Below are 72,089 nucleotides of genomic sequence, written 5' to 3' on the forward strand. Positions count from 1 at the left end.
TCTTCTGACTTTGTTGCTTTTGAGAAGTCTGCTCTCAATTGCCTTTGGGGATATCCAGAAATGCATAGATTTTTTCATACTTTCATGTCTTCTAATTTCTCATGTATAATTTCTCTCTCCTCCCTGCATTCTAAGTGATTTCTTTAGATCTATCATCCTGATCAATAACTCTCTATTTTTGTCTAAGTTGCTATTTAACCTCTCTACTGAAATTTTAAAATCAACAGTTATATTTTCATTTCTGGAAAACCTACCTGATTCTTTTAAAACTATATATAGAGAGACACTTCCAGTAAAGACCTTATTTTATGGACTCATTTATCTCTGCCCTTCTTGTTGGCTGCAACTATATAATCCTAGATAAAGGAAGAGGCAACCAAAAGAGAACTTAGAAAGATGGAAAGAGGATGGTGAACTGGTGAGGGACTCAGGGACTTGAAGAAAGACACATCATCAAAATATCTAACAATTCTCCACTCATCAGAAGAAGTTGACTTGGGCCTGTCAGTAATTGACTTCAAAAAGTAACAGAAGGTGGCCCAGGCAGATTCATTTTTTTCTCCTAGATGGACCAGGAGCCCCAACAACAACCCCAAGTGAAATGGACAGCATTGGCAAGAGGGATCGATAGGGATCTCCTTTGACAAAAGTAGCCACAGGAAACTCTCCTTCTACATCAAACTCAAAACTCTCCTCCCACAGGAAGTGATAATGGGTGACTGACTATGCAGTACCAGCAAGGCAGGGAATGCCATGTCAAGCAACCTGAAGTTGGAAACCTCTTTGTCCTCATGGGCCTCATACTCCTCTGCTTCACTCAGAGACATTAGGCAGGGTGGCCCAAGAGTACCAGTAGATCCATTGCAATAAGCTGTCTTGGTCTGGAAGCACTCTTGTTCTCCCAAAGGCAGGGGGATCCTGCTATAAAAAGTGCTTTGAAGGAGGCACTTTTCTTCTCCACTGAGCCAGAGATTCCTTTTCATACCAAGCAGCTGGTAGCTTTGTTATCAAGGCATAGCCTTGGCCAAAGTTCCCTGTTAGGTCTTAAACATTAAATAAATAAATAAATAAATAAATAAATAAATAATAAGTCATACTTAGTCTGAATATAAAATTCCTGCTCATGAAAATACATCATTAAAAAATTTAAAAGTGAGAGTATGTGGGGAAAAAGGTACACTTGTTCATTGTTGGTGGGACTGCAAATTGGTGCAGCCAATTTGGAAAGCAGTATGGAGATTTCTTGGAAAGCTGGGAATGGAACCACCATTTGACCCAGCTATTGCCCTTCTCAGACTATAACTGAAGGCCTTAAAAGAGCATACTACAGGGACACTGCTACATCGATGTTCATAGCAGCACAATTCACGATAGCAAGATTGTGGAACCAACCTAGATGCCCTTCAATAGATGAATGGATAAAAAATGTGGCATTTATACACAATGGAGTATTACTCTGCATTAAGAAACGACAAAATCATAGAATTTGGAGGGAAATGGATGGCATTAGAGCAGATTATGCTAAGTGAAGCTAGCCAATCCTTAAAAAACAAATGCCAAATTACTTCATTGATATAAGGGAAGTAACTAAGGACAGGGTAGGGACGAAGAGCTAGAGAAGAAGATTAACATTAAACAGGGATGAGAGGTGGGAGGGAAAGGGAGAGAGAAGGGAAATTGCATGAAAATGGAAGTTGATCCTCAGGGTTATACAAAATTACATATAAGAGGAAGTGAGGGGTAAGAGAAGAATAATACAAGTGGAAGAAATGATTTACAGTAGAGGGGGTAGAGAGAGAAGAGGGGAGGGGAGGGGAGGGAGGGGAGGGGAGGGGGGAGAGTAGAGAATAGGATAGACAGCAGAATACATCAGACACTAGAATGGGAATATGTAAATCAATGGAAGTGTAACTGATGTGATACAGCAATCTGTATACGGGGTAAAAATGGGAGTTCATAACCCACTTGAATCAAACTGTGAAATATGATATATTAAGAACTGTGTAATGTTTTTAACTACCAACAATAAAAAAAATTTAAAAGTATGTCATAAACTGGGATAAAACTGTTCACAACAAACATATCTGACAGAGGATTTTTATTTCAAACATATAAAAAGGATACCTATAAATCAGTGATTTCCAACGGAAGGTGATTTTTCTTCCCTAGGGACAGTTCACAATATATACAGACATTTTTGGATGCCACAAATAGAGTAGGAATTCTAATGGCTTCTGTCCGTACAATATCTTTCAGTAATAAAAAAAGAAATAAAGTTCAAAATGACAATTAAATACCACTTCACACCCAATAGAATGACTATAATAAACAAGTCAGATAATACCAAGTGTGTTGGCAAAGATAGGGGAAAATCAAAACTTTATATACTGCTGGTGGGAATACAAAATGATGCAGCCACCTGTAAAAGGCTTTGGTGCTTCCTCAGAAAGTTAAACATAAAGCCACCATATGACTGAGCAGTTCCACTCTCAGGGGTGTGTGTTTGTGTGTATCCAAGAACAATGAAAACCTATGTCCATGCAAAGACTTATATATGAATGTTCATAGTAGTACTATTCATATTAGCAAAAGATGGAAACAACCTAATGCACATCAACTGATGAAAAGATAAATAAAATGTTGCAGAAACATACAATGGAATATTTTTCAGCCATAAAAATGAATGAAGTAATTATACATGGCATAACATGGATGAACTCTGAAAGCATTATGCTAAGTGGAAGAAATCAGTCACAATCCAGGTATGGTGGTACATGCCTGTAATCCCAGAGGCTTGGGAGTCTGAGGCAGGAGGATCATGAGTTCAAAGATAACCTTAGGTGAAGCACTAAGCAACTCAGTGAGGCCCTGTCTCTAAATAAAATACAAAATAGGCCTGGGGATGTGGCTCAGTGTTGGAGTGCCTCTGAGTTCAATCCCTGGGACCCCCAACTCCAAAAAAAAGTTAAAATTAATCACAAAAGACCACATGTTATATGATAAAATTTATTTGCAATGTCAATAATAAGCAAACATATGGAAATAGAAAGTAGATTTCTAGTTACTTAGAGGTGGAGACATGGCATAGAGAGTTGAAGTGTAATGGCTAAGGGATATGGAGTTTCTTTTTGGAATAATGAAAATGTTCTAAAATCAATTGGGTGATTGTTGTACAACTCTGTGGGAATACTAAGAAAACATTCAATCGTACATTTATATGGGTGAATCATATAGTATGTAAATCATAGCTCATTAAAGCTGTTACCAAAACAAGAGAATGAAATATCTGATACACAAACATGTAGAACACTAAAAGATAAAACATTATATGACTAAAAGAAATAGACTCCAAAGAATGTATATTGTGTTATTCCATTTACACAAGATTCTAGAATAAGAAAGTCAATCAATAGTGACAAAAAACATATCCATGTCTACCCATGAGAGTCAAGAACCAATTGAGAATGAAAATGAAAGAACTTTCAAGTGTCATTGAAACGTTTTGTGTCTTGATTTATAGTAGAAGAAATGCCTATATTCCCTGAAATTCATTGGATTGTACACTTAGGATATCTGCACTTCACTGTATGTAAATTTTATCCCAATTAAGAGAGAATATAGGAGACAGAAGAAAGGAAGAGAGGAGAAACAGAAGAGGGAAAGAGAGGAGTGGGGAGGGAGCAAATTTAGGAAATATTTATAAAGTAGAATCTGTAGATTTGGCATTTGGATGAACATAATGTCTCAAAGTGAATTATATGTAAAGTACCTATGTGTAAAGTATCTGTAGGAATGCAATTATGGCTTCTGGATTTCTAACTTGGCCCCCAAATAGGTGTTTCTCTGCCTCTGGGGTGGGATCAGTGTCTAAGATACAGAAAGGAATGGTAAAAGGGATACCCAAAGAAAGAAATGACAATGAGTACCAGTTTCCGAGCATACTAAGGGCTGAACTTGAGCCCAACTTGAAAGTTTCTAGATCTTCTCATAGGACACATCTCCACACCAGATTCTCAAACTGAGAGGGAAAATGCTAGTGGTATCCTCATGGCTAGTTCATACTCAGAGAGGCCTACATTTCCCAATCTTTCTTCTTATCCCTACCTGGGCCATCAAGTTTGGCTCAATAGAGTGGCACTCTCTCTGAGAGCAATGGGACATCTCCATGGAGTCTGTTGTGGGGGCCACATCTCTTGTATCTGAACAAGATCCTGCTTCCCCTTCCACCTATGCCCTAATGCCTAAAGTTGTGCAGGGCCCAGAAGGTGAAATGTGGGCCCCTAGGTTTTGGCCTACTGTCAGGGTCACCAGGAAAAGAGTAGTAGAACTCAAGTCACGGCTTATGGGTTAATTTGGGTGCATACTTGGGAAAGATCATGCTCCCTTTAAGATGGGAGCTTGAGGCTGAAGATTTTGAGCATGAACATGATCTAAGAGAAATCATCCTATTCCCCATGTTTCAGAAACCATCCACTTTCTCTGTTCCCTTCCCACATCCCAAGAAGAGTACCGAGATGGAAGTGTGGATGCAGGCCACAGCAGGACAGCATCTGGTCCCCAAAGACAAAGCCATGGTCCTAGAAACACTGGGGGGGGGGGCGAGTGGGACGGCGAAGGCAGTAAAGAGCTGGGATGAGGTGCCAGAAATTTGGGAGTCAGACAGTTTCTTCAGAAGTCTCCTCAGGTGAGGAAAAGTAACCTCAGTTACCATGGGGGGGCAGCAGAGGCCAATTTACAGAACCCTGAGCCTAGAAGAGGAACTCCTGGGTTAGAATGTTTGGGTCTATACACTGAGTCAAATCCAGGGTCAGCTCAAGCCCAGACCACCATCAGCTCCCTGCAGCCCAGTAGAGACCTGATGAGGTTGGAGGAGGTGTTATCCAAAGAACAGCCAGAGAAGTCCAAGAAGAGGAAAGACTCCAGGACAGTAGGGCAGCCCGGGGAACCAAAATACCCCAATAGAGAAGTTCATGGTAAGGAAGGAGGGCAATTGTTTGCATCTAATTTAGTTCAGTCCTTTCTGTATCTGTGCATGAAAATCTCTCTCTCCCTGACTCTCACATAAATATACTATCTCCCACTTTTTTATTTTTTTAATTGTTGATAGACCTTTATTTTATTCATTTATTTATATGTGGTGCTGAGAATCGAACCCAGTGCCTCACACATGTCAGGCAAGTGCTCTACCACTGAGCCCCGGCCCCAGCCCATGTAATCTCCCACTTTTGATATTCTAGGCTGAGCTCTTCCAGCCTAAAGCTCTTGCTCAGAATAACTGCCTCAATTTCTGCTGCAAATCACCTAAGTGATGTTTTTGTTGTTGTTTGTTTGTCTTTTGCTTGTTTGTTTTTTTCTAACATGTCCACCATGCTGATCTCTCTTACCTGGAAGAACCATGCTTTTTCTTTTCTTTTCTTTTCTTTTTCTTTTTAGTTATACATGATAGTAGAATGTATTTTGGCAGAATATACATACATAGAGTATAGCCTATTGTATTTAGGTTCCCACTCTTGTGATCGTACATGATGTGGAGTTACCCTGGTCATATATTTAAATACAAAGCTAGGAAAGTTATGAACAATTAATTCTACTGTCTTTCCTGTTCCCCTCCCACCTCCTTTCATTTCGTTGCCCTTTGTCTGGTCCAATCTATCTCTATTATTCCCCTCCCTAACCTCCCCTATTTTGGGTTACCATGATTTTAGGGTACCCAATATTGTAAGGATTCAATTCAGGGATTCTGGGAAGTCTCATCCACCCCCTGGGTATACCAGAAGGGTAGGACATCAGCGATTTCTTGGGGAAAAAGTATCAGACTGGTAACCAGCCCTAGCCTGATTGGCTATTAACCTCAAAAGGGTTTGGCCACACACATTCTACAAATGAAATGAAAGCCAGAACTCCTGAAATGGGGGAGTCCAAAACTGAACACAGACTTCAAAACAGAAAGAGATAACCTGCTAAGTGAATGAGCCTGAGGCACACTCCATACCAGAGAAAACACAGCTGATATAATAAACAGGCCCAGATATAAATTTAGATCAATCAGTGAAGATGCCAAGCTTCCCTGAGGAATTTCCTGGAAAGATTTCGCTTGCTTTTCCTCCTAAACTCTCAGGTCATGTGTCAGGTTCAGACCAAAGCCAAGAGACCACCCAGCTTCCTTCCTACAAGACTAGGGATTCAGCCTCCTTTCCTTTTCTCCTTAAAGCTGCCATTTGCTGCTGTGCCCTTTGGGTGGGGCTCAGTTCTCTTTTGGGCTAAAGAGAGATAAAATCTTCTCAGCATTTCCCCCAAATAAATCTACAGACAATCCTCAAGTTAAAGGCTCTACTGACAGCCACCAAGGCAAACCAAATAGAGGTTAACAAAACCGACACATTGTGCATACTACCAAAGGTGAAATGTTGCAGTGGAATAAGCATAAAATAACAAAGTCATCATTCAAAGTCCCCAGACAGCCAGACACAGTGACACACACCTGTATTTCCAGTAACTCAGGAGGCTGAGACAGGAGGTTTACAAATTTGAGGCCAGCCTCAGCAACTTAGCAAGGCCCTAGCAATTTAGTGAGACCCTGTCTCAAAATAAAAAATAAAAAAAGTCTGGGCATATGGCTCAGTGGTACAGCACCCCTGGGTTCCATCTCTAGAAATGGAAAAAAAAATCAGAATCCAAAGTCCCCAAATAGTTAGAAATTGGGCTCTGTGGAATCTCAGTTTGGCTTCTTCCCTCCACTTTCCTTATCTTGAGGGTGGGGTACACACTCCCCCAATTGCCCCCCCAACACACACACACACACACACACACACACACACACACACACACACATCCCTCCCAACCCAGACCTGAGATAAGCACCACATGCCATGCAGCCCCTCTTTCCCTGCATGGGTAATCTGTATCTCTGAGGATGTTCATCCTGGGTGATGAAGAGAAGCACCCAACCCACAAGCCTCTGCTATACATAGAAATTTTCCCCTCTGGGAGTTTCTTCCCAGTAGAGAACCAGACTTAATAACCTGCCTATGAATGTGTCTCAGCAACAGAACAGAATAGAAAGATACCAGGAGGGAAGAAAAATGGAGTGCTTACCCTGTCCTACAAAAAACAGTTCACAGTGGACTAATATGTACTGAGGGCCATGTATAAGACACTTTAGCGCCATCATAACATTTTATCTACACAACAGCCTTATGAAGTGGCTATTTTCCCCATTTTCGTGGAAGGAAAACAGGCACTGATTGCTTGTGCTTAGAAGTATTAGGCTGGGATGTAAACCCAGGCCTGCAGGACTCCAAGAACGAGTCTGCTACCAAAGTGCTGTTTTCTGGAGAGAGTGGGAGATCTAGGACCCCCCTGGGACATAACTAGTCCCCACAAGACCATCTGAAAAAGGTAAATGCCAGATTAAAGGGCTATGGCCCAAGCTACAGGAAGAGAACCACAACTTTCTAGTGGCAGGCCAGATACAGGGCCAAAGTACAACTCATGCCAGGGTATAAAACTCCCTCGGACACCCCCCCACCCCACCCCACCCCCACCCCCCACCCCCCACCCCCGCACCCTGCAGGGAGTGGAGAAGCATGATTGTGGGAGGGGCTAATGGAGAAGCCCCAGACTCTGACAATCAAGGCCTTCTTTGGGCCCAAAATCCCAGTTCATAAATGGGTCAACGTCTAAAGTGACCCAGATTCTAGTATTCAGCCCAAGTCTGCTGCCTGAAGACCTTCAACCAGTTGCCTTCTATACCCAGCTCTGCTAGTGGCAAAAGATGAGGCAGAGGGATTTTGCATTGAGTTATGGAGGAAGGAGCTCCTGTCTTACTACCTGGGCCTATCTTTCACCACCTTCACAGGCAGCATCCCTGGGAATGAGGAGGCAGGGAGCTGACAAAAAGGGTTTTCTGGCCTTCACAAATAATCTGCATCAGATCCCAGACCAGGAATCTTTTAGTCAAGGCTTGCCTTGCCTAGGGGCTGGCTCTAGAGAGAACCCAATGAGTAGTGTTAGAGGCCCCCTACCACTGCCTACTACCAGCTGGGAAATCTACCTATATCTTGACAGGTCTTTTGCTGACCCATGATGAAGTACCCAGTGAAGAACAAAGCTGGGCTAGGGTTGTGGCTCAGTGGTAGAGTGCTTGCCTCGCATGTGTGAGGCTCTGGGTTCGATCCTCAGCACCACATAAAAATTAAATAGATAAATAAATAAATAGATAGATAAATAAAATAAACGTATTTTTTAAAAGAACAAAGCTGTTTCCCTGAGAGAATAAACCCACTGCACTGAAGAGAGACGCTCTGTGGGTGAAGGAAGAGACTGTGATCACCCTCCAACTTGGGCCTTTTGAGTCTCTCCTTTCTCCTTAGAGCCTTAGGGCTTGATCTTACCACTGTCACTCCCTTGGAAAAAAACAGAAGGTGGGAAATCCCAGATGATAGTAAAGAAGATCTTGGAGAGGAGGGCATACAGGAGGGAAGCCCTTGCTCCCAGTACCCCAATAGTGAGCCTAAAGGTACAGTCTACCTCTTTCTTATGGCTCAACTACCACATGCCCAGTCCCAAGTATATGCCACTCTCTTTTAAATACTCTGATCTAAGAGGGCCACAAAGACCATTGCTGGTTTTTCCTGGGTATAGTACAGAGAGCAGGAAGAAAGCATATAAATAACTACCTAAAACACTGAGAGAAGCAGAGGAAAATGCCAGAAGCCCCAACAGTCCAGCTTCTGTAGTACATCTCCCAGTCAACAGTCAACTTTTCTCTGGGACTCATGAGCTCTATCTTTATTAATTCCAGGCTCCAAAACAGCAGAAATCTGGCTCCTTTCTTCTCTGTCCCTGGCGTGTTTTCACAAGGTAGGCACCTCTTACCTCCAATCTCAGAGAACAAGGGTTTGAGGGCAGGGTTTTCTTCCTAGTCAGTACTACAGAAACCTCAGTCCCAAACATCCTAGAATCTTCCCACTAATACTGATTCCTTCTCCAAGGAATACATTTCATTTGCAGGTGATCCTCAGGACTCAGTTGTGATTGATACCATTTATTAGCCCATAGTTCAGGTGGGAACCAAACCCCTACACTGAAGGGTATGGCTGTAATGCTTAGGAACCCCACAGTCCGACAAGACCCTTAACATCCAAATGCCAAGAGTTTCCCATGTAAAGTATAATAGGAAACTGATTCTGTCACAGATGGCACTGTACTATAAAATATGGGGACTTGCTCTCAAACAACTATAACAAATACAAACAATAACTTACATTAAAAACTCTTTGGATACCTCTGGACTACTGTACTTCCATCCTTGCCATGAGAAGCATAAGAAAATAACATTAAATTGAGGAAAGATGAAAATTGGAAACAAGAACTTCAATGAATCTTGGAACTGAGAGAGTTTTAAAAGTTGGAGAACCTCTACCACATGGCAATCTTTGATGCAGGAAAAATTATGATCATCCAAAATATGGACTTAAAAAGAGGCTTCTGTTGGAACAGAAGGAAATGAATGAGGTGACCTTCACAGGCTAAAATCCCACAGTGGTCTCTTCCAGGGCTTTTCTTCCCCATAGAGTGTCTGAATCCTATTTGCTTAAGCTACCCTTTCTATGCACCAAAATCTAGAATCACAAAACTTTGGATGGCAAAAACTTTGGAGATTAATTCGACTTCTGGTTAGAAGCTTGCTTGATGGTATCTTCATTGAGGGAAATCAGTTTCTCTAGAGGCAGTTATAAGGTTTATTTTGTTTCTACATGTTGGGTTATTGTTTGGCATTAAAATACTGTCATACCAGCAGATATGTTAGGACAAACCTATAACTCTATTACAGAGTGGGGATGGTCTCATTTGAAATGGCTCTATTCAATCACTCCCTCCTCACTCATTCAATCACTCATCCATTCAATAAATACAGAGCATCCATGTTCCAGGCACTGGACTTGGCACTACAGAAATAAGGAGAAACAAAAATACACATGATTCCCATTCTTATGGAGTTTGGAGTATAGTGGGAAAGATAGTACTTATCTAAGGAATTACACAAAGAAGGGTGAAAATGCAAATAAGATAAGTGCTATCAAGAAAGGCAGAGAGTTCTATGAGAGATATAATGAAGGAAGCTGACCCAGTCTGGAGGAAACAATGAAACAATGCTAGAATGGAGTGCTCAGTATTAAGTAGGATTAGATAGGCAAAGTACTAGAGACAGGAAGTGGAGACAGTGTTTCAGGCAAGGGAAACACCATGTCCAAAGGCTCTTTGGTCAGTGAGGCATGACATATTTGAAACTGAAAGATGGTCAACATGGTTGAAGCATAGAACATTAGGGACAGAGTGGTATGTGCTAAGGCTGGAGAAATAAGTTTGGGCAAGACCTTATAGGACCTTGTAGCCCACATCAATAATTCTTCTTTTTAAGTGTCAAAGGAAATTATTGGAGGGTTTTTTTTTATTCAAGATGATGATATGATCAGATTTAGCCTCTGAAAATATTCTTTTTGCTTTGTAGAAAAGTGGTTGGAGGGCCTGGTGGGGTGGCACATACCTATAATCCCAGCAATTCAGGAGACTATGGCAGGAGGATTGCCAAGTTCAAGGCCAGTCTCTGCAACTTAGTGAGACACTGTTTCAAAGTAAAATAAAATATAAGGTCTGGTAGAGTACCCCTGAGTCTAATCCCTAGTACCAAGAAAGGGGAGGGGGAAGGGAGAGAGGGAGGGAGGGAGGGAGGGAGGGAGAGAGAGAGAAAGAGAGAGAGAGGAGAGAGAGAGAGAGAGAGAGAGAGAGAGAGAGAGAGAGAGAGAGAGAGAGAGAAGGAAGGAAGGAAGGAAGGAAGGAAGGAAAGAAGGAGACAATAAGGGAAGGGGAGGGGAGGGGAGGGAAGGGGAGAAAAGTGCTTGGAGGGGAATAATGTGGGTATAATAGAGAGACCAGTCTTGCAATTAATAAAATGAGAAATGGTAGTATCATGGTGGAAGGTGGCTGGAAGTATAAGTAAAGATGTGGGTGGATTAAAATGATTTTGAAAAGTAAAATAACTTAGCAACAGATTGGATATGAGGAAGGTGTGGTGGCCAAGGATGACTCCTAGGTTTCTAAATTGCACAAATGGATAGTCGGGGATGCCATTAAGTTTAAGAGGGAAACTAGGCGAGAACCAAATCTAAGGGAGAAAATCATAGGTTTGGTCTTTCTTGGATATATTGAATTTGAGTTGTATTTCAATCATAGACATAATCATAGACATAAACATAGGTAACAAAACATGGACATGATTTCCTAGGGAGAGCATACAGAATGAGAAGACAGGGCAGCCTTGAGGAACTCCAGCATGTATAAGCCAACTAGAGAAAAATGGGTCCCAAAGGAGCTCAATAAGAAGTTCTTAGAGAGGAGAAGAAACACGAGAAGGGAGGCTAATGAAGGAAACTGCTTCAATAAAGAGGCAGTGGTCAATAATGTCAAATGACACTGAGGAGTCAATTAAGACAAGGATTAGAAGTTTCCTTTGGAATTAATGACATGAAGATCGTTGGTGATTTTGGTGACAGCACTTTCAGGGTGATGATGAGATGAAAGCATAATTGAAGTAGCAGGCTTAGAAATGAAGGGAGACAACTTTTGAGAAGTTTATTTGAAAGAGGAGAAGAGAGAGGGATAACTAGTGGAGGTTTAAGACTGAGGAGGACATTATTTCAAGAGAGGAGAGACTAATTCACCTGCTACTAAGAAGCATCCAGTTGAGGGAATATTAAAGAGAAAATGGATAGCTGATGGTGTGAGAAGGGGGGAAAGGGCAGGCTGCCAAACACCAGTGAAGGTCACAGTCCCCTGAGAAGAAAGGGTACCCCCTTCAATGTTATAGAAGGGAAATCCTACAGAGGACACAGATGAACTGATACATAGATATGGTGGCAGGAAGAGGAAGCTTGATACTTGAAGTTTCTCAGTGAAACAGGTGACAACTGTTAGGTAGCTGGCACAAATATCCAGGAGAGACACATCTCTGAGTTCGAGCAAAGGTTTATTGACAGGGAATGTCTGACAGGCTGCTCTTCTGCCAGGCACAGCAGGCAGGGTGACTTGAATAGAGGTTTTATATCTTTTTTTAACAAGGAAAAAGAGCAAGCTTGCAAAGACCTTGGGTACAGGTGGTTGGGTAACAACAGATTTTTGTACATAGGGACCTTGGAAGGGGGGTGGGTATGGAAACAGTGTATCTTAAGTTTCTTTTTCTTGACAGTTTATAAGTTTCAGTTCTGAGTCCCAGAATCAAAATGGAGTTACTAATGTCTAGGGACCTAACAACAAAGTTATCTGCTAAGAGGGAAATGGTAGATACCCACGCTAGAGAGTGAGATGTACTAAAAAAATGTAGCCCCTAGTAGGGCATGTGAAGCAGTGAGGAGCATTTGATTGAAACTGGTGACTTAGGGTGGAGCAGGCCTAATTTGTGGTGATGGAGGTAGAAAGCTGAGATATAGTGGAAGAGATGACTAAGTTTAGAATTCAGGTGATGCCTAGGTAATAAAATTTATGCACTGAAATCCTCTTGGATTATGGCAGGCCTTGTGGTGGGGGCCCCTGAGTCAGAAACCAAGGCCTTCATTGAGAAAGGGGGTGTGTTAGTTTCCTAAGGATGCTCTAACAAATTACTACAAAATGAATGGCTTTTAAAACACAGAAATTTATTCTTTCATATTTCTGGAGGCCAGAAGTCCTAAATCAAGGTGTTGGCAGGATCATTTCTTTCTGGGGTTCTCAGAGAAAATCTTTTCTATGCTTTTCCCCTAGCTTCTGGTGGCTGCTAGCAAAACTTGGCTAGCAGCTGTACTAATCCAATCTCTGCCTCCGTTTTTACATGGCCAGCTTCCCTTTGTTTGTGTCTTTCTGTGTCCAAATTCCCCAGTTCTTTTTAATTTATTTTTCAGCATTGGGGATTGAACCTAGGGCTTTGCACATGTTAGGCAAGTGCTCTACCACTAACATACACTCAGCCTTTTTTGTATATATATATTTGGTACCAGGGATTGAACCCATGGGCATTTAACCACTGAACCACATCCCTAGCCCTTTTTATTTTGTTTATAAAATTTTGAGACAGGTTCTCACTTTGGGCCTCACTAAATTGTTGAGGATGACCTTGAACTTTTGATCCTCCTGCCTCAGACTTCCAGGTGGCTAGAATCAGAGGCACGTACTGCCCTGCCCAGCTCTCTCTTTTTATAAGGTTATTAGTGATGGGACTTTAACCCAGTATGACCTCAACTTAATCACATCTACAAAGACCCTATTTCCAAATAAGGCCATCCTCAATAGATACTGGGGGTCAAGATTCCATGCACCTCTTTGGAAGACAAAATTCAACCCACTATAGGGATATGACCGGGAGGTCTGTACACGACAGCATTTTGATATATCAAAATGATATGAGGCCGGGCATAGTGACCTATGCCTGTAATCTCAGCAGCTTGGGAAGCTGAGGCAGGAGGATCCTAAGTTCAAAGCCAGCCTTAGCAACTTAGGGAGGCCCTGAGAAAGTTAGCAAGACCCTGTCTCAAAATTTAAAAAAAAAATTAAAAAATGGGCTGGGCATGTGGCTCAAAAGAATTATGTGAGACTCAAAAGAACTGTAGTATTTTCAATAGGGACAAAAGCAAATGGTCTGGAAGTAGCAATGGGAAGCAAATAAGACACTTACCCAACCTGCTGAACCTAAGGTACTGGAAAAGACCACAAGCAGGTTTCAAATAAGAAGGCAGCAGGGAAACAGAGCCCTCCAGGTAGAGCTAGGCATCCATTAGGTAAAAGAGATTGAGAATGTTGATTAGGGAGCAGCTGCTCAAGAGGCCCAGTGGAGGCTTGGGAGGTAGAGAAAAACCGAAGGGCTGGGTTGTGTGAAGAAAACAGCAAAGCAGCGAGTCAATGTGAGGGCAGAGATGAGGCTTACAGTTTAGGGAGGTGACTGATGATTATGGGAGATGGGGGCAGGGTGGATTTAGTCCTAGTAACTTTGAGGAAGTTGGCTTTGGGCCTTGGGTAAACAGCCAGAAAGCTGGCTTTTTCCATTTGGGTTGGAGTGGCAGCTGAAGTAGCTATAGACTGTGTACACTATAAGCTCAGGAGTAGTGGAGACTCCAGAGGGGGCCATCTCTGTACCCTTGATCCTAGGGTTAGGCCACTCTGTCAATTACCTAGGGATGAGGCTGGCTTCCTCATATTAGAAATTGGAACTGAGAGGGAAAGCCCAAGGTGGACTAAAATGTAGACATTTACTTCTCTGGGTTTTGACTGAGAAAGTATCAAAATATCTAGGAGTAATCCCCTGGGTTGTAAGTCTTGAAATGTGGCCCGCCATCTCAACCCCAGCTATCCCAACTCACCCACAACTGCTAAATAATAAAGAAGCTGCAAGTGTTACATGGTGTGTGAATCTAGGGCATTACCCAGAACCACTAACCCTCTTCTGAGAGGAGGTAAGGTGACTTGAATCCTGGAGCCAGACTACATGTGTTCAAATTCTGCCTCAGGCACTTTCTAATCATGTGACTTTAGTCAAGTGACTTAACATATCTGTACCTCAGTTTCCTCATTTGGAAAATAAAGATAATAATAGTTCCTACCTCAATGAATTATTAGCATAGTCTTAATACATGATTAAATGGAGTGACTTAGTATGTGTAAATGCTTAGAACAATATTTGCTTCATATTGTGCACTGTATTCGTTTTTATTGGTTCTCTCTCCCATCCTTTTGCTTAATTATTACTCTCCTTGCTGTATTTTCTCTGGCTTTGAACCCTATTCTGAATAACTATTTTAGAACTTTCCCCTATGTATGTTCTTCCCTGGGTCTATTTACCTCTAGATCAAGAAGCCCAGGGCCTTCAACTGTTTCTCAGATGATATGGAGGCTGGTACATCAGCCTAGTAACTCACCTTGAACTTCATCATTGTATCCTAGTTTAAATGGGTTTTCCAGAATGGTTCACAGTGCTCCAGGTGCGATGTGACAAGTGTAGAAAAGGGCAGAACCATTGCTTCTCTTGTTCTGGTTCTATACTTCTATTAATGCAGCCTAAAATCTAATTACCTCTTTTGGCAGCATCATCACTCTGTTGGCTCACATAGACTTTACAATCAAATCAAGGTCTTTTTCAAATATGCTGTTGTTAAACCAGGCAGGTCTCTTCTATCCTTTGCTAGAGGAACAAACCCAGCTGCAGTTGCTAGGAGAAAGTCCATTCCAGCAATCCAAGCCCAGTAGTGGGGGTAGTAATAAAGGAAAGATGGTCCAGGCAAGCGATTGGTGGTTTGGGTCCATGGCAGATGCTACTAATTACCTGCCTATAATGATTTTCCCTCTTTTTCCTTACTTACAGAATCCCAACATTGTTCAGAGTGCAATGTACTCACCAAAAGTACTGGATTTACCAGCTTCCTTTGCAGCTAGGAATGTCCATATGATTCAGTCACAGAAATATAGGTGGATGTCACTGGAAAGAGTGCTCTATTGTGAATAAAAAGACAAAAACTTCTTGGAGGTCCTTTGCCCTTAGCCTTCCCACCCCCTCGCCAGTTCTGTCGTTTCCTGCTGTCTAGAATACAGATTTGAAGCCCAGAACTGCTGTGGCAACTATTTTGTAACCCTGAGGCAAAAGGCAAGTGAATGAAAGTCTACCTTAAGAGTAGTAGAGATGAAAAGTCAGGATCTTGATGGCATCGGTGAACTGCTATACCAGTCCTATTCCATCTATCAAAGAAGTTTTTGTTGAATAAGATAAATAAATCTTTGTCTATTTAAGTCACAGTTGTAGAGTTGTCTCTTATTTGTGACCAAAAGAATTCCTAATTGGCATAGGGTCATAACAGGAAAACTAGAGGCTGAACATGACTTTAGTAATCAGAAGGAGAGGGTGTTTAGAAATACAAGTAGGCAGTTGGGACTGGAGGAGTCAATCAGTGGACCACCAGGCTTCGGCCACAGTGTTGAGGTTCAAGATCAGGACTCTCTCCCTAGAAAGTAGACTAAAAGAGCATGACTGAGACTAGGCTTTGACAGGGGACTGATGGTCAGGCAGGGTCTTAAATTCTGAGACCCTGCCTAGAAGGCTAAGGATCAGCAGTGGGGAATGAGGTAGAGATTCAATAGAAACTATAGATTAGACTCCTATAAGCAGCAAAGGGATGGCTTGTTGCTGAGTTCCAGTAGGCAGGTTGGGGTTACTTCAATCCTGTCTTGTATCAATGGAGCACTCTCTTCAGTGACATCCACCTATATCTCTGTGACTGTAACTGAATCATATCTGCAGGCTACATCTTAGGACAGATGTAGCCTGCAGATATGAGAAAAATTACTCTAATTCTGGAGGGAGGAGTGGACAGAAAGTGAGACCCAGAGAGACCATGACAAGCTTCAGCTCAAGCTGTGCTTTAGCCACCTGGCACTCTCCTTCCAGATTCTCCAATTCACCCTTAATTACATTCCATTCTTCCTACCATTTGCCCATGACCTTTAAAGATCTGAGATTAACAGAAAGTTCCCTGGTATCCACATTGGCCTCTAAACAGCTTCCACTTTCTCTTCTTCCTATATTGTCAGTGTTTCACTGTGGAAAACCTTCCCCTCCTCCCTCTACTACAAGTTGTCTTCCGTACTTCCTGGTTTTGAGGGTGCCTTTCCCCGCTGTGGGAAACCTCAGCAGTGACCCACCTTGATATTTCTGCTTAGGGGGGATGGGAAGGTAGATAAGAAGGACTGAGAAGGCTAGCAGGGCCTACCAGCTCTGGGGAGCAGCAGACCACTCTAGTCCCTCTCCTCACATTGGCTATTCTGCTCTAGGGACTGATTAGATGCCTATGCTTTTTGCTGCCCAAGCCCCATTTCTTATGTCATCTAGAGTGAGAGAATGAGAGCCTCCTTGATTTCTGGTGTGCTACCACTTCTCCTTTGTGTGCAGCGGATACTGTGTGGGTAAGTTATTGTTATATTGTGCTCCTGTGATAAATGGACCTTTGTGAGACACTTTTCGCCCTGTGTGTGCTGGGGGAGAGGGAGGGGAGTCTTGCCTGAGTGACTTCTCACAGAAAGCTCCAGAGGTGCTCAGAGCTGATAGCCTACGCCTGGCAGGCTGTTCTTTCATTGGCACTCAAGGGTGTCAATCACTGTGGCCCTGCCAATCAGCTCTAAACTAGGTATCTGTAAGCCATTAGCCTTCTTTGTTAAACAGAATACTGAACCCTCCAAGGACTAAACAAAGAATGGCTCAGAAAAGGCAATTCCTAGCTGGGCAGGAGTAGTCATGCCAGTTTCACTAACTGGTACCCTTTGGTTTCACCCTCCTTTTTCAGACCTGTCTCTATTTCTTACATCTAGGCCAGTCCTAGATCCTTTCAATTATGCATCTTTCATTTCCCCCACCCATGTGCATTTCTTTTTTCCACACCCACTGCACATGTCTTTGTTCAGTGCTCAATGCCTCTCACCTGGACCACTAACTAGTCTCCTAACCAGTCTTCCTGCCTCCAGTCTCACCCCCTCCAACCCAGTCCCTCCACGCTGAAGACAAATCAATCCCCAAAACACAAGTCTGATCATGTCACCTCCTCCTGAAAACCTTTCAACCTCTTCCACAGCTCTTAGTACCCCTTAGGGACAAAGTCCAAACTACTTAGCATGGCATCCAGGCCCCTGCATGATTTGGCTCTTGCCAAATCCTCATCCTCCTTCTTGGCAGTGCTCCCACTTCACACCTAGTCACAATGAACCACTTTGCAAGTTTCTGAACATGCCTTCCCTGGCTTTGCTTCTGGGTCTTTACACATGACTTCCCTTTGCCTGAGATATCCTTCACACATCACTTTCCCTGCTTTCTGGCTATCCAGTTCCCACTGACACCTTAAGACCTCAATTCATCTCCCTCTGCCCAAAGACATATTTTATTTAAGTCTATATCTGATGTCTACTACAGCAAGTGGACTATAATAGATCTTCAATAGATGTTTGAGAAATACATGAATGTATGAATGCCCCAAGTCAAGTGGCTATGTGCAAAATCATCTCTGAAGGAAGCTGGTAGAGTTGTTTGGTCCCTCCCTCTGTGGAAGAGAGACCTCTCCTCGATATCATCTTTTTGTCCTGGTTTGCAATTCCTTCTCTAACAGGCATACCTCCTGAATTCAACTGTGAGCATCTCAAGGGCAGGGCTATGTCTGGTCCACTTCAGTACTCCTATATACCTGGCATAGTGCTTGAACAAAAATGAATTAATAGCCTTCCCAAATAAATGCCTCATACGTTTGTACCTTGTCTCATTTCCCTCTATTTCTCCACAACTCTTTACATCAAGTGCATCAAACTGTCACACTCATGGCTTCACAAACATATAAGACTGTTCCTCATCCCTGGAGTTTTTTCACCTGCTTTCCTCTTATGTGGAAGGTGTTTCCCATCCACCCATTCAAATTCTATTACTTCTTTAGGAACCAACTCCGTTTCTTTTTTCTTTCAGATACTTTTCATGCACCCAGGCCAGTCTCCCTCTGAGTAGTGCTAACAATCCCCACTCATCTCATTTAACCCTTGGCATCTCCTCATGCTATTCACGAAAAAACCAAGACTCTGAAAGGGAAAGGATTCACTCAGGGCACACAGCATGTTCAGTGGTAGAATCTGATCTGATGTCTCGGGTCCATGAATCCTCCCATTAGCCTATATATATGTTTGGGTTTTTAAAATATACATTATAGACTATAATTCCCTTTAAGATAGGACTGTGTCTTCCATTTCTTCAACTTTCTAGAGCCTTTCTGGAGTGTTAGAGAACTCTAGAACCATGCTATCTGGGCTTCTGTCTTGGCTGCACAGGTTGGTTACCTTAGGCAATTTAATCATACTAAATAAACCTCAGCTCCCTCATAAGCAAATGAAGGTAAAAGACTAATAAGATCGGTGTAGAGATCAGATGAGCAATGCATGTAAAGTCCCTAGGACAGTATCTAGCATATAGTATGCATTCAATTAAGGCTATTTTCTCTGTCGTCATTATTCATGTTAGCAAATCCTTGCTGACAATAGTTGGTTAAAAACTAGAATGTGAGAGTTACAAGGAGTAGGAGGGAGTGAAGAAAGGAAGTAGTCCACAGGAACAATCTGAGATTTTGAGGAGTCCAAACAAGGTTAGTGGCGCGGCAGGACGTTTGTACGTCCGAGTTTCTAAAGCCATGTGACTCTGTGAGGGCCCCAAGCACATGGTTCCATCCCGGCGGCACAGCTTCCCTAACTCTTGCTCAGCTATTCTCAGCAGCCTGTAGGGGGAGCCAGAAAGCTAGGACGGGGGTTGGGGGGAGGCTGCTGGAAATCTTCCTAAGGGCAAAAAAACGACACCCCACCACTACTACCCTTCTTATCCCACAGCCTTGCCCCCACCCGGACGCTCTTCAAGCTCAGTCCTCTTCTCAAGCTAAACTGGGAGCTGTCCTTCAGCACCACGGGCCGCCTTGGCCTCGGGCAGGACAGTAAGGGCGACAGCGGAGTTAGGGACACGGGACTGGTCCGATCCGGAGCCGGCTCCAGCGTCTCCTAGTCACGGGGACAGGGGAGGCGACCCAGGGAGGCAGCGAGACGTTAGGGAGATACCTCCCGCTTCCAAGAATCACCCTCAGAAGTCTCCTAGCCCTCGGGGGAGTGTGGGGCGGCCCAAGGGAGGAAGGCGGGTGCCCTAGTTGATGGGGGAGGGGGAGTGCCAGGGCCTGGGACTCAGCGTGTGGCGTGTGCACGCGGGGAGCGGGCGGATGAACGGAGGCGCTGAAGTGAATGGAGTTGGGGGGTGGACTGGAAACATCCCCAAACAGCACAGGCTGCGGCCGGCGGGGGCTGGGGTGGGGTGGGGGGGGAGTCCTGAGGCGCAGGCGCAGTCGGGGCCCCAGTCCCGCTCCCTCCTCCTCTCAGTGCCTCTTTCTCCGCCCCGCTCCCCCCCAAACACACTCGCACACGGGCTCTCAAGGTGTTCTCCGCACAGCGGAAGATGGCGACAGACTGAGGGGGCATGGCCAGCGGGAGCCACGGGGCCGTGCCGCTGGGCGGCCGCCACAGCGGTGCGAACGAGAGGCGGAAGCGAGAAGCGCACTAAGTAAAGCCCGGTGTCCGCGTCCGGCGCCTGTGGCGCTGCCAGGAGCCAGGTGGCCCGCCCGAGCCGGAACTCCGGGAGCAGCGGGTGCGGAGCCAGAGCGGAGCCGGCCCGGGACCTGCTCCGCGAACGGCAGGAGCACAAGCGAAGCCCGAAGGGCTGGGCAAAGGACCGGTCGGCCGGCCTAGGAGGGCGCGAGCGAGGCAGGGAGCGGCGCTGAGCGGGCAGCGGGCGGACGGGCGGGAGAGGAGCGGCGCGGGGCGAGGGGAGCAGAGCGGAGCGCGGCGGTGGGGCCCGCACGGCGGCGCTGAGGGGCGCAGAGCTGCGCCGAACCGAGACGGCCGGAACAGAGTGTGAGCCGGGCAGCCACCGGCGCACAGTGAAGTGGCGCGGAGCCGAGGGCAGCTGAGGGGCCCGACACTATGAGGAGTGCGGCACCGCCGCCGCAGCCGCCACCGCCCCAGTGCCCCGCACCGCCCCCCGCCGGGACGCCGGGCAGCGCCTAGCGGGCCGGGCGGCGGCGCTGAGGCTGCGAGCGAGGGAGCGCGGGAGGGGCGCTGGGACGGCACGAGAGCGCCCCGCGACTCTGGCCTGAGTGGGGCCCCGGGCCGGCCGGCCTGCCTCACCATGCAGCCCCCGAGGTAGAGCCTGGACGGCGCCGAGGAGCGCGGAGCGGAGCGCAGCCCGCCTGCCCGAGACGGCCGTCTGGCCTCGCGCCTGTCTACTCCCTCCAGCCCGGACCCCCCTGAAATATGTTCAGGGGCGCTTGGATGTGGCCCGGGAAAGACGCCGCCGCGCTGACTATCTGCTGCTGCTGCTGCTGCTGGGCTCCCAGGCCGAGCGACAAACCTTGCGCCGACTCCGAGCGGGCGCAGCGATGGCGACTGTCCCTGGCGTCCCTGCTCTTCTTCACCGTGCTGCTCGCTGACCATCTGTGGCTGTGCGCGGGGGCCCGGCCCCGGGCCAGGGAGCTGAGCAGCGCCATGCGGCCACCCTGGGGGGCTGGCCGTGAGCGGCAGCCGGTGCCTCCTCGTGCGGTGCTGCCGTTGCCGCCGCCGCCGTCGCCCGGCGAGCCCAGCGCGCCCCCGGGCACCTGCGGGCCCCGATACAGCAACCTGACCAAAGCCGCCCCCGCCGCCGCCCCCGGGCAGGTCTGCGGCGGCGTCCCAGAGCCCACGGGGCTGGATGCAGCTTGCACCAAATTGGAATCTTTGCAGAGACTTTTCGAACCGACTACCCCAGCCCCCCCTCTGCGGCCCCCTGACTCCCCTTCCCGTGCCCGGGCCGAGTTCCCCTCCGCCAAAAAAAACTTGCTCAAAGGCCACTTTCGGAACTTCACTCTCTCCTTTTGCGACACCTACACGGTCTGGGACTTGCTGCTGGGCATGGACCGCCCCGACAGCCTGGACTGCAGTCTGGACACCCTGCTGGGGGACCTGCTGGCTGTGATGGCTAGCCCGGGCTCCGGGGCCTGGGAGGCATGTAGCAACTGTATCGAGGCATACCAGCGACTGGACCGACATGCTCAGGAAAAATATGACGAGTTCGACCTCGTGCTGCATAAATACTTACAGGCAGAAGAGTACTCAATCCGGTCCTGCACGAAAGGCTGCAAGGTAGGGATTGGCGTCCGCGGCCACAACGGCTGCCTGGGTGGCGGCAGCAGCGACATTAGAACGGGGAGAAGAAAGGTCTCCCTCCACCCACCCCACCACTTCCACCCTTCCCAGTGCGGCACTGCGAGTGCCACCCTGGGCCCCTCCCTAGAGAAGGGGCTCAGGGATTCAGGCAAGGTAATCACCTGGGCAACTTCTATTAATTCCAGGTTCCAATATCTTAGGGCAGGGGCTTTCTGGCGCCCCGCCCCGGCCCAAGGAGGGAGGGGTCCTGGGGTCCTGGGCTGGCAAAGGGGTGGAAGGAGAGGTTGTGTTCCCCCAGCCCTCATCCCCAGCCAGCTGTGCCACACTCCTTGCCTGGGCTGGAATTGAAAGTCCCGGGACTGGCTGGTGCAGGGGGGAAGGCCAACAGAGGGAGGAGAATATTTGTCAACCTAATGCTTTACCCTTGGCTCTTGCCAATGGGTGAAAGGAGGTGCACTCCTGGTGGTAGGACACACCACCCTGTTGACCTTATGTGACCTGAGGTGGCTGGCCAGAGCCTAGGCAGGTGGAGCCCAGGGGTGCCTGCCTTCTTCCAAGGAGGGAATCTGCAGGGTCTTCTCCCCTGACAAAGGAATGAGCAGGGAACAGGTGATACTGGCTTGTGGAGGAAAGGGCCACTGAAGATTGCTGCATTACAGAACTCCCAGTGCCTTCCCAGCGCCCCAGGGTGGCAGTGGAGGGAACACTGGTTTTCTGGCTGCTAGGAACAGGCATCCAGAGAGGAGAGTCTCAAGAGGTACGACAGCTGCAGCACAGGCCTGTCTAGAGAGGAGCTGAGTGTTGAGAAACTTCTTGACCCTCATTAGGGGAGTTCTGGAGAGTAGGTGGGTGGGGGCTATAGATATTTGAGACCTGATGCTACTGCCCAGTTCTCCATACCTGGCCAGGTGGCTTGTCTTTTGAAGGAAAGAGAACAGCAAGGTCAAAGGGTCAAGCAACAAGGAGACTAGGTGGGGTGGTGGCCTCACACATTCTGAAGGTAGAGGCAGAGAGCTGGAGAGAAGCAGACAGTTGCCTCCTAGGTTAGCTCATCTCCCTCCAAGGCATTGGGGAGAGGCAGAAAGTGCCCCCCCTTTCCATCCAGCTTGGCTTCTGTGGACTTCTGCAAGGTTTTCCTTGCTCTTGGTGGGCTCCATAGGAACTTGGGGAAGAGGGTTGGAGAGGAAAGGGGTAGCTCCTTGTTCCTGACTTCACTTTCTCCTTCTCCCTTTTCCTGTTCTCGTAACCTAGCAGTCTCCTCCCGCCTCCCTCAGCCTCAGCTGACTCACTGCCTCACTCACACTACCAAATGAGATATTCCACTTCTTAAAGGTGTACAGACACACACACACACACACACACACACACACACGGCCACATACCACCACCAACACCACCCTGGGCAAAGACACACAGGGATATGGAGAGGTCGTCACACCCACGAGCAGTGCCATGGAAGCAGACACCATGTCACACACACGCGCATCTCCCCATGGTGTCAGAGACACGCAGGCGGAAGTACTGTCACATGAGGAAGGACACATTTTGTCATATAGAGATAAAGACACATATCCTCAATGTCTGCCACAGACACAATCAGTGGGAACAGAGGAACATGGTTCACTAGCAGACGGAATAAAGGATGTCCGTCTTTTGTGTTCCTCCCTCCAATCCCATAGCCCCACTGTTTTCTTTTCTTTTTCTTCTCTCAATCAGCAGGATGAATGAGAACCATGCCACAACTTTCCCATGAGGTTTTCTCCATCTTAGAGTTGGCTCCAAGCCCCATCTAATCCTGCATGAAATAATAATCCCCTGCATTGATTATTTCTATCAAGCAGTTTAATACAGAAGACAACTGATCTCTGATTCAGAAAGTCTTATTACCTGTACAACTTGTTAGCAGTATGACCTTGGGCAAGTCACTTCATTTCTCTAAGCTTTCATTTCCTCATTTGTGAAATAGGAATAATAATCCTTGCCCTGCCCACATTCTGGGTATTTTGTGAGATTTAAGTGGGAAGAAGTAGCTGATAGTATTTTTTAATAAGAATCTAATATCTGGCATTGATTTAATACTTAGGGTTTTCAACCTCTTTAACATATTTTATGAGATCAGAGCTGCCCAGGGAGGTTGGTAATATCACTACCCCCATTTTACAGATGAGGAAACTGAGGTGTAGCAAGATCAAGCCATTTGCCCTAAGGTCAGTCAGCCAATAAGCAGGAGTGCCAGGACTCAACCCATGTGTTCCAAGTGTAAAGCCCATGCTTTTGTCATTGCCTCCCATCAGGTTCCCCACAGCCCTCCTTCCTCTCCTTTGTCTCCTTGGTCTCCTTGTGTCTCTCTCCTGCAAGCTAAGGAACAACTCCTGCTCTCTTGCTGCCTGTTGTGCCGGCAGAAGGGCAGTGCCAGCTCCACAGCTCTCTTCCTGTCTTTTCCATCCCTCTTCCAAATCTCTTTCCCTCAACTAAGGCCTGGACTCATATGGCTCTCAAATCCAGCTGTATTGTGGGCACTAAGGGGAAAGACAGCCCTGTTCCTCTCCTTTCTACAGCCCCTTCTCTCCTCAGCCCTTCACTCCATCTCCATTGCTATCCTTCTTTGCCAATCACAAGCTTGTTCCTGGGCTCTAAGCCCTCCTGTGGGATCCCTGGAAGATGATGCCCCACCCTGGAAGCTGCTCTTGGGTGCAGAGCCTGCAGCCTGAGGCCAGAATAAGGTGGTTCTTCTACTTTTGGAAACCAAGCCTGGAGCCTTAGTTCCCAGGCCAATTGACTCCATGTCCCTGAGGCCATTGTTCTGAGCACCTTAGTAGGATCCTTTTCTGGATGGCCCCCAGTAACCCTGTTCTTTCCCTCTGCAATGTCTGCCCCTGTTTTGGGCCCCACAGAGCCCCACAAATCATACTTGTGCTCACTGGTGCCTGTGACACCTCCCAATTTAGTACTAGCTGCAACATTTCCTTAATGTGCGACTGACTTCCTCTCGCACAGCAGGGCGATGTTAACCCAGGCAGGCTGATGCCCATCCCCACCCTGGCCTCTCCCATTCTTGGGGCCAAGTCCAACTCCGCCTTATCTCCCTGTGCACCCCCCAAGCTCTGTCCTTCCCTTAACTCTGCATAAGTTTACTGGACAACCACCTCAGTCTCCACCCATCTCTCCACCTTCCTCTCTACCCTCCCAATCCTGCCAAGCCCCCACCTAGTTCTGTTTGTCTCTCCCTTCTCTTTCCTGATCTCAATTAAGAACATTAAGACTCAGGGGAGTGGTGAAGGTGGGCACAAACCCCTGGCTTCTTCTCTCATGACTCTTCATCTAAGAGGTCCACAGGCCAAAGGGAAGGATATTCTCAGTTCTCTTATTGCCCATTGGGCTGCATTGATCCAGATTATTGCCCAGAAAGGATGTGATAGTTCTGTTCTATTCTGAATTGGCCCAAATCTACCTGGTCGACTGTGTGTTTTGTGCCAGATCTCACTTTGACCAGGTTAAGAAAGGGGCTGTAACCCAAGTTCTGGAAAGAGTTGTACAAACAGTTTGACCTGGAAAAGAAGAGAATCAAGAGAAATGATCTTGGACTTCACACCTTATAAAAGTTGTCCTAGTACAAAAGAAGACCCATGTCCTGCTGGTCCCGGAGGGACTTTATAGTTAGAAAGTCCTGCTGGGTGTGGCAGTGCATGCTTTTAATCCCAGTGTCTTGGGAGACTGAGGCAGGAGGATTGCAATTTCAAAGCCAGTCTCAGCAATTTAGCAAGGCCCTAAGCCACTTAGAAAGACCCTGTCTCAAAATTTAAAAAAGGACTAGAGAGTCCCTGGTACTAAAAAAAAAAAAAAAATTAAACCCAAAACAAACAAACAAAAACCAAAGTCCTAGGTTTGAACCTAGCTTCTTTATTACCTGTGTGACCTTGAGCTAGGGACTTCAACTCTCTCAGCCTCACTTTTCTCATTTGTAAAATGGAGCTAGTTCTTCAGGAAAGCTCTGTGATGTCGTGATTAATGAGAAATATGTTCATTATCTAGCCTGGCACATCAGTCACTCATTTCACAGATTTTTTTCCTTCCAAAGAAGAAACAGACTACTCCCAGAAAGTATCTGGCCTGATATAAGTAGAACCTTGGGTCCAAGTGCTTTAGAGCTGACTCTAGCATCACATTACAAGGAGAGTTGGGCCAGATGACCTCTGAGGTCTATTTCAACCCAGTGATTAGGCCCATGAGCAGAGCCTGCTTCCTGAACAGCAGCATTGGAAGGGGAGGGCTGGGAAAGGAGGTTGGGTCTTACATCCACACATGGGGAGAGGGTGGGGGGCTGCTAGAGCCACCGCCTTGCCTTCTGTCCATACCCACTGGGGCCCTGCTCTTCCTCCACTCCGGCTGGCAGCTGTTTCTGCCTCACTGCCTTCCTTTCTCCTCCCACCTGCCACAGCTTTCCTGCCAAGCAGGACTCCTGGGCTAATGCTTAATATAAAGGGTCCTTAGAGCTGAGAGCTTAGGGTACTGGGCAGAGGGCAGGGATCCCCATTTGGCCAGTGATCCCTGTTGTCACCCAAGCTGACAGGCAGGGAGCATTGCCTCATAGACATCCTACCTGAATCAGGACATAGACCCAGAAAAGATTCCCTGGTCCCTGTTTGGGGATGGAGGAATGGGGAGGCCATCAGTAAATAGCCTCCTGCGAATAATGACCAAGCTGGCCCTGGGGGATGGGCCTCCAGATCCACAGGAGTTCATCGCATTACCAAGGAATGTGAGCATGGGGTTCTGGGAAGGGGCAAGAATTGGGAATCCTGGAACAGGGACAGAGAAGAGGCAATGCTTAAAGACTAGACAAGGACATAGTGGATTAAGACTGGGAATTGGAAAGTGGCCTCCTGTTGAAACACAGCTCTCTAGACCTCTTGCCCCCATCCTGACCCACCCCCACCCCAATGTTCCTCCTACATTTTAGCCAATACCCAACACTCTCATTCATATACCAAGGACCTACAACCTATCCAATTTTCTATTTAGTACCCTAGACCCTTCCCAAACCACACCCATACCTCATTCTCTAATCCTTATTTATATGTTTTTGTTCTTCTACTATTCAAAAAACTTACCTCTGCCCTCCCACCCTGATCCTTTACCTCTCTTCCCACCCTGTTCCCTCTAATAGTCAGCCCCTTCTATCACACTCCAACCTTTCCAAACTTTACTCTAGATCCCACACACTTTTTTGGCTTACCTAACTCACCTCCTTGGCACTTCACCTCTTGCCCTCAATACCTCCATGCACCCTTACCTTTCACATCCCTCACACTCCACTCACACTTCTCCTCCCTCATCTTCATTTCTCCTCTTGCCCCCTTTCATTTTCTGGTCCTCTCTTCTCCTGCCCTCTTGCCCTTCCCTCCTCCTCTCTCTGCTCTCTTTCTCCTCCCTCCCTTCCTTTCTCTCCTCCCCAGTCAGGGTATACATGTGCATGTGTGCATACATACACACACAGACACACTCACAAACACACATCCCCCAGTCTTCATGGTTACTTCCCATCCTTCCCGCAGGCTGGTGCCTGACTACTATAGTCACCATAGCAACGGGAACCTCCAGGAAGGATATACTGGTATCTCCTGAAGGTGCGGGTGGGGGGAGTTAAGGGAAAGAAGGGAGCCCAGCAGCCTCCCACCCAATATAATGGTCTGGCTAGAAGAGTCTTCTGAACCTAGTGGAGGTAGGGGTGAAGAAAAGAAAGACAGTGGGTGGGGCCTAGATCAAGGGAGGTTCAAGGATCTCTGAACACTTCACAAACATGAGAGGTGCTTCCAAGCCATGTGGATGTGTGCAGATCCCCTCCACAGACATCAGTAACTTAGGGAGAGGGTTCACCCACTCTTCTTTATGTGGGTGGGCATGTAGGCCAGACACCTCAGACTCGGGGATGGGAAGTTTGACCTAGAAAAACTTCTTCCTCTGAGCAGTTCTTTTGTGCTCCCCACCCTCTAAGGCTGTTTACCCGCTGTGTGCCTATGCAGACTGGACATCTCACCTGCCCTTCCCCAGTTTCTCTCTCAACCACATGCAGATTATAGCTGCAGGTATTAGTTGAAAGCCAGAGGAAGCCTCTTCTTCTGGGTGTCTGAACAAATCTGAGCCCCCAGAAGCACCATTTTCCAGTGCTGGCCTGACAAGTCTCTGGGGGTATAGGTATGTTCACATCCCTGCGGTTACAGGTGCATAGGCCCACAGCCCTGGACATGATGCAGGTTTCAGAAAATCATGAATTTCTGAGACCTTGAGCTGGGTAGGTGCTTAAAGGGGATGACAAGGGCACCAGGGGAGTTGGCTTTAGGAAGGGAAATAGTTTTTATGGAGTAACAGAGATTGCCAGGACCAAAGCTCTTGCTTGAATGGATTCTGGGGAAGGGAGCTGGAACCAGAGCCACAAGTTTCTAGGCCAGAAGATGAGGCCAACTGGCGCCAAAGAAGAAAGGGATAATAAGGGGAATGGGAAAAAGAAAACTGCAAGCTTTTGAGTACTTAAGAAATACTAGGGGCTTTACATATGCCCATTAACTCATCTATTCTTGACAATCATCCTAGCAAGCAAGTACTATTATAATTCCCTTTTTTTCAAACGAGAGAACTGAGGCTCAGCAAGGGGAAACAACCACCCCAAGCTACGTAGTTGAAAGGTAGAAGAGCTGTGATATATACCCAGGTCCGACTGTTCTTTCCCTAGAACACAGATGTATAAAGACGATGTTAATAGCTTTCTATAGCTATTAGAGGCAATGCCTCACTGCCTACAGGTAGGCTGGGATAAGAAGCTGGTTGGACTGGAGCTGAGGCTCAGCAGTCCTATGAGAAGCTTAGGGACCCTCTGGGGTGGCTCAGATCCACAGTAAGGACCCACTAATATCCTCTTTATTTAGGATTCCAGTCTTTGTCCTTGAGACCCAGTAACCATCACTGGTGTCCTCTTGGGGTAGTAAGAGGAGGATGGGTATGAAGGAAATATTTGCTCCCTCCATTTTCTGCAGGCTCTGCAAGGGAAATACTTTTTCTTGCTTGAAGAAGTATCTCTGTTATGTTCTCAGCCCCAAATTGCTATAAGGATTAGTCAGAGCAGGAAGGGAGAAGATGCCCTGAGCAAACCAAGTACAGACCTGAGCTCCACCCAGTAGGTGATGGTAAATCTGGAAGGGAAAACAATGCAGAGAAACCTCATCACCTCATAGTCTGCAGAGGCCTGGCCTGGGATTTGGATACTCAGTTCCCATGCCCACAGCCTTAGATGCCTAGGCTTCTCTTGCACCCAAGAGTTCAAAGAAGTGCCTGTCAACCCATCAAGTTCTACCTGAACAAGGATGTTTGGTGGTGTAAGGGTTACTAATATTTCCTGTCTTATTTGGCTTTATGCAGATAGTATGGCTACCTGGATGATCTGTGAAAGGTAAACATGTCTGTTTAGAGTTGGACCCAACTAAATCTTCTGACCAACTTAATCCTTCAGGATTATTATACACTAGGAATTATTTTTTAAAGTTTTTATTAGTGCTTTATAGTTATAGACTGAGAATCTTTTGAAAATAGCTTTTCCCAATTACAAAAAATGATCTTGGATAAATTTTAGAAAAGAGAATTATAATAGGAAAAAAGGCCCAGAGGCACTTAGGCTCTTTTCATTATGTTAAAATATACATAACATAGTATTTACCATTTTAACCATTTTAAATGTACAAGTAAGTGGCATTCAGTACATTAGTAATGTTGTGCAATATCACCATTAGCCACTTCTGAAACATTTTTTTCCTCCCAAACAGAAACTCTGTACCCATTAAACTTCCCATTCTTTTCTCCCTTTAGTTCCTGCTAACCATCAATCTACTTTCTATCTCTATGAATTTGACTATTTTATGAGCCACATATAAGTGGAGTCAGACATTATTTACCTTTTTTTAAAAAAAAATTTGGTCTGGCTTATTTTATTTACTATGTTTTCAAGGTTCACCAATGCCATAGCATGTATCAGTACTTCCTTCCTTTATGTGGTTGAATAATATTCCACTGTGTGCATCTGCTACATTTTGTTTATCCATTCATTTGTTGACAGACTTTTGGATTATTTCTAACACTTGGCTACTGTGAATAATATTGCCATGAACTTCAGTGTAGAAGTACCTGTATGAATCCATGCTTTCAGTTCTTTGGGGTATACTTAGGAATGGAATTTCTGGATCATATGATAATTGCATGCTTTACCTTTAAGGAACTCTCATTGTGTTTTCCATGGCAGGTGTATCATTTTAAATTACATTACATTTGCTGGGCGCAGTGGCACAGGATTGTAATGCAGCAATTCTGGAGGCTGAGGCAGGATAAGCACAAGTTCAAGGCCAGCCTAAGCAACTTAGAGAGACCCTGAGTAACTTAGCAAGACCCTGTCTCAAAAATTTAAAAAAATAAAATAAAAAGGATTGGGGTTGTGTCTCAGTGGTTGAGCAACCCTGGGTTCAATCCTTGGTATTATTAAATAAATAAATAAATAAAATTTTATGTTCTGCACCATTCTACATACAAACCAGCAATGCAGAAGTTTCCCAGTCTCTCCGCATATTTGTCAACACATATAATTTTCAGGGCTTTTAAAATAATAGCCATCCTGATGTGAGGATATATTTTTCCATGGTTCATGTATTTTTTTCACCCTGCTCATTTTAACATACTGGTACATTGAGTATCTTCCCATGTAATTATTCATAAACATCATTCATGATATATGTTCAATATTATTTTTTTAAAGAGAGAGTGAGAGAGGAGAGAGAGAGAGAGAGAATTTTTTAAATATTTATTGTTTAGTTCTCGGCATACACAACATCTTTGTTGGTATGTGGTGCTGAGGATCGAACCCAGGCCGCACGCATGCCAGGCGAGCACGCTACTGCTTGAGCCACATTCCCAGCCCATATGTTCAATATTATATCACATGAATAAATGTAATTTATTTAAGTGATCTCCTATCATTCGATTTTTACATTATTTCAACTTTTTACTATTATAAGTAAAGCTGTTCACAAATAACTTTGTTCACAAATGTGTATTAGATCTGATTTTTTTACTAATAAATGCTATCTCATTCATTTTTTTCTTATTTCTCTGCCAAGTTTTCAAATCACAAAATAATGCATGCTCATTGTATAAAATCTAACAGTACAGAGTTTTATAAAGAAAACATTAATAATCTTCCTATTCACTCCCTCTGAATCCACTGCCCTGAGGTCACAGATGTTAACAATTTTTTTCTGTATTCTTCTCCACCCCTCTCTCTAGACATACATAAACATCTCCACAGAAAATGACTTTTTCTTTTCTTTGTTTTGCATATAAATGGGAAGATAAACATTAATTCTGCAGGATGAAGTTTTGAAACTAGACTTACAGAATCAAAGAGTATTAACCTTTTTAATGCTTTTGACATACCTTCCCAATTTTTTTTTCAAATTACTAAATTATTCTAGTTTATATGCTCACCAAAAGTGTGAGATTAATTTACTTGAAAAATGGTATAGCAGTGCTAGTTTTTCATTTGCATTTCTTTGGTGAGACATTTGTTTTTCTTGATTATAGGCCATTTGTATTGCCTGTTTGTGAATTGTCAGTTTGGGTTTTGTGTTTTTTCTTATTGCCTTGTGTGCACTCTTTTATATGTATTAATGATATTAACCTTTTTCTAATCACATTTGTGTCAGATTTAAAAATTTTACTGTTTCCATCTTAAGAGCTGAAAAGATAGAATGAGAAGGAAGAGAGCTGTTCCAAGCATTCTGTATCCTTTCTCTTATTACTTCTGCTTGTGAAATGCATAATATAGTCCCCATTTTGCAGTGGAGGAGATAGACTCAGAAGTCAAATGACTAGCTCTGGGTCCTCCACCTAGTAAGAGTTTGAGCCTGGATTTGAATGCCAGCAGATAATGGTAGTACCAAATATGTGTTGGTATAATTATACTACAGGTAAAAACTTTGTGCTAGTTACTTCACATATAATTTACAAAAAGTAAGGGAAGTTTCTTTTGTTATCTCCATTTTGCAGATGAGGAAAGTGTGCATCAGGGAAGTCAAGTAAGTTGACTTAGAGGTTTTATAACCACTAAGAGCACACCTGGGATTTCTTTTTATTTCTTTCTTTTTAATTAATTAATTTATTTTTTGTGGGGGAGGGGGATTTCTTGACAGCAGTACTGTTTGAGTTTAAAGATGTTTGACCCTGCCTTCCCACCACAAATACTGCCTTCGGAGGGAACATCTTCTTAGATCCAAGTTGAGGCCCAGGGAGAGAAAGTAATTGGCACACAGTCACACAGCAAATTAGTTGCCATGTACCTGCCTCTTTACTGGTGACTTGTTCAAGTTTGCCCATCTAGTTAATGGCAGAAGCAGAATCAGAACCTGGCTCTGACTCTCTCCATCTGGTTAGAGTAAAGGCTTCTTGATAAAGAACATTCATGGGGTAAGCTGTGGAGAAGGATTATATTGTGGATGCCCTGAAACTCTCAAAAAAAATGGACCCTGCCTGGCATTGGTATCTTTTAGATCAAGGCTATTCCAGAAGCCCCCCAGATGGTAGAACTTGGGACAGAAGAACTTAGGCCCTAGAGCAAGAAAACGTTTCAGCTGGGGCAGCCTCCCCTGCACCATTGCCAAAGATTAGACCTTTGGGCTCTGGGTAGGATGCTGGTGGGTATGGAAAAAATAAAGCAGTGTGTGTGTGTGTGTGTGTGTGTGTGTGTGTGTGTGTGTGTGTGCGCGCGTGCGTGCGCGTGCATGCATGCTTATAGAAAGGGGGAAATAAATGCTTTGAGAGGAGAATGAGAGTGACTTTTTTTTAGTTCCTAGTATCAAAATGTTCTTCCCACATAAGGAAAATGGGCTGAATAGATTGATTTTGGTAGATCACCCCCTCCATCCTAGAGATCTCTCCAAAACTTGACCTGAAATTCCATCAAGAGGAATTTTTTTGAGTAATAAGATTCAACGGTTGTAGTGAGTTGGAGGGACAATCCCAAAGGTGGTATGGTATAAAGAGCTTGGGCACCAAAGGTCAGGTAGACCTGGCTTCATATTCTAGTTTGAAATCTGTCTTTTCTGTAGAGTTGTTGGTGAGCCCTTGAACGTATTCCTTAATCTCTCTTGGAACCTCACTTTCTTCACCTTCAAAACTAAGAAACAGGGTCATTATGAGGATTAAAGGATATGAATCATGATAATCTTATAAGAGAACACTGCCTCCAAGATGGAAGTGCTCAAGAAATGCTAGTCACCATTATTATATTGTTGACTGTGAGCCTTGGGCAACTTATTTAAACTCTTTGATCCTCCTCTGTAAAAATCTGTCTCTAATTCAGGAGGTTATTGTGGGGATTCAGTGAGTTAACAAGTTTCAGGGTCAGGTGCTTAAAACAGAGCCTGGCTTATAGTAGACACTTAATAAATAGTAGCTGTTGTTCTTATCTTAATTAGATGTGTTAAATCCAAATGATTGCTTAATACCCATCTGAAGTTTACAATATTGAGGTAGGCAGCTTAGGAGTAGGGAAAAGTGATTTTGGAACAGGAGATGACGTGTCAGGGTGGGGATGGGGGATCAGGAGCTAGAAGGCAACTGGAGGATTTCTAGCAAGTTGAGTGCATGAAGATATGCTTAGATGGGAGAGGGAAGAGACAGAGAGGGAGATAGACGGATCCCAAAGTCCTTGATTCATCTCACAACCAGATATCAAGTCCACCTGTAATGTCACCTTTGATCAGGTAGGTCTCTGTTCTCCCCCAGCCTCTTATCTACCTAGCAAAGCATAGCATTTGAGACACAAAGTGAGGCAAATGCAGGAAGCCAACTTCAGAGGGATCACTGCAGAAGGCTGGAGATGGCTTTCTGGGTCTGGGATTGGGAGTGTGTACAGTTCCAAAGGAAGCTATGGTTGTCACTGTCACACTAACACCATTCATATGGTGACTTGCACAACAGTTGCGTACAGAAGCCCCCAAAACTGCCCTCCTCTCAATTCCCCTTTCTGGCTGTGGAGTCCCTCACTTGCTCTGTTGGCTTATTAGGCTCACCTGGCCCAAATCCATGGGCCAAAGAGTGGTGATGGAGTAGATGGTCCAGAGCAGGGCAGAGTAGTGTGAGCTATGTTGATGAGGATGGTCAAGTCTTGGGGATTTGCTTTGTGTTTTTGAGGTTCATGGCAGCCCATCAGTTTGTTTTTATTTAATTTTCATTTTATCAAAGTAATATATGTTCATAATTTTCAAAGTCATGTAGAAGCTACATATATACATGAACATGTGCACATACACCCCTAAGCCTTACTGTTCAGTTAAACCATAGAAACTGTTGTGTTTCTTCTGATGTTTACCTCAACATTTCTAAATGTTATTAAATATTACTATTTTTTATTTTTCTGTTTAAAAAATCTCTGTGTATATATATGCATATGCACATCATATATATATCCTTATATATGTCTTTTAAATTATACGTTTCAATATATATATATATATATATATATATATATATATGCATTATCATTGAAACAGTAGTCTGTTTCACCCTGAATCTCACTCTTCAGCATTAAATACTTCCAATTCTCATAGCTGTTTTTTATTTGATATGTATCTGCACATTTCTAAATGGCATGTCAATATGCTATTTCTTACTTTTTCTGTTTTAGATGACTATTGACTGATTAGAGGAGGATTTAGCTCTCTTACTACCAGCAACACCATGCATGAACACGTGCTTCCCCTCCCATCATACACTCAATATTGGCATATCACAGCTTCTGGTTTTAACAGTATTCATCTTTATGTTATTAGGATAATATTGTTCACAGCTGAGTCGTGTAGAATATGGCAATTACATTTCCTTCCTTGGTCAACTTGTTTTCTTGGAGTTAATAAGTGCCTCTTTTTTCCTTTTGTTCCTATGGCTTTTTTGCTAACATATTCCCAGTTACTTCATCAGCTATAAAATTCCATGAAATTACATCCATAACCCATTATTTTCATTTTTTTCTCATCTCTCCACCTTCCTCCAATCTGGGATAGTTACTGGAAGCCTGGCTTTCTAGTACTTGACAAACACTTGCATGTGTATATATCCTCCACTTACTTAGATTCTCAACTCCCTGTTGAGATATTGAGAGCAGTACACTTATAAGTAAGATACAGTCCCTGTCTTGGGGGAGCCTAAAGTCTCGTGGGTGTTTAATTATGCAGACATCTCACCAGAAGGCTTGGACTCCATTCTTGGACTTTGAAGTAGGCCATTTCTTTGGTCCCACACTCCAGGAAGGCTTCCCCTTCTCCATCTCCAATAAGTTATTGGCGGAGTCCAATATATTCCCCCGAGAGTAAATGTGATTATAAGCTTGCGTTAACAGAAACTGTTTCTAGGACAGGAGGGCTGATGCTTCTACTTTGTGTTGATAAGCCCTATACAGAGATTGTGTTCATTTGCAAAGGACACAGAAAAACAGGGACTTTTCTGAAGGTGTACAATCAAATAGAAGGTAGGACTGGAAATTATATCCCTTGAAATAGTTAAAACAACAACAACAACAACCTGGGAATGTTTGCCTTCTTGGAAGAGTAATCAAGATCTCCATTTTTCTCACCTCCTGTGCCCTTTTCAATTTACTACAGTCTGTTTTCTGCCCCTAATGCTGCACTGAAATTGTTCTGACCATAATGAGACCTCTTCTTCAGAACACACTGCTTGGGGCTGGGGTTGTGGCTCAGCGGTAGCACTTGCCTATCATGTGCAAGGCCCTGGGTTCTATCCTAAGCACCACATATAAATAAGTAAAAAGTAAAAGTATTTTAAAAAAGAACACACTGCTTGGTGGAATTATATATGTAAAACCTTATCTGCTGGGTATTCCCTATTCTTTGAATTTCTCTCCTCCCTTAATTTACAGAATACCACTGTCTTCTGTTTCTTCTCCAGTCTCTTTAGGCACTCCTCCATTTTCATATGATTTCCTTCCTCCACCTGCCCTTTGAATGTTAGTGTTTTGGGCTGGGGCTGTAGCTCAATGAAGGAGCACTTGCCTAGCACATGTGAGGCACTGGGTTCGATTCTTAGTACCACATAAAAATAAACAAATAAAATAAAGGCATGCTGCCCATCTCCAACTATGAAAATGTTAGTGTTTTCCAGAAATCCACTGTTGATCCCTCTTTTTTCCCAATCTCCCTAGGCAGTAACATCCATTCCCTTGGCTTCTACTATTGCTGTGTAGATCAGTTAGGGTGAGCTGGGTTATGCTGTGGTAACAAGTAAACACCAAAGATCCGAAACTTAACACAAGTGGTTATTTCTTGCTCATGATACATGTCCAAAATAGGACAGCAGGAAGCATTTATTCGCAATAATCACCAAAATACTCAAGGTAGTAGAGGGTCCATCTCAACTTTGCTTCTATAGTAAGAAGAAGAGGGAAGAGAATGTGGCAAATCATATACCAGCTCTTACAGCTTCTCTCCACTAGTGGTCCATGTCACTTCAGTTCACATTTCATTGGCCTCTGAAAATTATATGGCCATGCCTAACTTCAAAACGTGGCAAAGTATAGTCCTACTGTGTTCCCAAGATTACCTCGTTGACCCCTGATGACTCCCAAGCCTTTATCCAGACCCTAAGTCTGTATTCAGATTATTTTTAGGTCTAAGTGCCTCCTAGACATTTATACATAGCTGACGTATGTATAAGAGTCAACATGACCAAAAACTACTTTTCTCCACTTTTAAACCTACTTTTCCTTCTATTTTTCCTTCCTCAATAAGTGAAACTACTGTTCATCCAGCCACCCAAGCTAGGAGCCTGATAGTTATTTCAGACCCTTCCTTCTCCATCATTATCCATATCTTTAAGTAATCCTGTTAATTTCACCTCTGTAATATTTTTCCCATATCCACCCCTTCCTCCCCATTTTTAAATTCTGCTGCTGACTTAGATCCTCATCATCTTCCAGATTATTGCAATAGTCTCCCTAAATGGCCTCCCTACCTCCAGCCTTGATGCCTACACTCTATCCTCCACACTTTCAGACAGAAGTTAGAAAAGTTAGTCACAGAAGTGATAAATAATCTTTATGCAATTATTTAAAGGCTCTCCATTGCCTATAGAATGGGGCCCAATTCCTCCTCAGCATCCAAAGCATATTAATATGGCCATGACTTTTCTGTGCAGCTTCATATTTCCCATTTGCACCTTTAAACTATGCTCAACTACCTATAGAGTCTGAACCCAGAACTATTTCACACCTCCCAGCCTTTACATTTGCTAATTCCTTTGCTTGAAATATACTTATCCTCTCACCTACTGAACTTTAATGCCTTTTTTCCCCCAAGTTCAAACTCAGGCTTCTCCCACACATTTCCCTGTCCTTCAGTATTCAAAACCTGGTTGATCACTTCTCAGTTTATGCTACTACTGTGCCAAGTACATACTACTGATCACAGTGGTTCATACTGATAGATTCATGTGGTTGTCTCCCCTGCCCCTTAAGGACAACATTCTTGTCTTATTACTATTATCTGTAGCTACCAGCATAGGGCCAGGCACTCAAAAGGTATTGGGAATGTGTTCATTGCATTAGCAAATGAATGAGAAGACCAGATTCAAGGTAGTCTACAAATAATTGTGAGGCTGACATGGGGGACAGAAACTGTCCAAACTGACTGTTCTGTATGGCCCTAGAAAAGCTAGTAAAAGACATGAGGGAAGCAATAGGGAGGCATTATCTCAGCTCCAAAGAAGGCCAACTTCTTTAACTGCTGGAGTTATCTAAAAATAGGGGCAAACCTAGGAAACAATGAGCTTCCTGAGACAAAGTTTACAATCAGAATTTGGCAGGGATGTCAGAGTGAAAATTCCAGCAGAAGGTAGGGCAGTGGAGCAATGACTCTCACAGTCATTTCCATTCTGGTTTCCATTCTGGTGTGGTCATGAACCTGCCTCTTCTGCTCATCTGATTGATATGAATCATCTAGGTCCCTTCAGAACTGCCTCTGTATTAGGGACACTACTTCTCTAGGCCACCCCTAACCAGCCTGGACCCACCTAGCCCCTGCCTTGGAGCAGATGGCCTAAGAGACTTGAAGGTACAAGGGTCCCCCTGAAACTGGGTTGACTTTAGGTTTTCACCCACCTCTCCAGCCATCTCCCCTACTATTCCTTTAGGCGAGGCCACTTTGATTCATGACTGCTCATTCTGAGAAGCAGGATAGCTGTTGCTTATTTTTTATAGCATTTAGGTAAAGTCCTATCATCTAACCAGATTTGCCCTATAATGCCTCTAATCTCATTCTGAATCTGCCAATCCCAATGAACTACTGCTGTCTACAGAGTTACAGCTATGATCTCTTCCTCTGGTTGGGGTGACTGACCTTGACCTCACCCTACTCTGCCCCAACTCTTTGAATGCCTAGAGTTGAGAATAGGAACACTTGGCTCTTTTTGACTTTGCCCAACTGGGTCCCTTACAGAGTTGTCGGTGTGCCAGTGGATGTAGTGCAAGGAGGCATTGGGTTAACAGTAAGAGTGCTTCCTTGGCTTGTAGTTGATTTCGTGCATGTCTCTTACTTGGTGAAGGCAATCCCCTTTTCTAGGCTTCAGTTTTCCCATGAGTAAAATCTGGGGTGGGGTGGTTACTTATATACTGCAGTGTTCGCAGGCAGTAGTTTTCATCCTAAACCCAGCCCACGTTACTGTTACTGCTTTGCTTCCACAAGTTCTGCAGCTGGAGCTCCTGGCTAAGGGTCCCAGGGGGTACATTAAGAAGATAAGCAGCCATGAAGAGAAGGTCTATAGGGAGGATTTAGATGAGGAAACATGCCCTAAGGAGGGAAGCAAGTTAGAATTCACGAAGGCAACTGCTTACTTCCTGGTTGGCAAGTACTGAGATTCTCCTCTTTGGAGGGTTTTCCAGCCCTCAACCCAAGGAGCTTAGGATGGCCTTCTCTTTCTAAGCCTTATGCCCCTAAGTCCCTGCTTTGAGGTGTGAGAGTCTGCATTCATGCAGCACTCTAGAGAAGCCAGGCATTTTTTTCCCAGAGGATTGTAGGGCTTAGAATGCTCCAGATGGGGTTGCAAACCATCCAGGTCCTCCCAGTCCTCGTAAACTGGCAACTGCAGAGCCCAGGGGGGTGGGGATCCCCTTTATCATACCCCTCCCAATTCAGGAGTGGCATCTCCACCCAGTTGGGAGGAGGGCTGGGACAGCCTTCTCAGCTTCCTTTTTGGGTTAATTGGTGTTCCCTCTAGTTACTCACTGCTTCCTTCCCCTCCCAGTTCCCATAGCAACTGGGCTGTAGCAGCCTGAACTTGATTGAGCCCAGCAGTGGCCCGACTGAGGTGGGGAAAGGAGGGCACTGCCAAGTCAAGGCTTCCTGCCCCACCCATCCCCTGCTGCTACCTCAAGGGTCTAGGATGGTTCAGCTCAGATGATGGAATGTGATGGAGAAGCCTTTTCTGCCAGGTTGGAGTTTAAAGAGTCTGAAACCCCAGGATAGACCTTGGTTCTCCTTAGCCCTCCTCCCCTACATATGTCCTGCTCCCCTTAGTTTACAATTCAGTCACTGGTAGGATTGATTGTTCAGTAGGAAGAACCCTGGAAATCAGCCTTTGAGTTCTTCCCTCTACCACTATTTGATATGGCTGAAGACAAGTCCTTACCTCGTTCTGGACCTTAGTTTTCCCATCTATGAAATGATGAAGTGAGAGTAAACTGTTAGTTCTTTTAAGCCTGCTTGCATATTAAAATTGCCTGAGATGTTTTGTAAAACTACAGATGTGTTGGCCTCACCAACAAGGATTCTTACTTATAGGTATGGGGTTTGATATGGGTCAGGTAGGAATCTTTTTAAAAAAGATCTCAAAGTGGTTTAATATGCAGGCAAAGTTGAGAAACTAGAGAGCAAAAGATCTTCACAGTTCTCCTAATTGACTTTCATCTGATTCTGAGACATTTTTTCTTTTCCCCTGCTCATCCCACCTCCAGCAAACCCCACAATTCTCCTCAGCCTGGCCCTCCTGGCCTTTCTCTATCCTCATAGATGAGTGCTCAGACCTCCTAAGACTACCCATGCAACTCAGCCCCCCTGGCTCAGGTCTCACACTGATGAGGTAGAGAAAACTACCAAGAGTTGCCTCAGGAATGAAACTGCAGAGTCTAAGCCAGGTTTGTGGCCTAGGTGGTAGCCCGAGAACCAGACTTTTCACTTGTGAAGGATCCAGGCCACCACTGAAACGTGGGCCAACAGTGGTTCAGCTGGCTGACTGTGTGGCCAAGGAATTGGATTACCCCGAGCCCTGTGTGGCTCTTCTTCCTCATTCCCCTCATTAGCTCCTTGTCTGTTCCTGCCTCACCACCCACAGGCCTGGTGTCCTCCCCAGGCAATCTGCTCACCCACTTGTTGCCATGGTGACTCTGGTTGGGGGTGTAGGGACTGAGGAGGGTCGTCTAATTAAGGAGAAAGGCCACACTCCCACTGTCAGGCCACCCCTCTCCCCTCCTCCGTTTCCCCTCCCTCATTCTCTCCCTCCTTCTAGGAGCAGACAAGGGGAGTGCCCAATTACCATCTCCTGTTACTGGGAGGAGGAGGAAAGGATCACCACTCAGGCTTCCTCACCTAGGAGCAGAAACATTGAACTGGAAGACCCCACAGAGATCTTACAGGGGCCTCTGAGCCCCAGTCCCACCAGCAGTGAAGTGGTGGTGATTCTGTATGGTTTGGGGTGAGGGTGAGGTAGACTCTAGGTCCAGATTGCAGAGATGGGACAGAGGCTATGGACAGAGACACAAATCTTGGCACTTGGGGCCAAAAATATGGAGAGGGTACTACAAGGTTCTGTTTCCCTTCCCTCTTGTGATTTCACTTTCTTTCATGTCTTACTTCTGTTTCTTTCTCCTACTTTTTTCTTCTCTCTTACTTTTTTATTTTTTTACCCCGGCTTTCTTAAAATTCCCTTCTTTTCCCCTTATTTCTTCTTGTCCACCACCTGTTCACTCCTTCCCCTTTCTTCCTCTCTCTTACTCCTCCTCTCTGTAGCCTTCTCTTACCTGCATCTTTCCACTCTTATGCTCCCCACTCACTCCATGTTAGTCAGCATTCCATCATTGTGACAAAATGCCTGAAATAATAGACTTATAAGGAAGAAATATTTATTTTAGCTTATAGTTTCAGAGGTTTTGGTTCATAGTCATGGACCAAAAGCACTCTTTCTTTAGGCCCTGTGCTTTGGGCCTGTGAGGTACAGTTCATCATGGTAGAAGTGCATGGTTCATCTCATGGTGGCATAGAAGCAGAGAGAGAGGAAAGAGTGGGCAGATTTCTAATATCCCCTTCAAGGGCACACCTCCAATGACCTAAGGTCCTCCCACCAGGCCCCACCTCCTAAAGGTTCCACTACCCAGTAGCACCACAGGCTGGTGACCAAACCTTTAACACATGAGCCCTTGTGGGACACTCTAGATCCAACTATAGCTCTTATCTCCCTACTCTTTCTTACTCTTCTCTTTTCCCACCTTCACCCGACTCCATTCTCTTACCCCTTCCACCTTTTACCACTTATTCCCCTGCTCTTTCTCCCCAGCCTTGCTTTTCCTTACCCCCATGATCACCACCATTGCTTACCCTCCAAACCCCCCACTTTTCTTACTCTCTCTTTCTTATACTCTCCTCTCTTTAAACTCCTTACTCTGCTGCCACCCTCTCTTACCCTTTAAGTTCTCTTTTACTGTCTTCTTTTACCACTCTAGCACTTTTTTACCTAGCCCCTTACTTTCACCTGTTCTTTTTCACTTTCCTTGCATTCCTTTCTCATTCCTTTGCACATACCTTTTATCCTCATAATTACATTTTTTTGGAATTTACATAAATGAAATTGAAGACAATGCATAAGAGATGTGTGTACAAAAATATTCAATGGAGCATCATTTAGCATAGTAACTAGTGACCATGTGGAAACAAATGTCCATGAGCAAGGGACTGGTACCCATTCCATTCCACTCACATAAAACTTTCTCTGTCCTCTTAGTGCATCTTGTATTCACTCACTCCTGTGCCTTTGCTTAAGCCGTTGCCTCATCCTGGAATGTCCTTTTGCCTCATCTCTACCCATCCTATCCATGAAGTCCAAGCTCAACTCTTATTCCCTTACTGGAATCTTTCTCAACTTGTCTACTTGCTTCACTCCAACAATCCCATAGTTTGACTTCTCCTGTACTTTAGGTCATATACCACAGATTCAAGTTAGATTTATCTATCTGTGAAACTGGAATGTCTGTGAAAGTAGGAACCAGTTGTCATTTTCTCATCCTGTTCACTCAGTCAATGGATATTTTATGTATATTGTGCTGAGTTCACGATGGTTAATAAGACAAACTCATGTTTGCCTTCATGTAACTCATGTTAGTAGGGTTGATAGTGAAACAAAACAAGAATGCAGACAAAGCAATAATTGTGGTGAAGAAACAAGTAAGGAAAGGATAGAATAATGAGGACATCATCCTCTGCTGAGAGTGGTCAGCCTACTGCAAAGACCCTTTCTGAGGAACCGACATTTAAACTGAGACCTGGAAGATCAGATGAAAAGGACCCATCTATGCCAAAAGTGGGGGAAAGAACATCCTAGTCCAAGAAAACAGCATTTGCCAAGGCTCTAAGCTAGGAAGAAGTAGGGAACATTCAATCAAAAGAAAGAAAACCCCTGTTTGTGGAGTATGATGAGCTTGATGGGAGAGAAGAAAATGAAAAATGAGGTTGGAGAGAGACGGGGACAAAGTATGTAGAAGTTTGAAGTCTGTTCAGAAGTTTGAGCTTTAGTCTAAATGTATTGAAGGGTTTGAAGCAAAGGAGTAACACATCCAATTACAGTTTAAGACCTCTCTTATTGCTGGGTGAACAGTGAATTGGAAAGAGCAAGAGTGGAGGTGGAGAGGCCAGATAGGAGACTGCCTTTCAGATAAGAAATGATGGTGTCCTATACAGAGCTGTGGCCATGGAGCTAGAATTGACATGGCTTTCAGAGGGACTGGATGGGGGGTGCAGGGAAAAAGAGGAATGGAAGCTGACACTTAGGTATCATAGCACTTGCTGAGCTGGTCAAGATTTGTGTACTTGGAATTAAAAAAAAAAAGTAAGTACTGCATTTTAAATTTGAGATGCCTATGAGATACCAAAGTCCCAAGCAATGCTTTGTTCCTGATTTGCATCACAACTCCCTGCCATCCCTGCCCCTGCTTTGGTTAAGGCCAATGTGAGATATTATTGCCAAAGCCCATGTTTGCAGTGGAGTCATTTGTAATTTAGTGAAAATGTTTAAAATAAGTGTAAGAAACTGTGACCAAGTGTTTCCAAGACCATGTTGCTCAGTATGGTTGAAAGGACTCCTGCTATAGGATGACCTGGATCTTTGTTCAAAAATTCAGATCCTTGAGCTCATGTCAGTCTTCTTGAAACTGAATTGGGAGGAGGCATCTGCATATTTAACAAGTGCCCCTGGGGATTCTGAGGCACACTGAAGTCTGAGAACCATTGCTATGAGGAGCAACAGTGAACCTAGAAAGTGCTGCTGAAGATACCCAGGCTGGGTATGGGAAGGACTCAGATTCCATGTGTGAGCACCCCCCGAACATCCTGTTAAAAACAGATGCTGACCTAGCAGAGCAGGTGAGGATCTAAGATTCTGCATTTCTTACCAGCTCCTCAGTGATAGTGATGCTAATGATCCAGGTCCACAGCAAGGGTCTAGATCAGTGATTTTCAGTACAGCAGTTCTTGTGAAGCATTATAAGCTAAAAAGCAAGGAAATTACATAATCCCATTGCCACTTGAGGCCTGTTTTCCTCTTGTGCAGACAGTGCATTGGAAAGAACAAGAATGTAGGTGGGGAGGCCAGATAACCGATTGTCACCTAGGTGAGAGGTGATGATGGCATACACAAAGTTGTAGCCATGGAACTCCCCAGGGAGCATTTGCCAATGGCTGGAGACATTTTTTGGTTGTCATAATAGGGAAAGGGAGGGAGAATGCTGCTAGCATCTAGTGGGTAGAGGGGCTAGGGATGCTGTTCAGTATCCTACATTGCATACACAGCACAACCTCCACAACAGTTATCTGGCCCAAAATGTCAGTAGTGTTGCTGTTGAGGACCCCTTGGCTTAATGAGAGCCAAAGAGTTTTGAGCAGGGGACTTTTCTAGCTAGGACTTGCTGCCTAGTAATGGTGGGCTAGATGAGGGACAGAAAGTATGCCCATGAAGTGAAACTTCAAAAAAAATTTCAAAAGAAGTGTAGCAGTATCTGTGATTTATGCTGCGTACCAAGGCTGAAGCCAACAGGACATAGCATGGATTGAGTAGAGCTCAAAGGCACGTGTGCTGCTTGGTAAGACAGATTCCTGTTTTTATAATAAAAAAAAACTCACATTTGTATTGACCTTTGGAGCTTAAAAACATTTTCATATATGCCATATTATTTGATTCACACCATACCCTAATGAGGTAGAACAAGGATTATTTTCCCCATCCCTTTCTTGAATTTAGATACTCGACACCATCAGCCAAGAAAATGTTTGCCAAATGGAATAGAACTGAAATTTGCCTCATTATATATAGGCAACCTTGTACAAGTCAAGACACTTATTTGAACCAAGTATAAAATGATAGGGTCGGATAGGATGATTGGTAAGATTCCTTCCACTCTGACAGGAGTAATTTTTATTTCTGCCAGCAAACAGATTCTAAGTCTTGGATAACTGTAGATTGGGAAATTTGGGTGCCCTGGCTCTATGAGATGGGAGATCTTATGGTAGGATATAATGGCCATGACCCAAACCCTTCTTCCTCTCTATCTCTGAAGTGCTGGGGTTAGGTTGTCGAGGCTCCTTTGAGAGATCACATGTTGGCCTTCCCCATTCCTCTACTCTGAGGTGGGAAGGGGCTGGTGCATGGTCTGATGCTCTTTCCTCTCCCCACAGGCTGTCTACAAGGCCTGGCTGTGTTCAGAATACTTCAGCGTGACCCAGCAGGAATGCCAGCGCTGGGTGCCCTGCAAGCAATACTGCCTGGAGGTGCAGACCCGGTGCCCCTTTATCCTCCCCGACAATGAGGAAATGGTGTACGGAGGGCTCCCTGGCTTTATCTGTACAGGTAAAGGCAGGGCACTGGGGGAAGAGGGAGGAGGCTGGGGGCCCAAGGCAGACACTATGCACGTCAAGAGTGGAAGCAGAGAGGACAACAGGAGAATCAGGCTAGAAAAGCCCCAATGGTTGGAGGAGTGGGCAACAAGGTTCCCAGGCTGAGATACAGTCGAATGAATAGGGGAAAAAAAGAGAGACCAGAGTAGCCATCTCTACCCAGAATATATCCAGCCAAGGATTCATCTCAGAGAAACTGGGTGGGGTCCCTGGGAAAGAAGGGCTTGGAAACGGAAGGTGCTGAGGGCCAAAGAGGAAGAAGTCTTGGCTAGGACTACCTAAGAAGTCCTGGCTTAGAAAACATCCTCTCCAGGTAAGGCAGAGAGACATCAGCCCCCCCTGAGCATCCCACCATGCCTTCCTTATCCATTGGCAGGGTTGCTGGACACTTCACCAAAGCGGCCGGAAACCAAGTGCTGTGACGTGCAGTGGGTCTCCTGTGAGTCGGAGAAGAAGAAGTTCAAGGAGTCTGAGGCCCCCAAAACCCACCACCAGCAATTCCACCACTCCTATTTCCACCACTACCACCAACAGTATCACCACTACCACCCCCGCCACGATCCCCCAGGCCGCGTTAGCCACAAGCCCTCCCTGCTGCCGGTCTCTGGGGGATCCCGCCTCAGCCCCAGCAGGATCCGGCTCTGTGTCCTTGTTCTCATGCTCCTCCATACCATGGTGTCCTTCTCCAGCAATCAGGGTGGTGGAGTACTGGGGCTGGAGACACTGCCTGCCCTAGAGGAGGGCCTGACACGGGAAGAGTGAAAGCAGGGAGGGAGGACAGACCTCCATCACATACTGACAGCAGCTCTAGCTCCCCCACTGGGGGGGAGGGAGCTCCTCCCATGGGAGGTATAGAACCAGGTGGGGGGCGGGGGGGAAATGGGGGACCACACATCCCCCCAACCTCCCCCCACCCCAAAAGCAGCTCCAACAGAATGGCCAGAGGGCCCCAGGGAGCTGCAAATCTCATCTGGGAGAAAAAGATAGGAGCAGCAGGTGCCCCCTCCCAAGCCCCATCTGTGAGGCTTAGCAAAAAATGGGGGGGAATAGGGGCCAGAATTGGCCACCCCTGCTGAGAGCCCTGACCCCAGGGAAGGAGGCTGCTCACCCAGCCTTGGCCCTGCAGGGAATGTTGGGGGGCACAGAGGGGAAAAGGTCTTTTCCCCCCCTCCACATTCCTTTTGTTGCCAAGATCCTTAATTCCCTCCTGCCCATATCCCTACAGGCGACGGCAGACAGTGCATTGGCCCTCCTGCCACTACAGTGCACCTCGCCCCACATGGGGCCACCACAGGTGAAATACCAGGCTGGGACATGAGGTGCACACAGTTGCAGCTAGGTTGGGGCCCCAGTTAAGCTGTGCCCCACCACCCTAGGCAATGAGGGGTAGGAATGGGGTATGGAATAAGTGGTAAAAGAGAATGAAGATAGGGAAGCAGGAGAGGAGAGGAGAGACACAGAGGGCCTAGAGAGATGGCCAAATGGGCTACTGCCATGTGGCTTTGGGGAGGTGAGTGATTAATGACAAGGCAGATACAGAACTGATCCCCAAATCAGAGAGAATTGCAGAAGGAGCCCTCTGAAGAAAGAGCATAGGAACTGAGTTGTTGGGCCAAAAATCAGAAGGCTGAGGGCATGTGGTAGGACTGCCGCTGTCTGAAGGGCCATATCTTACAGAAGGTGCACATACTCCCAAGGGCCACTCTTGCCCTGGAGATCTTGGCCTTGAGGCCAAAGACCTTTCATTTCCGATCTCCACGGGGAGGAGGGACTTGAACCCAAGTGGGTCAGGCCTGGCCTGGGTCCTCATACTCCCCCATCCTGTCCTAGCCCAGGCCTCCATGAAGGAGAACCTGGAGGCCTTGCCCCAGAACTCTCCAGAGATGAGCCTTCCCTGTCCCCACCCTGTCCCCTTCCCCAGCCTACCAAAGAGTATTCATCCCTTCCCATCCCTGCCCCCAAGGGTTATTATCCCAATTGTGGAACAACCAAACTCCTCCTCACCCTATAGTGGGTCCCTTACTCCAGTCACCCCTGTCCCTTGCTGGAGAAAGTCCAGAGTAGGGGAAGAAGACCTTTTGACTAAAGATAATGTGCTGTTTTCCCTTGGCTATAAGACTTGAATGTTTAGTCAGGCTAGAGGGTTGAATGAGAAAAGAGATATTGGGTTCCCTGTGGGCGCTATTAGCCTTATATTGGTCAGCTGAGAGGGGAGGCTATATTGCCTAGGGCATCTCAAAGCCAGTCAAAGCTGACAAAAGCCAGAGCCAGAACTCTGTGGGCCAGGCCAGGGCCTTCCAGTGCCAGAAAAGCCTGCATCGTATGATGTGAGGCTAGTGAGTGGAGGAGAGGGGTAGCCCTGGAGCTGCAGCAGAAGAAGCTGCAGCCAAGAAGATGGGGTATAGAGGGAGAGTTGAACTTTGTTGGCTTAGGGATGAATGGAAGGCCTCCCTACTAGAGAAGGAATCATTCAGGGGAGCCTGAGAAATCCTTCCCTGACAGTTTTCTCATTTCTCACAGCCCGTTCCCCCTTGCCCCATGCCCTACCCACACACATCCCTTTTTGGCCCTCAGCACTTTGGGCCTGGCCACATACCCCATCCCTACAGTGCTCTTTTCAGCTGGGGAGGGGAAGAGGTGCTGGCATCTTTCCAGACGTGCTTATGTATAAGTGAAGGGGCAGGTGCTTGGGCTCCAGAGAGACCCCAGGTACTGCCTTCTAACACCTGCATCCTCAGGAGGGGAAACGGGACTGGGCAGTAAAGGGGGCCATATGGCCCCAGGGAATGGACCCTTGGAGACTCCCATCCTCTCTTTCCCCTCACCAAGTGCCCAGGAGACCCCTGGCTCAGACCAGCCCAAGGCCTTGCCCAGTGGCAGGGGAAAGGGGCACCACGCTCCACCTCAAAGTCATTTGACTGTCCCCATTCACTCCACCAACCCAATCTTCCACCACCTCTTGGGCTGCCCCTGCTGTCTATCACAGGCAGTAGAGCTGGGCAGCTTTCTTATGCCATTTTCTACACTGTGCTTCATCAGTAGGACTTTCTTGCACTAGTTCCTATGACTGAGTCTCCAAGCTGGTTTCCTAGTAGTCCCTCCTCCCTTCCTCCCTTACCTGGCTATGATTCAGTTGTCTCTGCCCTTCCTTGTACCCCTGCCTCTGTGTTTCAGTGAGAGTCTCTGTATGTGTACTGCTTTCTGTTTTGTTGCATTGTGGGGCAGAGGCCTCTCTGCTCTTGTTTAACCCCATAAATAAATGGTAAGACTTGATGATAACCCTCCCTTCATGGCTTGTTCTATGGTGTCCTAGGAAACAGTGCAGGACCTGGGGAGGGGGCGGATCCAGAGGATGCTGACCCTGTGCCAGGTACCCCTCAGCTCAAATATCAGAAAAAATCATACACTCTGCAGTAGGCTTTTCTAGACAAGGAGTCATAAAGCCAACTACCTGCAGGGATCAGGCAGATAACTTTAAAGTATGAAGTGTGCTGATCTGGGGAAAAGTGCAGACTTGGGAGTGGTAAGAGCTGCAGGACATGCAGAGGGATAGCTCAAGCCCAGGGCTGTCGCATGGAAAAGTGGGCCCAGTGTTGCCAGATCTTAATCTTCAAGGAAAGCCAGGACTCAGGGTTTTATTGTGAAGCTCCCTAATTCCTGAATGTTGATGGCTCAAGTCTAAAAACCAGCTGACAAACCAACCCACCTCCATGTGGGCTAAACACCTGCAGGCCCTGCCTAGCCTGGGGATCACCAGTTCCCCATCTTTGTTGTAGCCTCTGATTCTGGTCACATCTCTCCACACCACTACACTAGGCCCAGCATCCCACCATATGAGTGAGGGATACTCAGGAAGAACTGCTGGAGGGGCAGCAGAAAGGGCCTTCCACCGCTATTCCTCTTTCACATAAATGGGGGATATGAAACCATGAGCGAGGGCATGCTTTGCCAAGAAAACATAAGTTCTCTAAGCTCCCCAAAAAGCAGCATAACATGAAGGCTAGGGCAGGTCTCTGGAGCCAGACTCTGACTTTAAAGCATAGTCACCATCATCTCCTACTTGTATGACTTTGGACAAGTTCCTTTACTTCTTTGATCCTTGGTGTCCTCATCTATCAAAAGGGTTATTGTGAGAATTAGATGATGTACATAAAGCACTTGGCACAACAGCTGGCACAAAAGAGCCACTCAAATGCCAATAATTATTATTATCATTAGTCATTCAATCTTCTCCTTCCTTCACCCCCATCTGAAACCGTCACCAAATTCTGTCATTTTCCCACTGTGTGTCAAATCCTTCCCCTCCTTTCCACCCTGACTCCCACTAAATCACTGCAGGCCTTCAGTATATTTTGCCTGGACTATGACAATAGCCTATTGTCTAACTGATCTCTTGTCCAATTACTCTGGCTCCAATCCATCCTCCACCTATCAAAGTGTCAGACACTTTAGAGGCACTTCATAGATATTTTGTGAAAGAACTCCCCCTGTGGTTGAGTTTCCTAAAGAACATACCAATCTTCCTATAGCAAACCTATTGCACTCAGCAAAAACACCAAACACACACACACACACACACACACACACACACACACACACACAGAGCAAATCAGATGGCTCCACATTGCCTGTAGAATCATGTGGGAACTTCTAAGCATGACACTCAAGGCTGTTTATTTCCTAACCCTGTCCTACAAATCTGATCATCCACCATAGTCCCTCATGCACTCACCTCTCAGCCATTTCCCAACTGTTGACTGAATGAGCTCTGTACCTTCTCATCTCCTGCTCTTTGCTCAAATGGTTTCTTCTGACTGAAATGCCCTCACCTTAGCTCTGCCCATCACTGGCTTACCCAGTTTTCAAAGTCTAGCACAAAACCCTGCACTGCTCTGAAGAATTCCACAGCCTCCCTTCTCCCGAACTGGAAACAATCTCTCCTCTAATTTGATACTTTGAAAGTACTTAATCATGGTACTTCTGACATCCTTTGTGATTTCAACTTATTAATTTATTCAAAATATACCTATTGAGCAACTACAATATGTCAAGCACTGTGCCAAGTGCTGGAATACAGCAAGGCACAGACACATTACAGATCCACAAGATAGCAGGAACTTATGCATCAGACAACCAAAATATATTCACACTAACATTAAAATAAAATATAAAATAATTATTTTAAAATAAAATATAAAATTATATAGAATTTATGTAAGTAATACATAAAAATTAAAATGTAGTCAAACATTTTTATTTCACTGCATGTCCATGACGAGGGGGCCAGGCTCTCTTCACCTTGGGTATGGGAAAGACATGAGGGATTGAAGGTTTCTCTACTACACACAAAAGCAGAGGGGACTACACATTCCACAGTATTAAGGGAGTAAAGGGCATAGTGGTTGTGACACAGAAGTAGCTCCACCAGCCTTACAGTCCCTTTGACTCTTGAGCTGAGCTAGTATCATCCCAAAGCTGCCTGTCTGAGCTCCCCCTCTAACCAGGCCTAGGCCCTGGCACTTTCCATACCTGGCACTTTCACTGTTCAACCTGCAGCCAGCCTCAGTCTCTTCCAGCCCAACATGAATGAAGAGGACTGCAGTGGCTTACAGTCCTGGTAGTGCCTCAGTATCACCTGGAAAGTTTTAGCTCAGGGTCCTACCAGCACAGACTCTGATTTAATTAGTCTGGGGAGAGGGTCCTAGCTTCGATATTGTTTAATGAAGTTCACAAGTAATTCTAGTATACAGGCAGGTTGGCAACCACAAGGTGAAGAGAAAGCTGGGGCTACATGAAGTCCTTGTTATTTCAGGATAAGTGGTGCTAGAAAAAAGGCCACTCACAACGAATCCACTTGAAATGGGGACAAATGTTTCACAGTAGAGTGAGGGAAAAGCTTTGCATAAGACTTTATCTTGGGAAATAAAATTGGAAATATATAAAATATTTTAGTTTCCATTTATAATGTTAAATAATTGCAAATATGGACTAATTCTTAGAATGAACAAAGAGTGAATCAAACATTGGAGGATAATGTAATTTTCCTAACCAAAGTGCATGAGAGCATAATATTGACTTTTGCAGCATAGTTGTAAGCAGAGTTTCTGTTTTGTTTTTCCAAAATTAGAGCACTTCTTCAATTATCCCAAGGACCTCTTGTAATCCTTTGAGAGTTGAATCATTCTCTTTGAAGTCTTGATCCTGTCATTACCCAGGTCAATTTTCTCTTCTGCAGTGGTAACTGGTCTGTCTTTGCCAAATCCCCATTTATCAAGGACTTTATATGACATTTGAGATGATCTCCAACATCACTTTCATTGACTTCATGAAATCTTGAATCTTTTTCAAGATTTGCAGTTTTACTCTGAGATTGATTTGCATTGTGCAAATCAATTAACAGGAGACAAAAAGAGACCTTGATTGTGGATAAACAGTATTGGGGTATTAAAGTGGGAGGAGGGGCTTATGTGAGACTCCAAATAGTGAATATGTTATGACAACTTTTGCTTTCTACTCAATTTCATAAAGTCCCTTTTTTCTTTTTGGGTGTTTAATCTTCTTATCTCTGAAAGAAAGGGAGAGGATTAGATGTTGTTATAAAGATTAAATAGTTAACTCAAATGAAGTAAATATATGCAAAGGCACTGAGCCCAATTGCTAGCACAGAAGAGCAACTCCGTAACTCCTGCTCTTCCTTCTCTCCCAAACATTTTTAGGTTATTTTAGGATACACTGAGGGACAAAGAAGGAAAAAGGTAGAAGTCCCAGAATTTATGTCCCAGGCTCAAGTTTCTGTTCTACTGCCATTACCTCCTCTCTTAGTCACTGTGGCATGTTGCTGAGATCTAGTCACTCAACACTGAACACCTAGGAGACTTAATGCTTAGGGATGTAGAATGGGAATACAAAAATCACTCAGACATGGCATCTGTCCCCAAGAAGTTCCTGGTTAGGTTGGGGAGAAAATAGGAAACAGAAATCATTCAAATTACCTGTAGAATATGGAATTTCTCCCACCCCCATTGTTACCACATAGTCCAAGACATCATCAACTCTCTTGGACCACTGCAATGGCCTCCCAGCTGTCCTTCCTGCTTCTAATCTTACCCTCTATCCAAAGGGATCTTTTAAAAATGTAAATCAGATCATCTGTTTCCCCTGCTAATATTCTCCCACAGTCTTGTATCTCAATCAGAATAAAATCCAAACTTACCCTGGCTCACAGAGTTTTACACAACCTGTGACTGCTCTTCCTCCCCAGTCTCACTCAATACATTTTCTCCACTCTTCTCCAGTCATCCTGCCCTATTTTTCTTCTGCTAAGGTAAGCTTATTCCTGTCTCAGGACCTTTGTACATGCTGTTTCTCAGCCCCAAATGTTCTTCCACCAGGTTTTCCCAAGACTAACTCTTCATTATCAGTTCTCAGCTCACACGTCACTTTCTCACAAAGACTTTTTTTAACGACTCTAGGTATAACATTGCCCTTCTTGCCCCAGACACTCTAGTGTGGCTCCCTGCTTTTTATATGAACTAGTACTTATAACTATTTGAAATGATCTTGTTTTTACATTGGATTTCCTGTTTATTGGTTTTCTCTCCATCTGAATGTAAGCTTTGAGCAAAGACCTCATCTGTCATTGTTAACGATCTCCCCAGTGCCTTAGTCAATGTCCACTGAATGAATGGATGTGGATGCTGAAGCGAGTGTTTCATTTGGGCAGGAGAAAGTGGTTTAGGAAGTGTAGAGTAGATGGCAAGAGATGAGCATGGAAGATTGTCAGAGGTCAAAACGTGGAAAGCGTTGAGGGTCAATCCAGGTAATCTAGGCTTTACAGGGTGACCCACTGGGAGCCATGGAAGATTGTTGAGCTTGAGTGGCATATTATCAGCTGATCTAGAGTAAGATTCATCTACTTCCATGTGCCAAATGGATGGGTGGGCAAATTGAACGGAGGATCTCGTTTAAGAGCCCACTAACCACTGTGTGCTCAGCCTTAGCAATTGCTTTCCTCTAGGCTCTCCATCACCGCCAGGTTCCACCCAGCTCCCAGACTCTTCAGGGGCCACGGAAGAGCCCTGACTGCCTTTCCCCGACACCGGCCGCTGGGTGGCGCTGTGGCTCCTCCTACCCGGTCTGGAGGCGCCAGGGAGGCGAAGGCGCCGCAGCTGAACCCGGCCTGGCGCGGGGGTCGGTGGGCGCTTGCCGAGCGGGCTCTTCCTCGTCGGCTCTATTCTCACACTTCATACGCTTCCCCCGCGTCAGGACCATTTCCTGTCCTCACCAGCACCTGAACCCCCGCCGCTGCTTGCCCTCCCTAGCCTCTGGTAGTCCATGGCTTTCAGACCAGCCAGACCAAAGGCAGGCCAGAGGCGGGGGCCTGGGCGGGGCTCAGGAGGGGCCGGGCCGGGCAGCGCCCTCTCTTTTTAGTCTGTGCAGGCCTCAAGCCTCCCCGGACCACCGGGACGCAACACAGTTCCCCAGATCCCAGAGCCAGCCAGCCCGCCCCGTCCAGCCAGGCTCCAACTGAAAGGAGCTCAGTGTTGCAGAGGCGGCCTTTTGGTGCACAGGGACCAGAGCCATTAAGGGGCAAATTCACCGTTTATGTTAATAACCTTGCCTTTCCTCCTGGCTCCTGGAGCAAGAAAGCAAGAAGTCAATCATCCGGGTCTCCCTCTTTGACCTCTTCCACTCTCTTGTCATAATGACCCAGATATTTCTCTCTCTCTCTCTCTCTCTCTCTCTCTCTCTCTCTCTCTCTCATCTATGTGTATGTGTGTTTGGTATCCTACAATTATTCTCCCCCATCATGGCTGCTATTGTCTACCCAGGTCCTTATTACTTTCCAACTGGCCTCCCTGCCTCCAGCCTCCTGCTCTTGTAGCCCAGACACTCTGGCACAGGGCCAGGAGTCTCCTGGAGCATTGACCTGGCATCCTGCCCCTGAAATGGTTCCTGTTGCTTGAAGAAAGTGAAAGCTGGCATAAAAGGCTCTCTACACTCTGACCTCACCATTTTGGCTACCTCTAACTCATATCTAGAGTCAAAGGCCTACCCCTGGTGGGCTGCCCTGAGTAGAATGGAAACTAGAACAGAAACTGAACACAGTGGTAGGCTAGATTGGGACTCTGTGCAGAACTCTACAAGCATCTATTTGAACAGCCTTCATTCATGAGCACATTGTCATAAGACAGAGAGATGCAGAGGACTTCCCTAGAGCACTGGAACAAGTCCAGGTTTATCCCTTTGACCCTTCTCTTATTCTTCCTGTCCCCTGGATCTCTCCTTTTCTGCCATCTCTCTGTCCCCTCTTCCCCTCCACCTTGTCCCCCTCTTGCTGATGCAGGAGGCTTATTCTCAATAAGGTGCACATCATCCTGTCACAGAGTTGTTGATGACATGCACAACCAGATTTCTCCATAAAGTTGAGTCTCATTTATCGGCAGTTGGGTTGTTTTCTTATTGTTTTCCTCCAGGGGCCTAATATTCACAGGTTCTAAGACTACATGTAGTTCTTTGGGAGAAAATATTTTTGAAATATATATATATATATATATACACACACTATACATATATAATATGCATCTATGTATATATGAACTTAGTTTTGTTGAACCCAGCATACACACCTGTAAATTAACATAAAAAATCTTACAAGTAAATGAGAAAATTAGCAAAAGCAGATTTATTGCACTTACAGTGAATTTCAAGAGGCCCTGGGCTCTCAGACTCTAGGGATCAATGCCCAGGGCCAGGTATGTCCCATTCATGCCCATAGAAGTGACCTGGTAAACAAAAGAGCTTTGGATCAAAGATGCAGCCCTGACAAGGGTGCAATGACAAGGAAGACAGCTCATCTGCCCTGACTCCATCTCAGGGTTGCTTTCCCTGGGAAATGACAGCTTCCTGTCCCCAAACAAGCCCTATTGCTAAGAATATCTTCTTCTATTTGTACTGTACATGTGCACACAGTGTCCTGCTGATCCTCACGGTAACCCTGTGTAGTAGGGATTATTGGTTTTGGTTTACAGATGAAAAAACTGAGGCTGAGAGGCCAGAAGATCCACCCACCCCAAATAAACCACAGAATAGAAGGCCAGAACTAGAAGCTAAGAATTACAACTCTTAAGACCGTTCCATCCACATTTTTTTTGACCTCTTGAGGACTCAAAGCTAGGCCAACTGGCTCCAGCTCCATAACTCACTGTGTTCTCAAGAGTGACACAGCCAGGTGTAGTGGTGCATGCCTATAATCCCAGCAACTCAGAAGGCTGAGGCAGGAGGATTGCAAGTTCAAAGCCAGCCTCAGCAATTTAGTGAGGCCCTAAGGAATTAGTGAGACCCTGTCTCTAAAAAAAAAAAATAGAAAAAGGGCTGAGGATGGGGTTAAATGCCTCTGGATTCAATCTTGGGTACAAAAAAAATTGAAAAAGAAGATAACTGCTTTGTGACTAAAGCCAGGTAAAGGGTTTTCATCTGGGCCACACTTTCCTGGGTAGGAATGACAGCAGAGGAACCCAGTGAATGTTGAGGTCGGTAGGACCATCAGAGCAAAAGGTAACATCATGCCAGACGCCCTCTAAAGCAGAGGTCTCCAACTGGAAGGTTCCAGAGGCATTTTGTTTGGTTTGGCAGTGTTGATAAAAGCAGTATTTAAGTTTATAAATTTGCTTAATAAGGGTTGTACACTATAGTCATTAAGCATAGCCTAACTTTCATCTGTTCTGTATGACCATGAGAAGGCTACTTAAACTGTGTGCTTCCTCTTGCTTATCTGTAAAATGGAGGTACTCTACCTCGTTTGGGTTACAGTGAATATTGAGTTTTCTCTCAAGCTCTTAGGATAGTGCCTGACACATAGTAGGTTCTATGTAGGTGTTTATTACTATTACAATTTTTGAGACAGGATCTTGCTATTTTGTGAATGCTAGAAACTCCTGATCCTCTTGCCTCAGTCTCCTCAGCAGCTGAGATTATAGATGTTCACCTCCGTGTCCAACTTTTATTGTTTTATACGTACAAATTGGGGAGAGATCATATAAAAGCCAAATTTCTGTGTTTTCCAAAAATATTTGAGAGTACTGGGCCCCCATTGCCAGCTGGAATGAAATCTGCCCTCTTTTTAAAATAATTTTTATTTATATATGATAGCAGAATGCATTATAATTCTTATTACACATATAGAGCACAATTTTTCATCTTTCTGGTTGTATACAAAGTATATTCACACCAATTTGTATCTTCATATATGTACTTTGAATAATGATCTCCATCACATTCCTCCAACCTTGCTAATCCCCTCCCCCTCCCTCCCCCTCCCACCTCTCTGCCCTATCTAGAGTTCATCTATTCCTCCCATGCTCCCCCTCCCTACCCCACTATGAGTCAGTCACCTTATATCAGGGAAAACATTCACCATTTGTTTTTTGGGGGGATTGGCTAACTTCACTTAGCATTTTCTTCTCCAACACCATCCATTTCTTGAGGTGGGGTGTGCCCTCTCCCATCAGCACCACCCTCACAAATTCCCATTTGGTCTCTGACACTGAAGCCAGGTGTCAGTTGATATTTATCATCTTACATACAGCTAGCTTCATGGGTTTTCATTATCTGCCTGGCATCTAAAACAAGCATGTCATCTCTGGCCACTGCTTAAATGCTTCATGTTGCAAGAAATGTCACCAAGCAGGAATTGTTAGCCAATGGGGACATTTCAAGAGACCCTCTATCAGGCCAGTCAGAAGCTTTTGCCTACCTTCTCCTTAATGTACCAGAATGCCATTAAGTCACACCAGTTTTCATGTCAAGGAAAACAGCAGAAATGGCAAACAGAGGCAAAATGAGGCCATGACATTCCAGAGCATTCTCTCTCACAATTGTGTTTCAAATCTCGCTCAAGAATTCTATAGTAAGATATAATGACACCTCTGCAAAGTTACATATGTACAATAATGGTTATTATAGTATTATGAATAATATAAACTATGAGAAGGAATCTAAATGCCATCAATAGAAGATTGGTTAGATAAATTTCAGTGTGTGTGTGTGTGTGTGTGTATAGTGGAGTACTATGTAGTCATTAAAACAAATGTGAAAAGTAGTGTGTTCAGATACCTTCATTTCTATGGAAAGGGGGAATGGAAAATATAAACACACACATTTACTTGTATGTGTATAGAATGCTTCTGGAAGGATATGTGAATGTGGTAGAACTAACATATCTGGAAAGATAAAGAAATTGGTAGCCATGGCTCCTCTAGGGAAATGAATAGCATAACTGGGCAGAGGAGACATACTTTTTTCATGATATACCTTTGTATTCCTCTTGAACTTTGCACCATGAACTTAGTAAGATTATGTCTCATTTTAATAAATCCTCTCCAATATCCTGCCCAGGGTGATCTAAAGTCATCTGCTAGTCATGGAAGGCAGCATAGGAAACAACCTGGTACTATAGTTCCCAAATATTTTTTGGGGGAGGGGCAAGGCCATTTACACAAGGTCGTTTACACAGGAAGTACAGAGTTTAAGTGAATTTAAATCAGGTTCACTCTGCTTTTTCTTGCCCAGGCCATCTCCCCTGGTCAGGTGGATTTCATTCAACCTCTTAAAAAATCCTGGTTTGGGCTCCCTCCTTGGGACCCAGAAATGAAACCCTCTAGAGATTTCAACTGAAAAGAAAGGGGATTGGGCAAGAGCAGTGCACCCAGAAACCAGGCCTTTAGTCCTCTTCCTTTGCTACAAGTGCTTCTCCTCATCATCTGAGGAGGCAGAACACTTTCATCTGGGCAGGGCACACTCCCAACCAAAGCCCACCACCTTTACCTGACAAAATGCCCCCAATTCAATTGGATAGGCTTTCAAATGAAACTTCTCTGTGGAAAGTCCCAATGCAGATACTGGGATCACAGGTGAAGAAGACACAGTGCCTGTTCTTTAGGGACACACAGTCTGGATTCTAGAAAATTCTGAGTTGGAAGAAATCTGGGGCTCTAACTGAGGTGATGGCTTCTACCCAGAGTTCTGTGGTGCCTTTGGGCTTTCTAGAGGAACTTCAGGAGTACTTCAAACATTAGACATGTTGGCAGGTTTTAGATAGCAACCAAAGGCTGGATTTCAAACCACTGATTTGATGAAAAAGGTCCTACTTTATAATAGGTTCACTTTATAATAAAGCAAATGACAAGTTTGAACTCAATGAACATATTTCTATTAATAAAGCACTACTTTTATCTGTTTTATATAGTGTAAGTGTTTTATCTGTGTCAGATTTCATTAAAAGCAGAAGAAGGCAACCACGTGAAAAGGTCCCCTTGTTTGACAGAGGAGGAAACAGACATAGAGAAAGGAAAGAATTTGCCCAAGATAACACAGTCTGACAGAGGAAATACCTATCCTGGAAGCAGGGCTCCTTTCAACCTGTATATGTTGTAAGTATCTAAGGCAATGTCTGAATCAAGAGCTGGGTTGAACTGAGGACTTCTTTCCCTCTGGGATCTTCGAAGGGCTGCAATGTATTCCAGGATATTTTGGAACTCAACCTAAACAACCATTTTCTTCACATAATCTTAGGAGGCCTGAGCTTTCAGTAGGTCTCAGGTCCAGGCTTCTTTCTGTCAGAAGCACCACCCTGCTGCTGCTTGCTCTGTTCTCTGGGGCTTCCTGGGGTTCCCTTAGGCCAGGGCTTGGGCCAGGAGAGCCAAAATTTACTACTTGCTCAACATGGCTTGACTCCCAGAGGGTCTGAGCTCTAAGCCTCTTGCCTACACTTCCTGGGGACTCACATCCCTTGCCTTGTTTCTGCTCGTTCTGCCCCCTCCTCCCAGGTGTTGGCCCCCTTTAACACTCTCTTACTGGCAGACATCCTTGCAGGCCCAACCCCCTTAGTCACCACTCCCCCCTGAAACCACTACAGCTGCCTGAGACCTCTTGCCTTTTATCTTGCCCCAGAAGCCAAGCCCTCCGGTCCCTTAATTGTTCAGGTTGCTCTTTTCTGAACTCACTCCAATTGAGCTCCATAAATTGTAGATAATTGGACTGTCTCGCTCAGATTATGAGCCCCTGGGGCAGTGTCTTCTTGGTCTCGTACAGCCCTGCCCACAAAGGGAGGGGGCGAGGGGCAGGGCCCAGAGGAGTCCAGCCCAGCAGACCCCTGAGGAGAAGGCACAGGGTCACAGTAGAGACATTCCACCACAACCCAGCTCTGCAGCCATCATCTCCATGCCTGCCCTAGTCTTTGTGGGTCAGCAACTGTGTGAGGGGCCAACCCTTCCCCACCAATCATGTTGGCAGCAATTGTCTGGCATATAAAGTGGTTTTTCAAATACTGTCAAAGTTCCAGGATTCTGGATAAAAGAACCTTTTTTGGAAACACCTAGATTGCCAGAGAAGAGTAGAGATTTATGGGGAGGGGGTTCTCAGATTGAGGAGAATCTTTGGCAATTCCTTATAATAATACCTTCCCAAAGAAGTTTATGTGGCCATCATCTTGGCCACTGCCAGGAAAATTGACTTGGCTCCATCCTAGGTATCTAGGGATAATTATTTCTCTAAGAGGTGGTTAGAGCAGGGAGAGAGAGACTGAGGCAATAAAATTTTGTTCCAGACTCAGGACTGTCTTTCTGACCACCAGCTCATGACTTCCCATCACCCTAGTACTATAGTAAACCAGGACACCCCCTGGAGCAGCTCTAGGTCATTCTCACCAGATGTAGAAGATGTTCTATCCCCATCTTCACTGAGGTCATGCTCCACAGACTCATTGCCTTCTACTCTCTGCCATGTCAGAGGTTCCCATCACTGTCCATCAACTCTGCTAAAGGCAGGGAGCCCACCATTATACCCTCAGGCTGGGCACAGAGCCTGGCACTGTGTAAATATCTGTTGAGTAAATGAATGCATTAGTATGGTCTGAGCTCTCCCATGTTTTCAACCTCTGCAGAATCTACCCCCTTCCTTCACAGTTTTCTCATGGGAAATGAAAAGGGGAGGTCATATTGTATATCCTCTTGCCTCCAGTTGGGACTATATGCAAATGTTCCCAAGCAGAAGGCTTTTAAGACTTCCACAAAATGAGGCTGAAAGGGAAGCAGCTGGGCTGTCGTTAAAGGAACACTACAACTTGGCATCAGACCTGTTATGAGATCTTCTCTTGCACTCATCAGCTAGAATCTAAATTGCAAGGGGGAAATGAGGCCGGAAATGAGAACAGGCTTTGTCAATTCAGAAGGCATCTGCACATCCACTCATTCAACAAAACTTTACTGAGTACCTACTGTGTGCCAGATACTATTCTAAGTGGTTTCTATCCCTATGGTTGCTGGGTGGAAGCAGTAATTGAGGAGCCTAATTGCAGATAGAGAGACAAATTAGGAGGCTATGTCACTATTTTTGGTAAGAGAGAAAATGCTGAATTAAGGCAGTAGCAATGGAGAAGAGTACATACCTTGGACACTCTTCAGGAAACACCACTGATAGGACTTAATTAATTGTCTGTGAAGGTTGAGGAAGAGAAGCCACTGTAAGATGACTACACCTAGGTTTCTGTTGTGAGAGACTGAAGATAAGCAACCCAGGGCTCAGGTTTTATGGCTTGATGGAAGAAGACTCTGGAAGATAATGAGCTTGCTTTGGAATATGTAAAATTTGAGGAGGTGGAGGACAAATGATCCAATAGACAGTGGATATGCAGGTACAGAACTCAGCTAGAGGCTTGGACAGAACTAAGAGTTTGGGGAGTCCTCAATATGAGTCTCTTTAGGGATAAGGTATGTATAGGGAAAAGATGAGACCCCAGGAAAGGACCCTCAAATTTTCCAATCTTTAAAAGGCATGTAAGTGGCTATGTATAATATAGTAATGAGGACTTAGAAAAAGAAGGCAATAAGAGAGGTAGTGAGTCATGATAGAAGAGAATTATGAAAGCCAAGGTAGGTTTTTAAAGGCAGAAGTGGTTAGCACAGTTGGTATAGGAAAAGAAACATCTGGAAATGTCTGTATGGATTCTGCAATGACCATTACCCATGCAGTTACTGGAATGGTGGTGCCTGATAGCTGTGGGTACAGGAATAACTATGGGTGAGGAAATAGACACAATTAAGTAGACCACTCTTTAAAGAAGCTTACCTGAGATCAAACAAATGCAGATGGTAATTGGAGGAAAATAAAAGTTCAAGCTAATGTTTAGAAGATGGGACAGACATGATATGTGTGTCTGTGCACATGTTGTGTGTGTGTGTATGTGTGTGTGTGTGTGTGTGTGTGTGTGTGTGTACATGCGCATGTTCTCAGGGGAAGCAGCTGGCAGAGGTTGAAGATTCAATAAAGGAGATATGATGATAGGATCAAACCCAGAAAGAATAATTGACCTTGTGCAGGAAAGAAAGCAAAAGAAAGAGAAAAGGACAGTAAGAGATGCAAACAAGATTGTAGTTGTAGAAGGGAAGTTCATATCCCATGGTCTCCAAAAAGGAGCAAAGGTTTAGAATAGTGGCTAAGGGACATGGGAGAGAGAGGTAAATAGAAGTCAAAGGATCCATAGTGTTTAGAAACTAAAATTAGAAGCCACATATTTATAGCAACACCCATCTAAATGGCATCTATTTTTTTCTCCAGAAGTCCTAGCAGAAGAACAAGGGTGTAGATTTCCCTATTGATTTGAAGTTTGGGATTTGTAAGGTGAGAGCACAAACAAGAAAGAGAGCTTGGATGTTGAAGTCACTTGCAAGAATGATCAATCAAGGGAGACAAGATGGCTCAGGAAAGAAGCAAAGATGGAGGACTGCTTAAAATATAGGAAAGAATAGTAGGGTCAAAGGCCTGAAGTTATAATGAAACAGAAGAGATAAGAAAGGAAGTGGGAAAGCTGGGAGATTGAGGTAGTATTCTAAGCATGTCAGAATTCAGAGATAGAGACATTCTAGGTGATTTCAAGGTATGACAATGAGTTGGTTTTCTGAAGTGTAATGGAGGCAAAAGTCTTTACAGTTGAGGGTATCAAGGATGTGGGAGACGAGAAGTAGTCCTTCATCCTGGCTTTTGATGGATGTAGCAATGGAAACCTTTTAAAACGTTCACTGCAATCCTGCCACACTAGAATCACCTGAGGACTTAATATATATATATATATATATATATATATATATATATATATATATATATATATATATACTCTCACACCACATCCTCAGAGACTCAGATTCAATTGGTTTGAGCTGGCCTCAAGCATCAGCACTTTTAAAAACTTTTCCAAGTGATTGCAGGTCAAGAACAGCTGGGATAGAGATATGAGTGGAGTCATCCACATGAATGTAGTAATTGGTCAATGTAGCCACAGGGATTGACATGAAGCAAGCTTATATAAACCAGGAGGATAAAAATCATCTGACAATGAAGAGAACATAAATGACCCTGGTGGTGGACAGAGGAGGATGGAGGATGATAATACCAGATGGAACATGTTCCAAAGTAGGAATAGTGGATAGCAATGGTATGGAAGCAGCCATTAGGATTTAGGTGATGCAGATCCTACTTCAAGGTGATGTGCTGGTGCAATATGGGAGGAGGAGCTGAGTTGTGCAGGAAGCATTGTGCCCATTAAGAGCCTGATTGTAGCAGTTAGTGTGGGAGGTGGGGCATGACTCTAGAGTTCCTGAGTAGATGGGAGTTTGCTGACATAGAGTGCCATTTCCATGCACACATTGGAATCAGGGCTGTCATGCTGCTCTGCCCCTATTCACACTGGGATCCTATTCACACTGGGAATGATGGGGCTAGTGAAGAAGAAAGGCTGGGGCAGGATAGGGGTGAAAGAATAAGGGAATGTTTGAGACCATATGAGACTTCTGTGCTTCTCATTCTTCAGATTTTTCTTTGGCTTCATGAAAGACTGATTAACAAACAGGTGTGGAATCACAATCATCTCCAGTGGGCCACTTCTAATGGTCTCCCTTTACAATCTCATTCTCCTTTTTCTTTTTCTCAACTTCCTCAGCCACTTACTCCTCTCTGTGTGGGCCCCAGCTTGAAAGTCACTGTGACTTGATTTCACCATGCCACCTTCCATTCAAGACTCAGAGAATCAGCCCAGGACCTCCATGGTAGTGGCTGGTCTACATATTCAGAAAAGCTGTGGAGTCTTTGGCTACAAGGCTCTGGTCAAGCACTGCTCCTGATTTTTGCAGGCCAAAGATGATATGTTGTAGTAGAAGTCTTAGAGAATATTTCAGAGGAACAGGAAAAATCCCATGGCTAAAAGTAGTCACGGTTGAAGGAAATCTCACCATTGGGCTCCAGATACTGTTTATTAGTTAAATGTGACAGAACACTGAGTTGATTGGAGGTGAGAAAAACTGTTCACCAAAGAATGGGCATTTCCTATGTTAATTGGGCCTAGGACAGGCTTCTGCTTAGAGTTGCCTAATCCAAGCTCTGTTTTCAAAGAAAAGATTCATGTGATAGTGCTTTGTCCTCATCCCATCCATTCTTCATTCTACCATCAGAGCTATTCAGCCTAACCCTGGCATGGAACAGTCAAATAATAGTTTGCCTGGGCGTTGGCATGACCATATGCACCCTTACTTATCCACATCTCCCTGTGGAACTTTCCAAATTAGCCCATTCCCATTTGGACAATACCCTAGGGCTGGGCAGTCTTTCTCAAATCTGGAGGAGGGAGAAAGGGGTGTGGATGAAAGTTCACGGCCTGTCATAGGCAGAACTTTAGGATAAACTTTCCTCTAACAATTGCATAGTTGTATTAACCCTTTCTCCTTGAGTGTGGATAGGACCAGTAAATATAATGGGTTATTGCCTGTAATCCCAGCGGCTGGGGAGGCTGAGACAGGAGGATCATAAGTTCAAAGTCAGCCTCAGCAACAGCGAGGTGCGAAGCAACTCAGTAGACCCTGTCTGTAAATTAAATATAAAATAGGGCTGGGGATGTGGCTCAGGGTTCGAGTGCCCCTGAGTTCAATCCTTAGTGTGTATATATATATATATATATATAAAATGGGCTATCACTCTCACAGTTATGCTGACCTATGGAAAAAGGGATGTGTCAAATGTAACTAATGTCCATAATCAGTTGACTTTGAGTCTATTAAAATGGGGATTATCCTAATTTAATCAGGTGAGTTCTTAAATAGATGAGAATTCTTTTCAACAAATAGTGCAGCTGCATTTGAATATCTATAGGCAAAATGATAAAACTTGACCTGAACTTCATACCTTCTACAAAACTTATCCAAAACAGGGGAGTGGGCTGAACAGTGTAGCTCAGTGGTAGAGTACAGGCCAAAGATGATATGTTAAAGTATAAGTCTTTATTTGTAAGCACCCCTGGGTTAAATCCCAGTGCTACAGGAAAAAAGTCACTCAAAGTGGAGTACACTTAAAAATAAAATGTAAAACTATAAAACTTCTAGAAGAAAACATAGGAGAAGATCTTTGGGACCTAGGAATCAGTGAATCCTTAGACTTCAAATGAAAAGCATGCTCCAGAAGTGAAAAATAAATACATAAATAAAAAATAAAAACATTTACTCTGTGAAAGATCCCATTAAGAGGAAGAAAAGAAGCTACAGGCTAGGAGAAAATCTTTGTAAACCATGTTTTTGACAATGGGCATTTATCTCAAATGTAGAAAAAAAAACTTTAAAAAACTCAACAGTAAAAAAAATATATCCAATTAGAAAATAAGCATGAAAATAAGGCATGAAGAGATATTTCACTGAAGAGAACATACAGATGGTAAGTAAGCACATGAAAAGATGTTCAACACCATTAGCCATTAGGGAATTGCTAATTAAAACCACCTATCCAAAAGGCTGAAAAAATAGTGACAACACCAAATGCTGGTGAGGATGTGAGAAAGTGCATCACTCACTCCTTGCTGGTGGGAATGTAATAGCACAGCCACTCTGGAAAGAGTATCATGATTTCTCTAAAACTGCACATCCACTTGCCGTATAACCCAGCCATTGCATTCTTGGACATTTATCCCAGGACAGTGAAAAATCTATGTTAACACAAAAATATGCACCCAATTATTCATAGCAGCTTTATATGTAATAGCCAAAATTGAAAACAACCTAATGTCCTTACTAGGCGAATGGTTAAACAAAGTACTACCATGAAATCCCACTCAGCAATAACAAAAGGAATGAACTAATTTTTTTAAAGATTTAGAAAAGGAATGAACTATTGATACATGCAAAAGCTTGGATAGATTTGAAGGGCATTATGCTGAGTAGGGGAAAAAGCCAATCGCAAAAGGTCACGCACTTTATGCTATAAAATATTGCCTAAATGACAAAATTAGAGATTTAGCAGGAACTAGGGATGACGGGAGGGAAGCAGGTAGGTTGACTATACAGGGGTACTACTGGGGAAATCTTTGAGATTATGAAACAGTTCTGAATCTTGCCTGCAGTGGTGGTTTCTGGAATCTACACGTGATAAAGTGACAGAGAAATATGCACATACGTTGATCCAACGTCAGCTTCTTGGAGTTGATCTTTTTTCTGTAATTTTAGAAGGTGTAAGTATTGGGCAACACTGGATGAAGGATATGTGGGACCTCTGCATTATCTTAGCAACTTGCTATGATTCTCTAATTATTTAAACATAAAGTGGGGGAGTGCCACAGCAGCTGCTCTCTCACTGACCTTGCAGAAGCAGACAAGCATGTTGTGAACTGCTTATGGAAAGGGCCATATGGCAATGACCTCAGTTTGGCCTCTAGGAGCTGAGAGTAATTCCAGGCCAATAGCCGCCAGGAAAATGAGGGCTTAAATTCCACAATCACAAGAAATTGAATTTTGCCAGCAACCAGTGTGCTTGAAAGGGAACCCGAAGCTTCAGATGAACTGCAGGCCTGTGGACCCTTGATTTCAATCCAGTCAAACCCTGAGCAGGGTACCCTGCTAAACTGTGGCCAGAGTCCTGACACATGGAAACCATGAGATAATAAATTAGTGTTGTTTCAAGCCATTCAATTTATGGTAATTTGTTACACAGCAATAGATAACTAATGCGCAACCCTGAGGGTGAGATGCCATTGAATGAATGGGAGCTTTGCTTCCAGGGCCCATAGCTGGGTTCACCACAGTCTGACAAAAGAAAGCAACAACATCAGGAGAGAGGAGCCTGGTCTCCGAGTTGAAACAGATGCTCATGGTCTTTCCCCCAAAAAATGATTTTCAGTTCAGAGTCTTGAACTGCCTCCAAACCAACCCAGCTCTGCTGGCTGCTTGACCCTGCAGTCTGCTGTCACATCCCAAATATGCTGTTCACAATCACAAATGAATTGCACATTGATGGCACTATGCACTTGCCCTGCATCTTGCCGCAGATTTTCAGCTGTAGCTAATTCCCTTTGCAACTTTCTTGGCCTCGCTTGGGGTGATGGCCTTGCACCTAGGGCCCCAGCTGCTCCTGTAGCCCTACCCAATTGACAGGCAGCTATGTAGAGCCAGCTTGAGCCTCAGAAACTGGCCTTTTGCCTCTTTCTTCTAGGCCACAGTATCTGGACCAACCCTGATTGGCTCTCAGTGAATGGCAGAAAGGTCAAAAACATACAGCAGAATTGCACAAGTGGAATAGGAGTTTTCTTTTGATCTTGGTTTCTGCCACAGTGTATCATGGTCATTGTAGTAGTCTGCTTGGGCTACCATAACAAACAATAACAACTACCATAACAACAGCATAGCTTAGACAACAGAACTTATTTTCTCACAATTCTGGTTTTTATTTGTTCAAAAATATTTTATTTTTTAAAATTTTTTATTTGTTCTTTTTAGATATACATGGCAGTAGAGTGTATTTTGATATACATTTATAGAGTATAATCTTATTCTAATTAGGATCCCATTCTTTTTTTTTCTTTAAAATTTTTTTTTAGTTGTTGATGGACCTTTATTTTATTCATTTATTTATATGTGGTGCTGAGAATCAAACCCAGTGCCTCACACAAATGAGGCAAGCACTCTACCACTGAGCCACAACCCCAGCCCAGGAACCCATTTTTGTGGCTGTACATGATGTGGAGTTTCACTGGTTGTGTTTTCATTTATGAACATAGGAATGTTATGTCAAATTCATTTTACTGTCTTTCCTATTCCCATTAAGGGCTGGGAAGTCCAAGATAAGGTGCCAACTGATTCAGTTCCTGGTGAAAGTTTTCTTTCTGGCTCCATGTTGCATCTTAATGTTCTGATGTGTCTTCTTCTATAAGGGCACCAGTACGACCCGATGAGGGTCCCACCTTTATGACCTCACTTAAATTTAATATCTCCTCTCGGGATTTATCACCAAATATAGTCACATTGTGTGTTAGGGCTTCAGCACATAAATTGGGGTAGGACAACAGTTCAGTCCATAGCAGTTATCCTCAACCATACCACCAGCATTTACAAATTCTGTTCCAGGATAGGCAGGCAGAATTGAAGAGAGGTGGAAGCAAGAGCCAAATGGTCATGCCCCCTCATAGACTTCAACAGTCTCATTTCAGTCTTGAGAAGGGGTACAGCATACATAGAGCATAGACATTGGTGTCAAGCATGTTTCTTATTGGTTGTGAGACCTTGGGTAAGTCTCCAAGCCTCAGTTTCCTCATCTGTCAAATGGAGAAAATAATACATATTTCTCAAGGATATTTTAAGAATAAAAGGAAATAATACATATAAGGTCACCTATTCACACTTGCACAGAGTAGGTATGCAATAAAGATTAGTGGCCTCCTCCACTAGCCTCTAAGGCTATTCCCCATAACAGTCACTCTCACCCCATCCAGTGCATGTTCTGACTGCTGCACACACTGATCCCCTTTGCTCTGTGTAGAAAAAGAGCTATTTTACATCCCTGAATTGGAGGCCACAGTAGGCAGAATTTCTAAGAATGACCCCAAGATTCCACATCAAATTCCTGGAACTTGTAAATGGAATGAGCTTTCTCTTCCATGGTTGTTATGTTATATGGCTCATTTGACCTTATAAAAGGGAGATTCAATGGAATATCATTTAATCGTTTAAAGGAAGGAAATTCTGACACATTCTACAACATTGGTAAACCTTTCAAACATTATGCTACATGAAACAAGCCAGTCATAAAAACAATAATGTATGATTCCACCTATATGAGGCATATAAGAATAGTTCAATTCACAGGGACAGAAAGTAGAATAGTGGTTGCCGGGAACTAGGGGAGGAAGAAATGGGGAGTGATTGTTTAATGGGTTCAAGTGTCACTTTGGGAGGATGAAAAAGTTCTTCAGACAGCAGCAATAGTTGCACAATATAAATGTATGTAATGCCACTGAACTGTACCTCAGAAAGAGTTAAATTGTATATTTTCTGTATTTTGCCACAATAAAAAAAGTGAGATTATCTGGAGGGACCTAATCCAATCACGTGAACCCTTAAAAAGCAGTGAACTTTCTCCAACTGGTGGCAGCAAAGGAAGACAGAAGGGAAAGACAAAGAGATGTGAAAGACTGGAAGCGTTGGTGCTGAAGATGGAAGAGGACATGAGAAAAGAAATGCAGGTGACCTCTCAGAGCAGTGAATGACCCCCAGTGCCAGCCAGCAAGGAAATGGGACCTCAGACCTACAGTCGAAAGGAAGTAGGTTTTGCCAACAACCTAAATGAACTTTGAAGTAGACTCAGCTTCCAGATAAGAGTTCAGGCCAGATGAAACCTTGATCTTAGTCTTAGGAGGCCCTGAGCACAGAAGCCAGCTGAGCCCACCCAGACCTCTGATATACCAAACTGTGAGCTAATCAATAGGTGTTATTTGAAGCTGCTAAGTGTGTGTTCATGTGTTACAGCAGTCCTAGAAAACTAACACATGGACCTTGGGGTTTTTGTTACATGAGGCCCTATCACAGGCCCTAAACATTTGTTGCTGACGGCTTTACTCATGTAGATATTTTTGTATGAACATATTTGTATATTTTTGAGTGCCTTCTATGTGCCAGACACTGTAGGCTTTGAGGATACAGTTTAAAAAACAGATAGATAGGTGGAACTTCCATTCTGGTCCAGGGACTGGGCCAGTATTTCCTCCTTCTGATCAAGGTTGGAGGCTGTGACCACCTGACCTCCAATGGAACTTTGTGACTGTTATGAGGATCCCTGTGGGCCTTCTAGGTAACTGAATGCTCTCTGCAATTTTCTAATGGTTGTGCTGGAGATGGCAGCAATGGACAAAGATAGGAAGGTACATCTGAGTGAACTTCTATGAGGCCCAGAACCTGGGTGCTACAATTCTGGTCCACAGCAAATAGATAGTCTCCAGGGGACTGAGTAGGGCTCCTAGCATCTTGGGACAGGCTGAGGCCCAAACGACTTAAACTGAAAGATCTGCCTTGGCTTCTAAAAAGAATAAGGTTGGGAAGGGTTAAGTGAATGTCACCTGGGGCCATTTTCAATGTTCCTAGTGGGCATTTGGAAAAGAGGCCCAGAGAGGGAGGGACAGGGTGGCCAGTGTGCTTGGAGGGTATTGGAAATGTGTCTGGGCATGGGTGAAAGATGGGAAGAGATGGCAGAGGTACTCAGGGGAGATACGCACAAACCTAGGCTTGCAAAGCAAAACGAGCTGGAGTGGGAGTCCACGTGGAGAATGGAGTTGGGTAACAGAGTCCCCTGACTGACCAAGCTCAGCAACTGAAAGGCTGAGTGGGGCTTAGGCTGTGGAGATCCAGTTTCTCTTCCAGGCCCTCCTGGTTACACTTTGGGGCCTGAGGTTTGAGAGAAGTACCCGGAGTGGGATCCAGGACAGCTCAGCTCTCCAGCCCTTTAGCATCTCTTCCTGACTCACTGGTAATCTGTTTATGTATTTTTGGCAAGATTGATTTCTGCTTTAGTGAGGAGGAGCTTGGCTTTCTGCCCTCAGTGTCCCCATTTCTGAGTTACACACCCCGAATGGGGAGGACTGCCATCTCCCTGCCTCCTTTGGGCATCTTTATTCTGCCCTCTCTGTTCCTTAGATCCCCAACTGGTGGACATGGAAGTTCTAGGGGTGGGGTGGGGGGCTGGTCCTTCAGGACTGACCAGGGAAGCAAAGGGCTCTGGTTCCCTATAGAGCTAGACATCTGGGGTGGGGGTGGGGTGAGTCTGGGCAGGAACTCAGGCTCCATAGGAACCCTGAGAAAAATCAAACTGAAGTGCTGCCCAAGGAAATCTGCAGTTGTCCAACAAGAGCTTCACTTTAATACATGTGGTCATGTTTGTGTGCTTATTCAGAGTGCAGCAGCTGCAGAGGGAGAGGCCCATGAGGGGGGCAATGAGGTTGGAGCCGCATGGCAGGGTGGAGAGGAGGGAAAGCCTGGGTTGCCACGGAAGGCCAGAGCCTAGTGAGCACGAAGGGGAGAGGTACAGGCAGTTGGCGCTTAATAGAGGTAACCCTGGGCAGTGCAGGGCTGGGTCTGAAGGGAGAGAGGAAGGGGAGCGCCTGCAACAGCTGAGAGGTGCCTGATTGAGGTGGCACACCGCATGGATGATGATAAGAGACAGGGACGGAGGAGGGAGTGCATGGGAGAGCAACCCATTTGCTGTTGATGGATATTGTCTGTTACCATCACTCAGCATGTGAAATATTTTTCTATTGCAAAGTTGGAGAGATAAAATTCTGGAAGGTCATTTCCAAGGATAGGAGAGGGGCACCTGAATGAATCATCAGAGAAACCCTGGGGAAGTGGGTGGAGATCATAACCTGAACTGGGAAAGGCCTGATGATTCATTGGGCTCGAGATCTGTCAATCCCCTCTACTGGGCCAATGGACCGAGAACTGGAGCCTTTCCTCCCACAAGACACTGAAACTCAGTGAGTGCTATAATGAGGGAAATGGAGTGAGTGTGAAACAGGAAGAGACAGGGAGTCTGCTACTGCTCTTTGAAGGGAGCTGATCTGAGTCTCCCAAGTAGAAAGGATCATCTGATCCAACCTTTTATTTTATGCTCAAGGAACTTGAGATTAGAAAAAGGAAATAATTTGTCCAAGGTCACAGAGTTAATGAACTAGGCAGACAAAGAGGCTTCAGAAAGAGGCAACACTGGCTAGCCAAGAAAATAGTCTCAGGTGTCTACTCCAATAGGGTCTGAAGATACTTGGCAAACTTTGTGGCACTTCCCATTCCTATGCCTGTGGTGGACATTGCACCTCAACTTCAGTGCTGACTCTACCTCAAAGTCCTTAACCGAGTACACTTAGGCAACCACTAACAATGGATCAGCACTGATATGGTAAATGAAAACAATCTCTAAGGCTAGAATAATAGCTGTGTCATAGAAGGGTAGGATTACAGGTGCTCCTTGTCTTATGATGGGGTGACATCTTGATAAAATCATCGTAAGTTGAAAATGTTGTAAAGCAAAAATGCATTAAATTCATCTGTCCTACTGAACAATAGCTCAGTCACACAGTACACTGTGGAACATTGATTGTCTCTCCTTGTGATGGCCTGGCTGACAGAACTACAACAGTGCCCAGGATCACAAGAGAGTAAGGTATGGCAGGTCACTAGCCTAGGAAAAGATCAGAATTGGAAATTCAAAGTACAATTTCTACTGAATGTGTATTACTTTTGTTCCAACAAAAAGCTGAAACTTCGTTAAGTTGAACCATGGTAGGTCAAAGCATCATAAATTGAGGAGCCATTTGTAGCCTTTATATCTAGTTGGTTAGATACCATTATCTAAAGCTCTTTGGGGTATAAGCAACAGAAAGAGTAACTGTTCTGAGGAAGAACAAGAACCAGGACTGCTCTGCAGACCTGAAGAGAAGTTGGTGGCCCCTCTTCTAATGAACACTGTCTCTTTTGTCACTTGTCAGCTTCAATGACTGGATAACATGCTTTGTGTCTCCTAGTACTAGTTTTAAATTCCCTGGAGGATGAAGTCCACTAGACCAATCTAGAACAGATTTTAAAATTTTAAAACAATAACTGATGGAGAGGGGACATGTTCATATAGCGTAGAGCAGACTTGGCCACAAGGTACATGAATGGGGCACTCCCATTGAGTACAAGTCAATATGGTTTTGGCCACAAGTAATAGAACTCACAT

The 72,089-nt window shown here is 44.9% G+C and overlaps 1 protein-coding gene across 1 annotated transcript; it reads left to right on the forward strand.

Moving 5' to 3' along the window:
- The first annotated feature begins 19,931 nt into the window (after positions 1-19,931).
- On the forward strand, positions 19,932-48,305 carry Nalf2 (NALCN channel auxiliary factor 2). Its single transcript, XM_078034649.1, has 3 exons — positions 19,932-21,747; positions 44,808-44,979; positions 45,403-48,305. The coding sequence occupies exons 1-3, from the start codon at positions 20,884-20,886 to the stop codon at positions 45,786-45,788; spliced, it is 1,422 nt and encodes a 473-aa protein (XP_077890775.1). The 5' UTR covers positions 19,932-20,883; the 3' UTR covers positions 45,789-48,305.
- Positions 48,306-72,089: the final 23,784 nt, after the last annotated feature.

This window comes from Ictidomys tridecemlineatus, chromosome X (assembly GCF_052094955.1).
Source record: "Ictidomys tridecemlineatus isolate mIctTri1 chromosome X, mIctTri1.hap1, whole genome shotgun sequence".
Classification (NCBI taxonomy): Eukaryota; Metazoa; Chordata; class Mammalia; order Rodentia; family Sciuridae; genus Ictidomys; species Ictidomys tridecemlineatus.

What these genes read in the sequence shown, in the direction of transcription:
- Nalf2 (XM_078034649.1), top strand. Translation starts at nt 20,884, where the DNA reads ATGTTCAGGGGCGCTTGGATGTGGCCCGGGAAAGACGCCGCCGCGCTG. An exon ending in CCTGCACGAAAGGCTGCAAG is followed by an intron (nt 21,748 to 44,807) that starts GTAGGGATTGGC and finishes CTCTCCCCACAG; the next exon opens with GCTGTCTACAAGGCCTGGCT. An exon ending in CCCTGGCTTTATCTGTACAG is followed by an intron (nt 44,980 to 45,402) that starts GTAAAGGCAGGG and finishes ATCCATTGGCAG; the next exon opens with GGTTGCTGGACACTTCACCA.